The sequence below is a fragment of the Lonchura striata genome, chromosome 4A (genome assembly GCF_050655825.1).
Source record: "Lonchura striata isolate lonStrDom1 chromosome 4A, ASM5065582v1, whole genome shotgun sequence".
NCBI lineage: Eukaryota > Metazoa > Chordata > Aves > Passeriformes > Estrildidae > Lonchura > Lonchura striata.
Genome location: NC_140742.1, coordinates 5,803,133 through 5,873,559, shown reverse-complemented (window position 1 = coordinate 5,873,559; position 70,427 = coordinate 5,803,133). Strand labels below are relative to the sequence as shown.

At 54.4% G+C, this 70,427-nt stretch overlaps 1 long non-coding RNA gene across 1 annotated transcript; it reads right to left on the bottom strand.

The window, feature by feature from the left end:
* Positions 1-28,110: 28,110 nt before the first annotated feature.
* Positions 28,111-34,528, bottom strand: LOC146763267 (uncharacterized). The gene is made up of 2 exons (XR_014952537.1): positions 30,834-34,528; positions 28,111-30,141 (listed from the first exon to the last, which is right to left on the bottom strand). It is a non-coding gene; the product is annotated as an uncharacterized LOC146763267 (long non-coding RNA).
* Positions 34,529-70,427: the final 35,899 nt, after the last annotated feature.

The window sequence follows — 70,427 nt, the reverse complement described above, 5'->3', positions numbered from 1 at the left end:
GAGCCCCAAAAAACCTCTGTCTGCACAGGGAACACTCCCTGTCCCTTACCCTGCTGGCTCCTGCTCCTCCTGTAGGATCCCAAGGTACAACCCACCTGCCAAGGAAAAATGGAAAAGAGCTCTGGCCCTGGGACATGAGTTAGTGACAGCACCTGCAAGAGGCTGCAGAAGTCAGAGGAGAATTTCCTGCTTGGAAGTTTAAAGACAAGAAAGAATAATTAAAGTCCCTTCTGCAATGTCATTAAATATAAATACAAATGGTGTTAATATCTCTGGGTACTACAGAGCATTCCCAAGCACCCTCTAATTGTCTAATTAAATCACTGAGGGCTGAGGTTAGTGACAGCAAAATCCTTAATGGGGCCTTGCTGGGACATTTAGAGCAGGCTCTGTGCAAGGGGGTTGTTTATCTAATTAATCCCCAAGGTCACAGCCCCAGCTCCTGAGCCAGGTAATGCAATTTAGGTCCCCTGAATTTTGTCAGGCTGCCTCAGCCCTACTTTACACCCACTGGCTGTGCCGGGGGAGGGAAGGGATCCGGAGCATCCTCACAGAGCAGGGAGATCCCCATCCTCCTCCAGGCTCTGCTGTCCTCCAGCGGGGTGCTCTGGAAGGGAATGGGGTGAGCAGCGCTCAGTGAGATTGGGGCAGAGGTCCTGAGCCTGAAGAGGGGCTGAGCAGTCCCAGTCCTGACTCAGGAATTGTCACCTCCTGCAGGGACAGAGCTCACTGTGCTGGATTGCTCTGCGTGGGATTGTGGGATGGGCTCCATGGATGGATGGATGGATGGAGGAGGAATTATGCTCTGCAGGACAGTTGAGAGCAGCAGCAGAGATTTTCTTCTAGAATGAGCTGCAGAGGTCAAACACCCTCCCAGGGGCTGAGCAGAGAGCAGAGAACTGGGATGGAGCACCTGAGGAGCAGAAGGAGGGGAGAAAAGGAGAAGGAGAAGGAGAAGGAGAAGGAGAAGGAGAAGGAGAAGGAGAAGGAGAAGGAGAAGGAGAAGGAGAAGGAGAAGGAGAAGGAGAAGGAGAAGGAGAAGGAGAAGGAGAAGGAGAAGGAGAAGGAGAAGGAGAAGGAGAAGGAGAAGGAGAAGGAGAAGGAGAAGGAGAAGGAGAAGGAGAAGGAGAAGGAGAAGGAGAAGGAGAAGGAGAAGGAGAAGGAGAAGGAGAAGGAGAAGGAGAAGGAGAAGGAGAAGGAGAAGGAGAAGGAGAAGGAGAGCCCCTCTCTTCCTCCCTCTCTGCAGGCAGGGATTGGCTGGATGAAGCTGCTGCCATGTCCTGGCTGCTCCAGGGGCGAGGGGACATTTAGGGGCCATCCAGGAGCAGAGGACAGGGAACATCCAAAAGCAGCACCCTGCCCTGTTTTGCAGCATCCCAGCTCCTGTGCTGCCGCTCCCAAAACCCCTGTGACAAGATGAAGGGAGGCTCTGATGCGGCTCATCCCAAATCCCAAAAAAAGAAGCAACTCTTCTTTCCTTCCCTTTGAAATGATGATTCACCCCCCTACTTCCAGTGTTGGCTCAGCCAGCGCTGATGGCTTTGGATAGGAGCGGCTCGGTCGGAATTCCTGGGCAGGCTGTCAAGTTGTCACAGCTCATCCGTGTTCAGCCAGGGGCTGGTGCTCCATTGTCCACAAATCGGGACCAGATGTGGATGTCCCGCCAGCCACGGGCTCCCGCTGCCGCCGGGAGAACGGAGCAGCCCAACGCCCCCAGCCGTGGCCGCGGCTCCCCCCGCTTCCCGATCCCTCCTCCCCATCCTTCTCCCACAATGGAATATGCAAAACGGGAACAACAACAGGCATGGGAGGAATAAAGATGTGCAGCTGAGTAAATAATCACCCGTTCCCAGCACTGCCAGCCTTGACCCCCGGACTGTCCCCAAACTGGGCTGGAAATCTGCCCCTGGAGAGGGGAAGGGGAGCACGGTCCCCAATATGCCCAAGGTGAAGGTCATTAATGGCAGGAAGGAGAGTGGTTTACATTGGATATTGGGAAGAAATCCTTCCCTGTGAGGGTGGTGAGGCCCTGGCACAGGTTGCCCAGAGAAGCTGTGGCTGCCCCATCCCTGGAAATGTCCAAGGTGAGGTTGGATGGGGCTTGGAGCAGCCTGGGCTGGTGGAAGGTGTCCCTGTCCATGGCAGGGGAGTAGAAAGAGATGATCTTGAAGATCCCTTCTAACCCAAACCATCCTGGAATTCTATAATTCTATCATTTCCATCACACAGCACTAAATCCAACCCCATCCTAACCCTTCCTGAATCCTGGGTGTGGCTACAAGAGGTGGAACAAACCAGCCTGGCCCAGTGCTGGTGGCCTCACTCTGGGGAAGCCACTCCAGCCCCCTGCAGCCCTTCTGGGACATCTCTGAGGTGACCAGTTCAAACCTCAGGCCCCATCCAGCACAAGTCACTGAGCCCAAATTCATCCCAATCCAAAAGGAGCTCAGATGATGCTTTTGGAAGCTCTGTCTTCATTTTCAGGGTCAGGGGTGTGTAATTCCCTCTGACATTCCTGGGTTTTCTGCTTTCTTTCCATTTGCACCACTGGAAATGAGTGTTTGCTCCACCAAAATCTGCAGCAATGTAAACACTCTGCTTGCAAGGAGAGGGCTGGCCCTGAAACACTTCCCTGGGATCCTTTACCGGGATGCAGAAAGCTGGGAACAGATTTGCGCTGATATTTGTTGCTTTTCAAACAGAAGCAAATGTTTATAGCCAGGCTGTAAACCACGCTAATGGGGGGCAAATCTGTTATGGGAGCCGTGTTTGGAGACAAAGGGAAAGGAGAAGCCCTGGCTTTGCTTGGAAGCCAAACTTGGAAGTTTGGCTCCTGCTTCCAATGCACTTCCTGAGCTCCAGCCACATCCCACGCATTTATAAAATCACCCATGCACGGAGTCAGAACTGACAGAAATACACAGGCACTGAGTCACTTTTCCATGGAATTTCATTCGGGTCTGCTCCCACACTTATGGAATTTCACACACCCACAGATGGAGCTCCTGGCAGCTCCCAGTCCATTGCACACCTCTCCAACATTCAGCTTCGGGAATCACCTCCATGGAATGAGACACACATTTAGTCCTGCCCCGCCCCCCAACAGGATCAGAACCTGCAGGGAGGTGGCAAAACCTCACTGAAATCCCCTGGATATCAGGACATGGATGCAATTCTCCATGGATTCTCCTCTTCATGGAAAAGGTGGTCAGGCACTGGAACAGCCCAAGGGGGTTTGGAGTGCCCATCCTTGGAAGTGTCCCAGGAATGCCTAGACATGACACTCACTGCTCTGGTGATCCTGGAGATCTTTTCTGACCTGGATGAATGTGGGATCTGTGATCCTGGGAAGCACCAGCATCCCTCACACATCCCACCGGAGCAGAGCATCACTAATTCCCGCTGTCTCCTCCAGCCCTTCCCTGACAAAGCGTTTCAGTGACCCAGGAATGTTATCTTAGCAAATCAAAAATGTAAACATTTAGGTTCAGGACTGGGCTGGCTGGATTTGGGAATGAGTTATGGTAGGAGCCCGGCAAGGAGGCTGAGTTTGGCTTGGCAGTTCCTCCTCTGCCTGGAACCTGCTTTTCAGGATTAAATACGATCCCCTGCAATCCATCCAAAATGTCAATTACTCCGAGTCTCTCAGGTTTGCAATTACAGAATGCAAGTCATGTTCAGCATTTTATGAAACTGCTTTTCTTGGCAGGGCCCATCTCTCTCTTATTGTAAAAAATAACTTTCAAATCAAAGCATTAAATCAAGGCACAAACGCTGGGAAGGACGCGGGGCTGAGGCTGGATAGTTCCAGCGCCGGAGCTGGAAGGGAGCTGAGCTGAGCTGGTTTCTGGTGCGGGAACGAGAGTGGCAAATCAGGGGGAAAGAATGTGGAACAGTCTCGGCTGAGGAACGCCTAATCCCACCATCATGGATTTAAATCCCACAATCGCCTCGTTAGAACCCCCCGCGGGGCAGGGGGAGCGAGCCTGGAGAAAACACCTCTCCCATCCCGCTGGAATCCGAACAGTCCTGCCCCGGCTTGGGCTGGAGCTGCTGCGGCAGCAGCTGCAGGGAATTGCTTTCAGGCCTTTCCAAGCTCGAGGACTCAGCTGCCAAAGGCGCTCTGACCCCTTTCTTCCTCCTCATCTGGAAGGTGGGGAGGGGAGCGCAGGGAATTTGGGAACGCTGACCCAAGTGTGGACTCGCAGCGCTGAGCCGGGGCAGGACCCTGTTTGTCAGTGGTTGGGTCCCTGGAGGAGAGGGCGAGGTGTGCTCAGCAGGCAGCAGCTGTTCGTGGGGACACTGCCTGTGCTGGAGAGAAAAGGGAAATTCCCCTGGAGACCTTTCCTGGGATTCACCGGGAGTGCCTTTGTCCCCGGGTGGGTGAGCCGGCCTTGCGGGGGATCTCCCTGCTGCGTGATTTCCCTTCCCAGCCTTTCGACTCGCATCAACTCCTTCGAGGTCAGGGAGAGCCCTCAGCCCCGCATTCCGATGGAAGCTTTCATTTGTGTCACTCCCGACCCGGCAGACCTGGTCCGACCTGTGCTCCGGGCGGCACCTGAGACGCGTCAGCCCCGGCCGTGTTAATGAGCGCAGGGACTAATGAGCTCAGGGGCTAATGAGCGCAGGGACGCGACGCCCTCCCACCTGCCGGCAGCCTGCCCGCATTCCCGGCTGGGCAGGACATTCCCTCGCTTTCGGGGCTGTGGATGCTCCTCTCCAGCCGCTCACGCCCCGCTGCCGGCTGCGGTGAAGCCGGGGAGGCTCCGCGCTGGCGCCCAGCGCCACATCCCGGCCTCGGGATAAGCGCTTTTTCATCTGCCTCCACATTTATTTCTTCCTGACGAGGAGCTTTGGCATGGGATAGTGGGAGAGCTGTGAGATCCCGGGTTCGATGGATCCAGAGTGGATCTGGATGCCAGGAGCCCCTCGGCAGCATCGCTCTGTCCAGGTGCCAGCGGGGCTGCAGTGCAGGACACCGAGGCGCTGCCAGCATCCCCATCCCAGTGCTCCACTGTCCCAGCTTCCTCAGTGCTTCCCAGCACCAGCTTCATTCCCCGTGGGATAGGGAAAGGGAGAGCCCGTCTGGCACAGGGAGGCAGGAACCAGGAGCCGAGGGAAGGCTGAAGCTGGCCGAGTAAAAAGTCGCAGCGGTTGGAGTCGGGAGCGCCATTCCCGCGGAGCTGCCGCCGGCTTGGGCCCCTTTTGGATGCTCTTCCCGGGATGCAGGTGCACGGTGTTAAGAGATCATTTCCTGCCTGCACCGCAGCTCCAGGGATGGATTTACCACTGGGCTCACTTCACCCTGCTTTGCTCTCTTCAACCCTTTTTGTATTATTGTTTTTTTCTTTCCTCGGCTCCTCCTTTATTCCCTAAAAGCCCCTAAAAGCCGGGCAGAGCTGCTGCAGCCCCGGGACCATCCCGTTCAGTGGGAAAAGCCAGCTGCTCTCCCAAAGCCATGGATCTCATCAAGGGAGGAGACAAATGGTTCAGCGAGGGGCTTTTGCAAGAGATAAGGAGCTGAGGGAATATTAGGAAATGCAAAAGGCAGAGCAAGGCGAAGGGGGGAGGGACAGACACGCTGGAAAACAGGGATAATTCTCCCTGAAAAGGATTTAATTGCCAATCACACCGAGGTGCCCAGCAAAACCAGCCTGCAGTGGGGAGCTCATTCCAAACACACGCAGGGACTGCTGGAGTTGCCAATAGAAGTGCAATTAAGCCCAGGCTCAAAGAAAACCCTCTCTAATTGTACAAGTGGAGGGAAAGGGAGAGATTTCCCCTCTGGTCTGCCTTTCCTTTCCTTTTTTTTTTTTTTTTCCCCTCTGGATGAGTGTGAATCCTTCATAAAACAGCCCCCTTGGTCAACTTTGCTCACAAAATCAATGAACTCAAACATCAGCAGAGTCTTCAGTTTCCACTGGGCAGTGAATTCCTGCACTCACCTACTGGGACGGGGGAAAATGTATTTATTCCCAAAGAGAACTTGGAATATTATGAATTTAATTTATATTTTTTATAAAATAAAATAATGATTAACTTGTATGTCAGATGGATAAAGCCAGTGCAGTCACAGACTCCAGCCACACACTCCAGGATTTCTTCTTTTCCTCGGATCTAATTCCCTCCGGTGCCTTCAGTTCTCCTATTGGGAACCAGTTTCATTCCTCATTAGCCAGACGTTTGGAATGCTCAGGCCCGGTCACTCGTCTGCAATAACATCTCAGCATTGCAACAGCAGAGTGGTTTAACAGGAGGATCTGATGGAAAACAAGGAATAATGAATAGCAAAAGATCCTATCTGATTTTATATCCCACTGCAGTCTAGGGCAGAGGTTAAAAACTGCACTAGGAAGGAATAAATAAATTCCATTTTTTTTTCCCAGTAAAACTCAGCTGAGTGCTCTGTGTGTGCAGCAGTGCAGGAAGGAGTCATCCCAAATTCCCAATCTTGCCAGGGAAACCTGTGTGATGCAGTCCCAAAGCATTTCCCGGGTTTTTTGAGATGTTGGTCTGTCCGTGTGCCATTCCCACCCTGGAGAAAGCATTTCCCAAGACTTCCCTTGGAGAAGAGGATGGGGCCAGGAGCTCATGGAGCCCTCCCTGCCCCGCTGAGCTCCAGGGAGCAGGACCAGAGCAGCCTACAGTGAGGGAGAGGGGAGGATGGGTGCTCCATCACCTCTGGAATGTCATATTCCTGTGGGTTCAGCCTCTGTCAGCAGACTCAGGGCTCAGTGGCAAATGAAAAATCCCAGAAAATCAAAATTCGGGATTTTCAAGCACCAAGAGGGATTTTTTCCCACTTTGGGTAGCAATTCCTCCACACAAGAATAAGGGATTTAATCCCAGAGTGGTTTGGGTTAGAAGGGACCTTAAAGCCCATCTTGTTCCACTCCCTGCCGTGGGCAAGGACACTTCCCACTATCCCAGGTTGCTCCAAGCCCCATCCAGCCTGGCCTGGAACAACTCCAGGGATGGGGTAACCAAGAAATCAGTGCTGGCACACAGTGACAGAGCATTGGGAGTCACTACCCGGTGCCACCCCCCGGACCTGCACCCACCACGTGCCAAGGATACCTGGATACTTTTCTCCTGGGATTACAAAATCAGATTTAATTACAATTAAAACCAACCCTCCCAATCACTCAGTGCTGCACAAACCGAGGGCAGCATCCAGCTGATTCCCAAACATCTCCCTGCACACAGCTGGTGATGAAAGCCAAACCCGGAATTCCAAGGCTTTAATTTTTAATTCTGGCTTTCTCCAGCTTCCAGTCAGAGCTCGCTGCAGTGGCAGGGCAGCACTGGTGCCTTGTCACGCTGGGATCACAGCCTCGGAGTCTGGGGAGATGCTGGGAGAGCCCTTTCCTTTGGGACACGATCCTACAGCACAATCCAGCTTCTCAACCAAGGAACTCAGCTCCTATTCCACTCTGGAAAAGCTGCTCCCACCTAACTCCAGTCCTAAATCTGGGCTGGGGCAGCGAGGAGAGTCCCCTCTGCTGCCACACATCCTTCCCTGGCACTGCCAGCAGCCCCCAGCAGCTCCCAGGGCCACTGGGAGCTGTCACTGGCACCAGGTGCCCCTTCTCAGCCACTGCCCAGGGGAGATAATCGTGGCTGGAGTGGAAAACCTTCCCGGCAGGATTTGGGGTTGTTTTCTGTACGCTCATTTTTCTGTACACACGTTCTGGGTGTTTATGCTGAGCTGGAGAAGGAGGATTAAGCAGGGGGTTGTGGGATGTTCCTGAAGGAAATCATCACTAAAAAGACATTGAGACACCGTGAAGGGGAGGCTGTGATGATCCAGAGGCCAGAGAAATCCAGGCAGAAACGTTTTAAGAGCAGCATCTGCCTACTCCAAGCAAGCAGCAGCTAAATGGGGGGATGACAGCATCCTGCAAAAAGCTGGAATCCATAAACACTGCGGAGCAGGGAGGCTGCTCACAGCACAGGGATCATGTGAATGAAGCAAAACTTCAGTGCAGTGTGGTTGAACTTCCCAGCAGAGGAGTCAGGCTGAGGTCCCATCTCCCCGAGGGAGAGCCACCGGAGGGGATTTAGGGAGTTTGTCTGGCTTTGGTGCACGGTTTGGCCCTGGGAACAGCCCTCTGGGCCTTGGAAAGGAGGCTGAGGTCTGGGAGGGGGCTGAGGGGGGTTGGGGGTGCTCCAGATCTCCAGCTGGAGGTGGGGGTTGTGACTGAAGTTACGGAGGTGGCATCAGGCGACATCACTGCACGGGATGGAGGGATGCTCTATTCCTGCTGAAAATCCACAAAATCCCGGGATAGTTTGGGTCCAAAGGGATCCTAAAGCTCATCTTCTTCCACCCCTGCCATGGCAGGGACACCTTCCACTGTCCCAGGTTGCTCTAAGCCCCATCCAGCCCGGCCATGGGCACTTCCAGGGATCCAGGGGCAGGCACAGCTGCTCTGGGATCCTGCCTGGGCTGTATTTTAGCACCCTCACAGCAAAAAGTTCCCTTGCAATTCCCTGAAAATTTCCACTGCCAGGGCATCTCCTTTCTTTGCATTTTGCATGCAAGGACGAAGTTAAGCCTTGCAGAAACCCTTGGCTCCCAGCTGGGCATTCCCAACATCCCTCTCCCTCCCTGCTCCGAGGAAGGCAAAGCTCGATGCCAACTTTTACGAGCCACCAAGAGTTCGTTTTTTTTCTTCTTTCACCCAAGCTTCCTTTCATAAAAAGGTGTGAAAAGTCCTATTTTAGTCACCTCCTCAGCGTGTTGAGGGCTTTGTTCCAAATTGCCAGCAATTCCCTGGATGTGGAAGGGCAGAGGCAGGGACAGGAAGGTGCCTGTCCTGGGAACCATCCAAGGGAATGGGCAGCAGGACCAGGAGGCCGAGGTGACCCTGTTCTTTCTCTCTTCTGCTGTTTATTTTTCCATTTTCAGCGCCCAAAATTTGAATAAATTACGAGTTCAATTCAGAAAACGTGGAAAGGAAGTCTGCACACTTGGATTTGAGAATTGCCACCACTTCAAGAGGTAATTGAGAGAAATTAGAGTTGTAGAAAACCACCAATCCAACAGCAAATCCATCTGAGAGCATCAGCCCTTGCCCTCGCTGAGTTTTCCTTTGGTTTTGCAATCCCAAACTCTCCAAACCCCATTAAATGCAGACATCAACACTAAGACAGAGCCACTGATGGCACCAGGAAGGGATCTGAGGCCATTTTGCCCCCAATCAAATGAATAGAGGGAAGGCAGAGAGTCATAACCAGGTCATAAAAAGGCATACAATTATTTTTTTATTGTTAATGCTACCAGAAACCTGTTCATGCCAGCACCAGCTCTGCTCCCTGATGGGGCAGGGATTGTTGGAGAGGGGGACAGCTGCTGTCTTTCACAGTTAATTATGAAGATGAGTTAAGAATTAATCTGATAAAGGGAGAAATGTGGAAACAATCCTGACCAGAACTATGAAATCTGTCCCTCAGAAGAAGTTAAACCGGCTACTGGAACTTGCCAGAGACCCAGCACATACACACAGATCCACAGCTCCCAAAATGGGCATTTTCATCTCATTTTCTGATATGTGAGTGCACAGGATGGATGAAACTGAAATTAGGGAATGTACAGGATGGATTAAACAGAAATCAGGCTGCACCCCTGGGAAGGCTCAAGGAAGGCAGGAGAAAGCAGCAGGAGGAGGCAGCTCCCGGAGGGGTGGCCGTGTCACCTTCTCCTCTGGGAGGTGACAATCCAGCTGTGCCACCCCTGGCCCTCCCCTCCCACAGAACTGCAGGAGAGAGGGATCTCAACCTCCAAAGGCTGTTGGGGTATCCACACCCACCTCTTCCTTCAGGAGCAGCATCCCGATGCTCCTTACTCAGGTACGATGTCCCGAGAGCTGTGTCCTCCTTATCCCATTCCCATCCCCATCCCATCCTCATCCACATTCCCAACCCTTCCCCATCTGCATCCCCATCCCATCCCCATCCCCATCCCATCCTCATCCACATTCCCAACCCTTCCCCATCTGCATCCCATCCCCATCTGCATCCCCATCCCATCCTCATCCACATTCCCAACCCTTCCCCATCCCATCCCCATCCCCATCCCATCCTCATCCACATTCCCAACCCTTCCCCATCCCATTCCCATCCCCATCCTCATCCCCATCCACATTCCCATCTGCATCCCATCCCCATCTTCATCCCCATCTCCATATTTATCCCCATCTTCATCCCCATCTTCATCCCCATCTTCATCCCCATCCCCATCCCCATCCCCATCCCCATCCCAATCTTCATCCCCATCCCCATCCCCATCCCCAGGGTGCAGATGCCTGCGGATCCTTCCCCAGCCGCTGCAGGCGTTGCCAGCTGGGCTGGGACACTGCTCTTCCGCAGCCAAATCCAACCCAAATTTCCAGCAGCAGCAGGAGCAGCAGGGAGGGATCAGCCCCATCTCCCTGGCAGCCGCGGCTGGCCGGGATGGAGCTGATCAGATCCCTGGGAGGCACGGGAAGCCGGCGTGCCAAACACAGCCAATTAATGTCAGCCCTTTCCCATGCCAACCAATTAAGCTGTGTGCGCTTGTCACCAGCGCCGGGAAGGGGGTGGAGGGCGCAGAGGACGCGATCCCAGGGAAGCCTCGAAAATCGCAAAACCTCCTTAATTTATGGGCGGGAGGGGGAGGGCGTGGACACCCTGCACTCACCCCAACGGGCCTGATTAATGGCTCGGCTAATTTAGGAGCTGCTTGGCTCTGCTGACCTGGGGAGGCTCCATTTAACAGGAATCGGGCTGGCATGGGAAGCAGGGAGCAGCTGAACGATGTAAGAAGCAACAGATGGGCTCTGCCGTCGCCTTGCCAAGCACCAACGCTGTTTTCTGAGCACTTGCTCTTAAACCTCCTCCAAAAGGGAAAAAGTGATAATCAGAACCATAAAACCCATGTGGCTGATCCAGGAACGGGGAAGGCGGCAGCTCCTCTGCCCAGCCAAGAGCTCCTGGTCTGGGAAATGATCCCGGAGGTGCTGAGCCACCTCCAGCCCTGCTTACCCCCACCCGCTGCAGCTGCAGGGACCAGGGAAGGAGGAAAAGCATCTTCTGCCCCACCTGTGCCATGAAAAATCACGGGTTGTCGGGAGGCAGAAGAGAGGGAAAAGCTGGTGAGACACTTGGAAAAATTGGGGGGATCTTGCAACTTCAGCTTGGTCTGGATGAGGAAGATCCACAGGTCCTGGAAATTCTCAGGCTCTGGAAAAGAGCTTCAAGCTGCAGGGAGTGACTTTGGAAGGACTTGCAGAAGCAAGCTTAAAGGTGGTGGTGGGGGAGTTTCCCAAAATCCAGCATTTCTGAGGGCAGATCATCCCAGCCAGCTGGGGCTTGGATCCCTTGGATGGTGAGGAGGCAGCAGTGGTGGCAAAGCACCCACCTGGCTGCGAGGGAGATGGGAGATTACAGTCATGGAGCTGCCAGGGCTGTGCAGGAGGAGGAGGACGTGGGAGACCTGCAGCAGTCTGGGAGCAGATCCAGGTGGGATGGCTTGGAAACACACAGGAGCAATGGAAATGTTGGGTTGTTTATCCCAGGGGTGAGCAGAGGCCCCAGGAAGGCACCAAACAGAGAGACCTGTCTGGGGCTGGAGTTTTTTAATAGAGAAACAGTAAAAATCCAAATAGCAGAGCAGCTCCTGCTTGCCAAGGGCTTTGGGAATCACACCTGGCACAGGAACACAGCACAGCTGAGCTCCTCAGAGACAGAGCTTGGAGGAGAAAAAGGGATCACTGTCTACACCCCATATGGGGTGGAGAGGAAAAAATCCCCCAAATTAATAAAGCCTTGATTTTTTTTTTTTTTTTTTTTTTTTTACAACTGCCTACTGTCCCCCAGGAATAATATTTATCTGCACAGATCTCCTGCTGAGGCTCTGTTCGCATCCAAACAAAAATAAGGGATCACCACTGACCCTCTCATCCCTGTTCAGTTTAGTTGATGGAGTAACATGCCCAAGGAGCAGGAGATTATCTGTAGGGGATGGTTTGCACAGCAGTGCCCAGAGGCAGCTCTCACAAGGGGTTTTCCACCTTTTCATATGGATGTTCTGGGATAGAACAGCTTCTAAGCAGGTCCCTTTCAAAGGCTGCAGATTCCCAACTCTAAGCCAAGTCCAGAGTGGGAAAAAAAAAAAAATTCCTTTTTCCCTGGATAAAATGGGCACAGCAAGATGCCCCTGAGCTCCCTGGTGTGGCTGGCAGAGCGATCCCATGGTCCTGCCAGATTTTGGAGATGGGATGATTTGAGGGCTGCCAGAAAACACCAAAAACTCCCAGAGCTTCACTACCCAAGGTGTTCTTTGGCCCTGTTGGATTGGCTGAGCCCCAGGAACTTGTCCCTTCCCAGCCCAGACTCTCCAGAGTCACAGATCATGGAATAATTTGTTGGGAAGGACCTTAAAGCTCAGCTCATCCCGTGCCCTGCCATGGGCGGGGACACCTTCCACTATCCCAGGGTGCTCCAAGCCCTGTCCAACTCGGCCTTGGACACTGCCAGAGAGGAGGCAGCCACAGCTGCTCTGGGAAAACCATTCCGAGGCCTCACCACCCTCACGGGGAAGAATTCCACCCTAATATCCCATCTAACCCTGCCCTCTGGCAGTGGGAAGCCATTCCCTTTGTCCTGGCACTCCCCTCCCCTTAGTCTAAACACACCTTTGAGGCTCTTTGAAATCCATCCTCGAGATTTGCCTCTTCCCTGCACAAATCTGTGTCCTTTGGCCCCCAGGGTCCTGCTCCAGGTGGAGCTGCTGCTGCTTTTCAAAGGCCTGGAAAAAGTGAGGAGCAGCCGCTGGCACTGCTGGCTTTGCTAAAAGCAGGGAGGGTCTTTCTCTAATCCCAAAAGAGAGGGATGGCAAAAGCTCAGGGCTGCTGCTTCCCTCCCTGGAAAAGGCTTTGCCTGTGCTAGCTGCAGGGGAGATAAGGATGCTGTGTGAGAAGGGAATGCGGGCCAGGAATGAGGAATGGGCTGCCCCTTCCTGCTCAGCTCCTAATTGATGAGGAACAGCTCCTGGCAGAGACGCCCTCCCCAGGAATTACAGTCCCCCCCGGATTTATCCACAGAGTGGAGAGCACATCCCAGCACAGCCACACCTGTAACAGCAGGGAACAGCCAGAACTCCTTCCCAACCCCCTTCCCTGGATTTCTGAGCTGTGAGTGGTGCCTGTTCCATCACCAAGGGCTTTCTAGGGCAGCCAGTGGCATTTCCCAGCACACGGGAGGCAGTTTATTACCAGTGATTTATTAAACTGCTCCAACTTGTCAGCAGCCACTTGAAACATTCCCTTCCCCCTTTTTTTTTTCCCCCTTCAGCTTTGCTAATGTCTTTATAAAGAGCTGGATAAATAGATTTCCAGCACTTCTGACTGCCACGGATCAAACCTCAATCGATACGGCCCAGATTAGGGATGAGGTGAGAGCGAGCCTCCCCACCTCCCTGCAGCCCCAGCTGCAGAGGTGAATTGATGGGAATCCACTTCCAAGGAACAGATAAATACATTTTTGCCTGCTCACAGCAGAGCTGGACTTGACAGTTCCTGATTTCTCCCCGTTGTGGCCTGTTCTGTGGGTGGGGGAGCTGCAGGTGATTGCTGCTCCTGCCAGAATTCTCTCCTGCATCCTTTATGTTCATGGATAGACCCTCCTGGCTTTATAATCTACTGAACTCACGGAGTTCAGAGGCTTTCAGCTCCTGCCTGATGAATCTTTCCAGGACAGGACCCCTTTCTGTCATTAAGTTTGATCAGTCTCAGCTCATCAACCTTAATTTGTTTGCTGCAGAATCACCGTTTAAAGGCTTGCTGAGCTAAAATTAGTCCTGCTCCCACCCCAAAGGGTCCAAAAACTACTTCTGCCAGTGCCAGCACACCCATCCCAGCTCTCAGGTCAGACACCAGCAGGAATTTCTCCCTGGAAAGGGTGGTCAGGCATTGGAAGGAGCTGCCCAGGGAGGTTTGGAGTGTCCATCCCTGGAGGAGTCCATGGAACACCTGGATGTGGCACTCGGTGCTCAGGTGGGGATCAGTCATGTTGGATTGATCCTGGAGGGCTTTTCCAACCTCAGTGGTTCTGCAGCACACACCCGGCACAAGCCAAAAGAGAATTGGAATTTTTTTCCCCCTTTCCACATCAGAGGAACCCTTTAAAAAAGACCCACTGTCCCCTCCTCATGCTCTGCTCTGTGCCCAGCTCCCCGAGAGGCCTTGAGCTGCTGCAGCCCCTGGGTGCTCTCCCTGCGGAGCTCTTCCCTGCAGCCCTTCCTCCATCCCTCCTCCTGTCGGATAATTGATCTCCAGTCTCAAACCAGATGCTCCGGCTGCGCCTCTCTCCTCCTGCTCCGGCTCCTGCTGAAGTCCAGGGAGATCCTCTGGAAGAAGCCACTTTTAATTTGTAATCTGATTAAGCCATTAGAGGCGAATGGAGCAGTAAGTAACACAAATTGCCGATCGTTTCCATCAGCAAATCCCCCCAATTAATCCTGAGATTAACCCTGATTACACGCGGTAATGGTGATCAATGCACCCTAATGGGGGAAATCCGCCCACTGTGCTTTCTTCCACATCCCAGAACGATCAATTTGGAATCAGGGTGATTTATCTGGCAGGATCGAGCGGGGCCAGCGGGGCTGGGGCACCGCCTGCGTCTCCAGCGGCAATCCCAGGAGCCGCAGCTCGTTCCCCCTTGGGAAAAGCAACCCAAACTGGGGAAAAAGAGCTGGAAAGAGTGAAACAAAGAGTAGGGGAATGCAGAGGGCAGCAAAAATGGCAAATTCCATCTGCCTGCCGCACTCCCTCCCCTTTGAATCCTCCCAGTGATGCCCTAAAAATCTCCTGTGAGGTGATCAGACCAAACAGCTCGGAGCAAGGCTGCACTTCTCAGGGATTCCTCTGTCAAAGGGAGGAAGTCAGGCTGGAGAAGAGCTGAAAAAGGAATAAAAAACCCGTTCCTACTTTGTGTTCCGAGCCTCTGTTCTTCCCTTTGCTGCTAAAATCGGAAGTTACCCCAGGACCGAGCGTTTCCAAGGATCCCCAAGCACTCCACGAGCTTCAGAGCCGGGCTCAGCTCCCCCTTGGTCCCGCGCTATTCATAGAGCAGCTGAGACTCCCGAGATCACTTCAAGGGGGATTCTGCCTTTGTCGGGACTAAGTCAGCACTAAGTCGGGAGCTCAAGGCTTGACCTTTGGGAGGCAGGGATGGATTCATCCCACTCCGACCACAGCCAGCTCCGGGCTGAGCTGCAGCAGTGCCTGGCGATAAAGCAGCTTGATTTATGGAGTCTTCTCTTCCAGAGCTGCTCATTCTGCTCTGGGAACACCAAAGAGGAAAGGAAAAACTGCTGGGAAATGGGCTGAGCTCCTGCCAGGGGCTCTGGCACCTCCCTGGGCGTTGGCTCACAAGTGACATCCCCAGTTCCCTCATCAGCGGGTCCTACATGTTCCTGTGCCATGGGTAAGACCACCTGGAGAGCTGCAAGCTCCTCATGCTTTGCCCAAACTCTGACCAGAAATATTTCAGGTGGATCCTTCCCAGTATTCCCTTGACGCTGTTTTCCTCTCCTGCCACACCACGCAGACTAATCTCTGTTCCACTTTGTCCCCAGATTTGTCTTTTGGCAGCAAGGTAATATATATTCTATATGGGAACAATGACATCACCCTGTCCTGTATTCTCCCTAAATCCATGAGATCCTTTGGGATTTTTAATGGGGCTGTAGTACCCAAACCAATCCCCCCTCATTCCTGGGATGGGATCCTGCAGCTCCCCTCTGCTCAGGTGGGCACTCCTGGCCAGAGGGCTGAGCCACAGGGCTGGCACTCACTGGGACACTCCTGCTCCAGCATCCCTCATCCAGGGAGGGGATTCCAGGCAGGTACACACGGCACATCCCAGACTGCAGGGAATGGTTTCCCCCCCGGGTGTTGCCTCCGAGGTGTTTTGCAGCACACATGTTTGGGGTGACGCGTGGGGGCCCCGTCCTTCAGCCACCCCCTCTCCCCAGCTCCTGTGGCCGCCCGAGGGGCTCACGGTTCCCTTTGATGTGCAGATGAATCAGCCTGGCCAGGAGAAGCCCCGTGGATTTATGAACTCCTCCTCTATGATGTCTTTCCAATCGTATCCCCCAGAAGAGCATTTTCTCTCCCTTTCCTCCCTGGCTCCTCCGAGCCAAGCATTCCTTTCTCCTCCTCCATCCCAGGCCTGGGGAGCGATGCTGCTCCCCCGGAGAAAAATTCCCTCTGCAAACCCGGCCACTCATCAGCCCCCATGTTCCATATTCCTGCAGGTTTGGTGTGTCAGCCCCTGCTCCATATTCCAGCAGATTTGGTGTGTCAGCCCCCCTGTTCCATATTCCTGCAGGTTTGGTGTGTCAGCTCCTCTGTTCCATATTCCTGCAATTTTGGTGTCTCCCACTGCAGCCCCATGGAAGGGAGCTCCGAGCCAGAGATGAAATCCTGCAATTCAATCTACTCCCAGCCCAAATCATGCCAGCTCTGCAATTCCAGAGCAGTTGAAAAGAAAGGGACAAATAACTGTGATGGAAACCACTCACTGGAGACTTCCAGAGGAAATTATACACCCGCGAGGGGAAAAAGGATCATTAAGAGGTGACGGGAGAAAACATTTGCATTGCAAGTCAAAGCAGCTGGAGGCCGGGGGAAGCTCTGTGGTCACTGCCCTCCCCAGTCCGATCCAATCAACTCCAGCACTTGGCAAACCCTCCCAGACAGGCCCTTGAGCTGTTTGACCCAGATTCCGCCGAACACCGGAGTCAAGCTCTGCCCAGGAACAGAAAGGGGAGCCTTGCAAAGGTCTCCCGAAGTTCATTCCTGTGTTAAACCCCCACAAAATAATAAAATCGGTGTGTTTGTCTCCTCTTTAGCAGTCACCTCCACCTCACCAGCTTCCCAGAGCTGCGTGGGGAGATTGCTGTGCTTGGCAAACAAGCGGAGATTAAAGGGAGTTCAGCAGGAACATCTCGATTTAGTCTCGGCTGAGCACACCTGGGACTCGATGGCATGTTAAACCTGGTGGCACGTTAAACCTGGTGGCACATCTAAAATCTCACAAAGCAGAGGGGATGGAGGAGCTGGAAAAATAAAGAAGCGTTTATTTCTGTGCTAAGCATCACACCAAAAATCCCTGTCCCTAAACGCCGTCGGGGTTCCTCATCGGGAGCAGCGGGCAGGGAAGGAAGAGCCAAGCGTGGCTCCAGCAGGGAAAGGGGAACACACTCCCCCAGGGAAGGCAAACCTTCACACCCGCCCCTCCTTTCCCTGCCAGAGCATTAGCACAGCTCCCCAAAATCCCCGAGAGGAGTTTCGAGGAACGAGTGATGAAATAGGGGCCGAGATGGGGCCGTGTTCCAGCCAGCTGGAGCCGGGGCTGCTCATCAGGAATAACCGGCCTCTCCCGCATCCACACACAGGATGCGCTCCAAGCTCCCTGCCATTCGTGTCAGCTTGAGCCAGCTGTGGCTGCAGCTCTGCCTTCCACCCCAGCCTTTAAATCCAGGGCTGGAAGTTTGAGCCAGCTGTGGCTGCAGCTCTGCCTTCCACCCCAGCCTTTAAATCCAGGGCTGGAAGTTTGCAGAGCTGCTGGGGTTCATCCTCAGCTGGTCACAGCGAGTCGGGAGCATCAGCAGCTCCACAAAGCTGGGCCAGCCTGGAAAATCCACCTCTCCCCGGTGGGCAAACACCAGGAGGGGGAGGCAGTACCACACCGTGGTGACATTTGCACCCCGGTGCAATGAGGTGTCACTCAGCCCAGCCAGACCAAACAGCATCTCTGGGGCACCAAAATTACACAGCCAAGGAAATCCAACAAAATCCATCTGCCCTTTTCAATATTTGGAGATAATTAACTCCTCCAGGCTGCGATATTAGGAAAAGAAAGCTGTTAGTGAAGCTGCTCAGCCCCAGGTCAGGCTGGATGCAGAACTTCGCCAGCACTGGGGATGTTGAAAGGGCAAGGAGGACATTTCATATTTCCATATATTCCCAGCTCCCTCGTAGGAAGATTACAGGGATACACGTGTAATGCAGCAGGTCAGAGGGAAGACAGAGCAAGGGCAGGCTTATCCGGAGAGGGAAAATATCTCTGCTCCTCCATTGGTGCCATCTGAGCTGTATCCAGCCTGCACATCCACCAAAAATCTGACTGCAGGGAGACTTGCAAAAACCAGGCTCAACGCACATCTTCACCTAAAGACAAAGATATCAGCCAGAGCTTCTCCAAAGTGTGAGACTCATCCAAGAGTCACACCGAGGCTGATCCCCACAGCTCACCTGCAGCTCTGGGGTGACCCAAAGCATCCCATCCCTCCACTCCTCCCTGCCCAAAACACACCACGGGACTGGTCCAGCGTCCCAGCAGCCAACCCCAGCTGGGCCAGCGGAATGGGCATTCCTGAGCCATTAACAATTAACAATTAACACTCTCCCATCCAGGATCACCCAGGGCTCCCTCCTCACCCCCTGAGGGATGGCAGGGCAGGCAAAGGGCAGCCTGGTTCTGCTCTCCAGACCCACCAGCCGCTCCAAGATCGACCTGCATATCCCAAAAGGAAATTCTTCCCTGTGAGGATGGAGAGGCCCCGGCACAGGGTGCTCAAAGAAGCTGTGGCTGCTCCTGGATCCCTGGAAGTGTCCCAGGCCAGGCTGGACAGGGCTGGCAGCAATGTGGGGTAGTGGAAGATGTCCTCGGCAGGGGAGAGATGATCCTTAATGTCCCTTCCAACACAAACCATTCCAGGATCTGCTGCCTGTGCTGCCTGCATGGGTCACCGGGGCAGTAAATATTTGTACAGGCCGGACAAGGAGAAAGCAAACAGAATTCCCTTATTTATGGGCCTTGGCAGCTTCTTGGCCTCAGCTCCACGGTGTTTCCATCCCCTCTGCTCCCAGCTGGGGCTCTGTGCACCCACAGCTGCTCCGTGGGGTGCTTGGGGCAGCAGGCAGCCAGGAAGTAAAATGTTGGGAGAGGAATGTGAGACCAGAGGCTGGGAAGATCAGAGGATCAGAGGGAGAGTGTGAGATTCAGGATGTGCAGGAGCAAGTGGAGTGACCCTGCCGGGTGTTTCTGCAGCCGTGTTTATTTTACCTGCAGGCAGAAGAGGGGAAGGTGATGGATTTTCTTCCCTGGCCATGCAGGGGCCCTCCCTGGGCACTGCATGAAGCCCCTGGAGAGCTGAACACCATTCCATTCAGCAGGGGGTTGTCCAGGCTCTGAGGGGCTTCCAGGGATCTCAGTGAGACATCCTGAATCCCAAACCCTTCCTGCAGGGCCACGCTGCCAGGGCACACACGTGTCCTACCCCAGAGGTTCCCTCCCTGCTGCTGCTGCCCTGCCTCTGGCTCCTTCCCAGGAGGAAGCCGGGATGAGGGAATGCTCCCAGGGTCTCTGGGTGGGAGGTCTGTGTCTCCTCGGGGAGGAACCCCCAGAGCAGGGTCCTGTGCCTGCTCCAGAGACACAAACCATGAGCGTACCTGGGAGCAGCCAAGTGTCCAGAGCGTGCCTCATCTGCTTCCCATCAGCCCCCCCAGGCAGAGGGCAGGAGGCAGAGGAGAAGGAGCCCCGGGATCACTGACCCCTCTTCGTGCTGAGTGTCTGGTTTTAGGAAGGATTCAGCCTTATTACCAACCTCCCGAGTTGCTGATTTCTTGGATTTCTGTCATGTCAGGAGGAGTTTTCACTGAGCTGAAAGGGCAAGGGGATGGATCTCATTCTGTAAACTCCTCAGAGATCAAGGGAAAGACGTGGGGCCAGGGGTTAACATCACCCAAACCAGGCTGGGAATGAGCACACGAAGGAATAGGGCAGGAGGAATGTGAACCACAGGGTCCTGGTGGCTCCTGAGGAGGGGCTTTGGTGGGGGTGGATGATTGCTGTCGTGCTGGTGTCTGCCATGAGGATGAGTCAAGCCTCATCCCGAAATTTACTGGGATAATCCGTCCTGGCCTGTCCCATCACTTTCTCCATCCTGGCTGACACGAGCTTTATTTACACACTGTGACCAACACAGGCTCTGGTCACTCCAGCCATACCTGCCAGGGATGTTTTCCTGCCAGGGATTGATGGTTTCCAGCTGGAGATCTCTGGGATTCCTCTCCCAGGTAATCCTGGGTGCAAGTTGCTTCTCTTTTAAACACTCATTTCACCACTTGTGGGAGAGCAGAGTAGGCAGGACCATGCTGCAGCCATGAGAGGAAACAGCCTCAAGCTGTGCCAGGGGAGGTTCAGGTTGGACATCAACAGGAATTTCTCCATGGAAAAGGTGGTCAGGCCTTGGAAGAGGCTGCCCAGGAGTTTGGAGTTTGGAGTCCCCGTCCCTGGAAGTGTCCAAGGAACACCTGGACATGGTTCAGAGCTCTGGGCTGGTGACAAGTGGGGATCAGGCACAGCTTGGACTCGATCCTGAAGGGCTTTTCCAACCTCACTCTCCCGTGATTCCAGGCAAAGGGCTCAGGGTGTTTGTCAGGAGGCTGAGGGAGATAACATCCCTGAGATAACAGCAGAGCAGAGCAGGTTTGGGGCTGGAAAACATTCCCTCCAAACCGGCAGCCCTGGCTGGCTCTGACTCCGGTTCTGCTCCTCGTGCCGTGATTTATCCCGCAGCAAAGCGAGCCTAAAAGCTCTCCATATGGATCCCATACAGCCTGCACCTGCTTCCCACCGTGGATAAGCACATGTGGGATGGAGAGGGAGAGTGTGGGAATACAAATCAATCACCCAGCAGCCCTGAGCCCTGCAGGGACCGCTGCTCCCCCATCCCTGGCTGCAGCAGCTTCTCCCTGCTGGAGCGGCTGGAGCTGGACGGCTCCCAGGGAAGGAGCCCTGACCTCGTCCCCGAGGTGACACTGGGGAGCCCTGAGGTGCCACCAGGATGCAGCAGCCTGGCTGGGGTGTCCCACAGGAACAGGGACTGTGCAACAAGGGAAACCTGCCTAGATGGGACCGGGACACCCCTGTGCCACCACAGCAGTGGGGGAGCTGAGTGTCCATACCCAGGGAAGAGGGAAGGAGTTCAGGAGCCATTCTTCTCTCACAATGTTTAAATTTCTTTACAGGGAACATGAAATTCCCTGAGGAGATAAACTGTCACCAAGCTCCAGGACCATCTGTCTCTGTCCCCAGGGATCCCTGGGATGAGTTTACAGAGCTTTCCATAAACACAGCACACGAGGCACAGTCCAGGGTCATGGCTGCTGGCCAGGAGGAGCTCCTGCTCCCACATCCGTGTGTTTTGGGAATGTCACCGTCCTGCATCACCCCCCTGGCCTGGGAAATTCGGGGCTGTGGGCAGAGGACCTGAGCAGTGCTCCTTGCTGGAGGATCCCAACCCGCAGCTCAGGAGGGACCCTGAGGTCCTGGAGGTCCCCAAGCCCTGGACATCCTGGGGGGGAAGACAGGGATGCTGCTGCTCTGGAGAGAGACAGCCCTGTGGGATCTCCCATCACCTGCTCCCACTTTGTCCCACTCCCAACACTCAAATATTTATGTCCAAAGTCGACATTAAAATTCAAGGGAAGCTAAATAGAAATTAAATTGTGTATTTGGAGAGGAAACAAGTCCCGTAAGGTGAGCGCTGCTGGGCCCGGTGATTGATGGCTGTTTATTTATCTGCTACTGCAAATCCTGCAAGGAAGACAGAGCAGGAAGGGAGCGGGAGCCACTGGAGCTGGGCTCTGAGGGTGGAACAGCCTGGGAATTGTGGCAGTGTCCAAGAGGGGAGCACACAGCTCCAGGAATCCCCAGAGTGTCCGAGAGCAGAGCTGGGACTTGACTCTACCACCCAAACCTTCGGAATCCAATGTTTGGGTCGAAACAGGGCAGATCCCAGCTTCTCCCTATCCCACTTGTTCATGCCTCATGGATGAGAAATCACCCCGAGCATCTGAGGAGAGACTGAGAGGAGCAAAGGCCCTGCTGCCTTTCTCCCCATTCCCAAGAGCTGTGTGCTGACGGATGCTGGATGCAACCAGACACCCCCGGCCGGCCCTGCCGATGCTTCCTCGGTCCATCCGGGAATGCGGCGAGGTTATCCAGGGGCTCGTGTCTCCCTCATTCTCTCTCTCGTCAAATCCTGCTCTTCCTCGTTTTACACTTCCTTGGAAAGAGATCAGTGACACGGGATGTTTGTCACCCGAGGAAGTGTTGTCATCGCTTACCCGTTGCTAGGTGACAGCGTCCTGCTGTGCGGGGCCAGGCGTGTCCCGGGGATGACATCCCTCCGCCGGGATGCCATCCCTCCTTCCCTCCCTCCCACCGGGATGCCATCCCTCCTTCCCTCCCTCCCACCGGGATGCCATCCCTCCTTCCCTCCCTCCTTCCATCCCTCCTTCCCTCCCTCCTTCCCTCCCTCTTTCCCCCGTGGCCCGGAGCCTCCCCGAGGACTCTCAGGAGCTGCAGGGCATGAACCAGAGCTCGGTTCGGGCTCATCCTGCAGCTCCACCCGCAGAGCCTGGAGGCTTCAGCCTCTTCCCGGGACAGGCAGGGACCCTGAGGGTCATTCCCTGCACTCAGCACCTCTGGGGATCCACGATGGAGAGCCCAGTCCAGCCCCTGCCTCTCCCGGGACAGAAGCAGGGTGGGGGAGCTCAGAGAAGGATCTGCCATGGACTTTTCCAATCGAGTGGACAAAGTTTGGGGTTGGTTTTGTTGTGGGATTTTTTTTTTCTTGTCTCCCTGGAAAAACGCTGATGTGTCAAAACAAAGGGGTTTTTTAAGGAATGTGCTTGGTTCAGCTTTTCAGGAATTCCTGCTCAAAACTGAGAAAAAAGAAAGTGCTGCCATCCCATTGCATTCCATCCATCCCATCCCATCGTATCCCATCCCATCCCTGCCAGAGTTGTCTCCATGAGCTGCAGCACCACAGGGCACAGACCTGGGGGACAAAGGACAAATCCTGCCAGTGCCAGTGCCCCCCTGGCCATTCCAGTGCCCCCCTGCCCATTCCAAGTCCTCCTGACCATTCCAAGTCCTCCCGGCCTTGCTGACAGCCCGATTCCCGGGGCGTGGGGCTGGGGGCAGGCTCAGGGCCGCTCTCTGCAGATGTGGTTTTGATTAGGAATTTTTTGGACTAAAAATGCGCAAGTAAAGCACAGCCCAGCCCCAGCGCCATCGCCCCCCACTTCCTGTGAACGTTCCTGTTCTGATTAACCAACATTCCTCCGGAAAATCATCTCCTTCCCCAAAAACCCCAGGCAGGGCTGGCCAAGATTGCCCTCGCCACAGAGAAGGGGGTTCCACATCTCAGAGGGAAGGTGGAAGGTGTGGGTGGAAGGTTTGGGTGTCAGCACGTGGCTCCGAGCCAGGGAATCCCAACCCCATGGAGCCTTGGACCCCTCGTGCTCTGGGGGCACAGTCCCAGCTCCAGGACTGGGAGCTCTTTCCAAAGGGAATGTTCAGTGCATTCCCATTGCAGGGAATTCAGCTGCCCTCATCCCAGGTTCTCCAGCCCCATGCCCAGGGAATCTCCAGCCATTCCAAATCCACCTCGGAGCCTCCAATCCTATTTAATGAATGATCATTAACTGGGGACATTTCAGATGAGGAAATTGTTTTAGGAATGAGCAATTAAGTCCTAATGCTCAGCTCACGTAACTCATTTCTAATTAAACTCGCTGTAAATTATAGCACCACTATTTATTTTTAATGAGAAATAAAACTGGAAAGGAATTGTGGCCCTTCAAAAACCCAGACTGAGTGGGAGGGAGGAAAAAAGGGAATGAGCGGTGGAGGGGAAGGAGCAGAGAGCAGGGAGAGAGTTCAAACCAGGCAGAAAAGAGCTCTTAAAGCCCTCCCTGCCATTCCAGAAGTCATCTCCATTCTTGCCCAGTGCCTGAGGACCTCCTGGCAACAGCTATTTATATTCCTGACCTTTCCCAAAGGTGGGCAAAGCTCCGGAGTCTGGGCTCTTGAGGGTTTTGCCACTGGGAAGCGGCCTCAGCTCCCGCTCTCTCCAGATCCAGCTGTGTCGTGACAAGGAAAAATGGTGCCCATATGGAGACATTAATGATCCGAGGTTCAAAGGCAGCACGGGAGGATCGAGTGCTCTCCGAGCAGATTTTAATCACATCCATCATGGAACGGCTCTGGAAACGGCAGGAGAGGCAGGCTGGGGAAGGATGGGGCTGGGGATGGACGGGGTAACAGCAGCAGCTGGTTTGGTTTGGAGCTGGGCAGACAAATGTTGGGATTGCTCAGCCATGGCTCCAGGATTGTCCTGTCATGGAGTCAGGAGATGCCAGGGATGGTCAGCCCCCATGCTCATGGGAATTCTCAGGGAATGGAGGAGGAAGAGGAGAAGTGTCAGATTCTGAGTGTCCCAGCCGTGCTCCATGAGCTCCCCTCAGCCTCCCAGACCCCCAGGAACACTCGTACCCCCCGGCATCCTGCTGACCTACAGCTGTGCTGGGAATAGCCCCATTCCCTGGGTCAGGAATCACATGTGGGTTGGAAAGGACCTTAAATCCCACCCCCACCATGGGCAGGGACACCTTCCACTAGCCCAGGTTGCTCCAAGCCCTGTCCAACCAGGCCTTGGACACTTCCAGGGATGGGGCAGCCACAGATTTTCTGGGCACTCTGTGCCTCCTAACCCTTGCAGGGAAGAATGCCTCCCCAGTTTCCCATCTCATCTGCCTTTCTTTCAATTTAAAGCCATTAGGAGTTTGCTGTTAGTGGAAAACATTCTGGCTCATGTCCAGTAATGATGGATTTAACCCCACAAAGTCAAGTTCAGGCTAGCCCACTTGGAGATCCATAGAAGTTTAACATTTCCAGGGATGTTTCCCACTCTCTCAGCACTGTCTGTTCTGGGATGGAGCCAGAGGAGGAGGAGGGAGACCTTGTCTCTTATCTGCCCCCCTGGCAGGAGCAGGGCAAGATTGGGGTCATCCATGGCTCCCACATCAGCCGAGCCCAGGTGAGCCCTGGGAGGGCTCAGGTGAGGTGGGGATGGCTCCAGGGGAGTGATGCCATCTCATCCCTGTTCTCGTGCAAGGAAAGCAGGAGAGATCCTGGTTCTCAGCCCTGAGCTGGAGATGCTAACAATCCCAGAGCCAGCTCCCCATTCCTTATCCCATATCCCACCACCCATATCCCACCATCCCATAGCTCCCATCCCACTCTGGCTCTGTCCCACTGCCCCAAGACAGGTGAGAGTTCTCTGCCAGTTCCCCCCACCTGTAGGACAGGGAGGCACCAAACCCAGAGATGGAGCATGGAACAAATTTCACTTTCCCTGAATCATTCCCAGGAGCTCTTCCTCTTGCTCTGGCTGTTCCAAGCAGTGAGCCATGAGTGCTCCTCTCCAAAATCTTCACTAATGATTTTGGGCAGCTAAGCCAGGCCTGGATTTGGGATGTGGCTGTGCCATCCCAGCTGTCTGCACGCGGATTTAAACCTGATCCATGTGGAACAGCGGCAGCTCCCACACTGCCTCTCGACAAAAGTCCTGATTATTCTCTCTCCCTGACAAAGCCCCCTGTGTCCAGAGGCCTCCAGGCACTGTGCTCCTTGTTCCCTCTGGAGTAGCTGCACGTGGATGCTGACTCTTCCTTCCATGGACACGCTCTGGTCACCCAAGCTGTGACCAACATTTCAGCATGGCTGTGGCTGTAGGGACAGGGAGAGTGATGGGAATGTCTGTCCTGCCAGCTCCTGACTTCCCCCAGTCTGGGGAGAGAGAAATGAAATCCAGGATGGAGAATCATGGGGTCACAGAAAGGTGTGGGATGCAAAGGACCCTAAAGCCCATCCATGGGTGGGGTCACCTTCCATCCTCCAGGTTGCTCCAATTCTTCAACACTTCCAGGAATGATGCCCGGGAAGGAAGGGAAATCCTGGGAAATCCTGGCCCAGACAGGTCAGTGTTGAACACGGGGCCTCTCACAGGGATTCTGTGGAGCCTGTTTTCCGTGGCTCTGCAGGATTATTTGTGCCCTGGCGGACCTTGGAGTGTCCTGACCTGGCCGCTTTTAGGCAGGAGGGGAAGGAAAGAAGCGAGGAGGCTGCAGAGAGCTGCAGCCCGAGGAAATGTTGGATCGTGTCCTCACACGGATCCTGCTGACGGGGCCGGGGCGGCACCCTGGGGTGGCAGTGACGTCGGGAAGGGCCATTAGCGAGGGAGTTGCGTTTCTGCCCTCGCCATGGAGAAACGCCCCGCGGAGCAGCCCCTGACCCCCCCAAACCCGACCCAGCCGTGTAACCCGAGCCCCGCCCGAGGAGAGCTGGGAGTTAATCGCTTCCAATCCCAGCCTAAGGAAGTGGCAATTAAAGAGCTCGTTAGTGGCAGAAAGAGCTCCTGTGCTGTCCTGACACCTTCAGCTCCCGAGCTGCTCCAGCACCTGCCTGCGGAGCAGGGAGAGGCTTCGGGACCGGCTCCGTTAGCGGGATGCAGCATCCCTGCTCCACAGTGCGGCATCCTTGCGGGAATTTGGGCTCCTCCCTGGCACCGGCCGCACGATCCTGCAGGATGAGGACAGGACAGCTCTGCCAGCAGCAGGCCCCCGGCGCATTCCCACCTTTTCCTTCTGAGCCTCTTCATCCCCTGGGCCGTGCTTCCAAGGACACGGCAGCTGGGATGCCGAGGAAAGGGAACACGTGGAGGCAGAGCTCTGGGAAGGGATCCGGGAGCGCTCGGGGAGGAATTCCTGCCTGCGATGGATGAGGGTTTTAGATGCAGATCATCGCGGGAGCTCCAACATCCACAGCTCCGGCTGCGGTTTGGAGCGGCGCCCTGAGGAGCGGCAGCATTAACACCCACAGCCCCTTCCCGCTTGGAATGCCTGCCCATCCGCACGGCTCCCTGCGAGGAGGCACAAGGGCCTTCCCAGCTGCAGGGAGCTGCCCCGGATAAACACCCGACAGCTGGAGCAGAGAGAAATGGAGCTGCTTCTCCAACTGCCAGCACGAGCCAATCCATCACGCTGGTCCTGGCACCTCTCCTCGGAAGGGAATCAAAGGGCTCCTTAGTGAGAAGGGATGGAATGACAGGTAGAAAGGCCAGAGGATAAATCCTGCTGCCTACTGGGACTGTTAAATATTAGGAGAGATTAGTGTCTGACAGGGGAGAGTAGGGCAGCAGCTCTGCTAAACAGCCAGAGAAATGCGTGGAATTCCGGCTCCTTTGTCAGTGGCAACTGCACAACACTCAGGGTGGAATAAAAGGAAGAAGAAAAAATACCTTTCCCTGATTTAGATTAAGGAAGGAGTCCGGGCAGGAGCCTGAACCTCACCCAGCCCTTCCCGGGGCAGCAGAGGAAAGGGGGAGCTGGGAGGGGATGCTGGGAGAGAGTTTGGAGCCAGAGCATCCGCTCCCAATCCTGTTCCTGCACAGCCCCTGCCGCTGGCACAGCCCCTCCGCAGGACACCTGGCTGGGAAGGGGTGACCAACAGGGGAGAAGGGAAGGGATGGAGTCACCATGGAAGTGTTCAAACGCTCGTGGATGTGGCAGCTGGGGACATGAGTCAGTGGTGGCCTTGGCGGTGCTGTGGGAGCAGTTGGGCTTGATGGGCTCAGAGGGTTTTTCCAACATAAATAAATTAGGATTCCATGATTTTCCTTTCCCCATCTGGGCAGCAGAGCTGGGTGTAGGGAGGGGTGTGCTGGAGAAGGAGGGTCTGGCTGGGATCAGCAGGTCAATCCAGCTCAGGCAGATTATCCCAAATGATAGTTCCCATTTCCTTGCTAAGGCGTCCTAAAGCACTTTGCTCTGCCCAGAAACGGCTGTGATGGGGCTTAAAATATTAAAGAATTGGCCAATTTTCATAGTTTCCATGTCTGGCATGTCAGGGCTTATTAACCAGGAGAAAAGCCTCTGTGTCAGGGACAGGTGAGTGGGAGTGCAGGGCTGCCCATGGATCTGTGGCAGGGATGAGCTCCGTGCACCCTACACAAGTGCAGAGTCCTGGGCTGAGGCAGGACACAGTCAAGAGGGGCCAGACTGTCAAATCCAGCCCCATCCTAAACTGAAATTCCGAAATTTGTCAGCCTCCCATCTTGAACCAGTTAAGTTTCCTCCCTCAATTACCCTGCTGGAAAGTTATTTTATAAACTCCCTCATCTGATGATTGGGAGAAACCTCCTTCAGTTTTCAACTGACATTTATTCACGACAGGTTTCTACCAATTCCTGCCTGTGCCAGCAGTGTCCTTCCAGAGTTCCTTGCATTCCTGAGTGTTTCCTCTTCCATGTCTTTCCAGGAAGCAATCAGAACCATTTCAGCCTCTGATTTCTCTCCAGACTACACAAGCACAACTCTTCCAGGACCACTCATCCTGTCTGTGCCCACTAAACCACATTTGCTCCTCTCTTTGGGAAAAAAAAGCCCACGGAGGACTTGTGTTTCATCCCAGGAGCTGTCATCCCAGCTCTTCATTTGCAATAAAAAATCCCAAGTCTGTTGGCCTAAATACTTATTTCTATCCAGAAATCCATGATATCCAGTGTCCTTTCCATGTGTACCCAATGCAGGATGGGAGGTGAGTGGATCAGCCAGAAGGGAGAGTCTGGATCTGGTAAGATCACAGGGCTGAGCTGGAATTTAGCCCATCCTGGAATAATCAGGATCACCAGAAGGAAAACTCTCTTGGAAATGAACCCCTCTGCCATGGAGCCAGGCTGGGAGAGCTGGGGGTGCTCACCTGGAGAAGAGGAAGCCCCAGGGAGAGCTCAGAGCCCCTTCCAGTGCCTAAAGGGCCTCTCAGAGAGCTGAAAAGGGACTTTGGACAAGGGTCTGGTGGGACAGGACACAGGGAATGGCTTCCCACTGCCAGAGGGCAGGGTTGGGTGGGATACTGGGAAGGCATTCTATTAGAGATCTGGTGAGGCCCTGGGACAGGATGCCAGAGAAGCTGTGGCTGCTCCAGCATCCCTGGAAGTGTCCAAGGGCAGGTCAGGGTCCCTTCCCAATCCCTGAGCTGTCGGGAGTCGCTGCGGGAAGGCTGCAGAGAGCCCGGCCGCATCCCAGCCCGCTCCCGGCAAGGATGCGCGCTGGGGCTGGGATTTCCCGGTGCTTACGGAGCCCCGAGCAGGGCCATCCACAGACAAAGAGCGGCTTTTCCAAGCCCTCAGTGCCTGGGTCCCAGCAAGGGAGCAGGTAAAGCAAACCCTGCCAGCCGCAGCTCCAGCAGGGCTCAGCACCGAGCTGGCAGTGCCCCATCCCCGCCTCGGGCATCGCCAGCGTTACCTTCGGATGCAAAACCAGGGGAAAATTGAGTGCTTGAAAGAGGACGGGCTCTCCTGGGTCAAATTAGTCATTCCTCGTTAGAAAAGCCCCGCTGGTTTCTTTGTTTCTCTCGCTCTCCGGCGGACCCAGATAAATACATTTGTAATTCTCCGAGTCCCGCTGAATAGGAGACTGGCAAGGTGAGAATATTAAAGCTGCAGATTATCAAGTGCTTCTGAGGAATTGCGATTCCAGCAGAGGAATGATGGGGAGGAAGGCTGGGGGTGAACGGCAGAGTGGGGAGAAGCCGGGGAAGAGAGTGGGGGAAGCAGAGGAAGGAGGAAGAGGAGGATGGAGGAGGAAATGCTGGAGAAAACGGAGAGGGGAGAAGGCTGTGGAGCAGAGGAGAAGGGGGAGAGCAGGGCTGCGGGGAGGTTTGGCAGCTGCAGAGTGTGCTGCATTTCAATATTTAATGACTCCAAAATACAGCCATTAACATGTCAGAGGCAGAGGGAAATGGCCCGGCTTTTCCCCGAGCCCTGATGGCTTTGAAGAACAAATGCCATCTAAAAGGGAGGCTTTTAAAGCGGTTTTTGGCCGGGCTTGCTACCGACTCACCCCCTCCCTTCAGGGCAGCGCTTCCCTCCGGGAATGCCGGGGGTTGCATCCATCGGGTTTGGTTGGCACTGTCCATTTAATTTTCCCCTCTCTCTCTGGGATCTTCTCGCTCCCAACACAACCCTGTGAAATCAGGAGCGTTCTGCTCTCTGCTCCCAACATCCCCCGGCAAACGGATTTGCATCAGGTGCAGACAGTGACAAACTTGGAGCTGTTTTTCCCAATTTCAGCTGCTCCATTTCCTTCCCGCTGCGGTGATTTGCCTTGCTGCTCTCTCTGCCTTCTCTCCAGGTGTTCCTTGCTCTTTGTCTTCTCATCCTCTTGCCCTACCCTGGAAACAGAAGGAACATGTGGAGGGAGAAGCAAAAAAAAAAAAAAAAAAGAAAAGGTCAAGGGAAGGACTGAATTGTCCATCCCTGGAAGTGTCCAAGGCCAGGAGGGCTTGGAGCAACCTGGGATAGGGGAAGGTGTCCCTGCCTATGGCAGGTGGGGAGAAATGAGATGGGGTTTGAGGTCACTTCCAAGCCAAACTATTCCATGGTTCCAAGGTCCTTGTCACCACAGGGAAAGTGCCAGCTCCAGGCCGTCTTTCCATGCAAAATAATAAATGCAAAAATAAATGACTGCCTGACAAGTGTAATAAGGAAGGATGTAGCTGTGCCAACCCTATGGACAAGGTTCAAGTCACTCCCATTTAGCTCATTAGGAAGCATCAGGCTGTGGAGGTTGTGTGTGGAAGTGGGAATGAAACAGCTCTGGTTTGGATGGGGAAGTTGTTGGATCCTACAAACAATCTCCAGGAATGCTGAGATAGGGACAAGAACATCAGAAAAGAGCCCCTGTACCCATGCATGGCACCAGACCCACATCCTCTGGGTGCTGCCCATCCAGAGCCGCCTCTGATGTCCTGTGACAGAGCCACCCCGTCCCCAAGGGCTGTTGGCTCCAACCCCAATGTCCCAGTCCCCGGGCATTCTGCAGGTCCCCACAGTCTGTCCTCAGCATTCCCCAGCCGGGACTCACCCAGGGAAGCCCAGCCACAGCAGATATCCATGGTCCAGGTGGGATCAGGGCATGAGCCCCCTCAGAGGGCAGAGGGAAGCGCTTCCACCTCCCTCCTTCCCACCAACAGCTTTGCATCCTCCCTGTGCTGAGCCCACATTTTCTGATCCAGCTGGAAACCTCACAGCAGCTTCCAAGGGTTGTTCTCACAGCGCTCCTGCCCTGCTCCAACACGGCCCTGAAAGGAGATTTGGGAGAGAAACTTCCTGGCTGGAGAGCCCTTCACATCCTCGTTGACCTTGAGGCTTCCAGAAAGCTGAGGGGTCTCTGAGGGAACCCACCACTGGTCCCTGGCAGGCCGCAGACGGATGGATAATGGGATCTTTGCACCTCAGAGAGGATTTCATCACTCAGCCTTAGCCCAAATCCATATTCATCATCTATGGATTTCTTTTTAATGGATAAAATGTCTTCTTTTGAAAGAGCAGCCCCACTGCTGATGGCACAAACAGCTGTGCAGGGGGATCGCGTCAGAACAAACCCAGGCAATCTCCCTCCCCGAGCTTCCAGGGAATCTAACAGCTTTTGACTTCCAAAATAACCCTGAACGCAAAGGAATTTCAAAGAGGAGACAGAAAACCTCCCCCGTCTGCTCAACCACATCAGCCGGGCAGCCTTCCCACGCCTCTTCCCAGCCTTCCTGCCCCTCTTCCACGGGTCAGGCTCAGGCACTTCATCGCCATCCCTCTGGAGAAGGTGGGATGGATGCTCCTGTGCCGGGAAGGGAGAGCTGCTCCTTTCCCCGAGCACTTGACTCCAAGTCAGGCTTCCCAAGTTCACCCCCGAGCAGGAATTTCTGCATCCTCCCGCCACCATCCCTGGCAAGCCCTTATTGAGCTTGACATGTGTTGTTCTATTCCTGATGGATCCTGGCCACTGGAATATCCATCTGAAAATCAAATAAAATAGCCAAGCCCCCTGCGTGCTGCATATTTTATGGGCTGCTCCCTGACTTCCATTGTTTCCCATTGTTTAGACTATTAGTCAGAACAATTTGTCATCCTACCCCTGCTGCCTGCTGGGATCCTGGGATTCGGCTTGTTCGGGAGATGGAGCCCGTGCTTCTGCCACACTGGGCTTAAGGACAGCCCAAAGCCCCTCACACCGCGGGGCTGGGGCAGGAAATCTGGAGTGGGGCTCATTCCCTATCCCCAAAATCTTGCAGGCTGAGGAAAAGCAGCGGTGTGAGCTCCGGGGCAGGAGGTGAGGCAGGAAGAGGTTGAGGGCTGCTGGCAGAGCTGGCTGTGGGGAGGCACTGCTGGAGCAAGGAGAGGGTTTTTCTGGGGCTGCCAAGCTCCGGGTGCTGCAGGAGCTCCTGGCAGCTCCATTTCTCACTCCCCACCCGGGCTGGGAGCCCGGAGAGCAGCGAGGCAGGAGCTCTGCCCAGGGAAAGGAGCTCCTGTTCCCATTCCTGCTCCCCCTTCAGGAGTTCCTCGCATTATAAACACCTCCTCGGGACACGGGGAGTGCCCTGGCTGCTGGGATTTTGTCTGCCCTGGCAGCTCACAGTGGAGTCAGGAGTGGGAGGGAGCAGCAGCAGGAAGCTGGAGCCTGCAAGTCAAGAGGATGAATTGTCCTGTTCTGCTCCCATCCCATCCCCTCCTGAGAAGCCAAGGGGATGACTTCGATGCTTGCACCAGTCCCAGAGGAGGCACTGGGAGTCCCCTCTGCCAAGAGCTGCTCACCAGGGCAGCCATTCCCTCTGCCCAAGGCCAGCTGTCCCCTCCCAGGTGTCCCAGGACTGTCTCCAGCCATCCTCCCCAACCCTGTGTGGCTGCTGGACCCTCTGACCCCGCACCTCTCCCTGTTCTCCCGGCCAGGCTGAGCAGCCAGGAGCAGAACTCACAGCTGCTTTTCATCCAGGCACCAAAACCTCCTCCCAAATATTTCTTGCCCTTTTTGGTGCTCATTGCTGCCTCGGCTCTGCCCATCCTGGTGGCACCTGGCAGCCAGAGGTGTTTGACAGAACCTGTCGCTGCTGCCCCTCACCTTTGCCTGCCCACGTGTCCCAGCTGCTCTGGGAGTGCCTCCTCCATCCCTGGGAACCAGCTGGGGCTGCCTCATCCCTGGAAGTGTTCCAGGCAGAGTTGGACAGTGCTTGGAGCAGCCTGGGATAGTGGAAGGTGTCCCTGCCCATGGCAGGGGGTGGAACTGGATGGGCTTTGAAGTCCCTTCCAGCCCAAACCATCCTGGATTCTGTGTTTCTATGGAAAGGAGTGGCAGGGACAGCCTAGGCATTGCTTCCCAGACAAGTCAAGAAGGGAGAAGATCCTCCTCATCGTGCTCTGCCCAAACATCCATGACTTGCTGTGGGGCCAGCAGGTTCTTGGACCTGGGAAGAGCCTGGGGAACTCCAGATGGCTGAAAAGTTGGGATTTTGACCAACCCCCAATGCCTCAGAATATGCCATAAAGCCAGTGGGGCTGTGAGGATCTGCCTTCATTCCCAAACATCCATCTTCCAACAAAAACATGCTGTCCAGATCAAGCCCTCCCTTTCAGCAGCGCTGGCCTCCTGCTGCCACCCCTTCCTTATCTTCAGGCTGCTCATCAAACCCAAGGGCAGCATCCCTTGGAGCTCCATCCTGGAGCATGCTGAAAACTCAGGCCTTGCCTGGGAGGGAGAGCAAATTCCCATAAAAGCCCTGAATGGAAACAGAAGTGCCTGTTTTTAGGGAAAATAAAAGAGGAGAAGAAAGGAAGGGAGGGAAGAACCTGAAACCTGCCTCCCCATCCACGTACATAGGGATATGAAGACATATCCCTACACAACAGGAGCTGCTCGCCAGGTGGGACAGGGCCACGTCCCCATGGGCTCCTCCCCAGGGGTGGCCACGCTCCAGCCAGGCGCCCACTCCTCTGGCGCATCTCCCCTGCGGCAGGGAAGGGGTTAACTCCCAGCAGCTGCTCCCCAGATGCCGGTTCTGGAATTCACATTTGTGTAATAATAAACCTCGGGGAAAGCGCTGCTGCTGCTGGGGGGCGGCTTTGTCCCCCCTCGCTCCCCGCTCGGAGCCAGCGTGCGGCTGCCAAGGGGCGGCTGGAGAGGGGTGGCAGCCCAGGTGCTGCGGGATCCTCCCGCCGGACTCCCAGCGAGATGAATTAGGGGCCGCCAGAGGAGCCGGGCTGCTTTCCACAGCGCTTCCCACCCCTCCTGCTGCTCGCCCCCGCCGCGACATCCCACCGGACCCCGGAGGGGGCAGAGCCCAGCGGGTCCCCCCGAGCGGGGCAGCGCTGGGGCGTAATTGGATTCAGGAGAGAGGGGTGAGGAGAGACGGACATAAATTTCCTTGAGAGGTTTTCTCCCTAATGGCTCCCATCGCCCGGCAGGGCAGCACACCTGCTTCCAATAGCGGCTCCGGCTCCTGCCGCGGGTGCAGGAGAGGGGCTGTGCTCCCATCGGCTCTGCTGGCCACGGGCATCCCGCTTCAGCAGGGAGAGGGCTTTGCCCGGGCTTCCAAAGGGATGGTGATGGCTTTGTGCGCCGTGCCTTCCCCTTTCCTGGAATGTCCAGGTTTTCCCTTTCCTGGGGTGTCCAGGTTTTTCCCTTTCCTGGAATGTCCAGGTTTTCCCCTTTCCTGGGGTTCCACGTTTTCCCCTTTCCTGGGGTGTTCAAGTTTTCCCCTTTCCTGGAGTTTCCAGGTTTTCCCCTTTCCTGGAGTGTCCAGGTTTATCCTCTCCTGGGGTGTCCAGGTTTATCCTCTCCTGGAGTGTCCAGGTTTCCCCCTTTCCTGAGGTAGCCAGGTTTTTCCCTTTCCTGAGGTAGCCAGGTTTTTCCCTTTCCTGGGGTGTCCGGGTTTCCCCCATCCCAGCACATCTCCACTCCTGGACGTTTCCGATGAGCTCCTGCCCACCTGCAGCGCCCAGCCCAGCCCGGTTCGTCCCAGGAGGATGCTCCGGAGCTGCACAGCCGGATCCGAATAGGTCACGGACCTCGAGAGGAGGCGGGAAGAGAACTCCAAACGCTGCCGCCCCCGGAGCATCTCCGGCTTCACGGTCCCGGCTCTGACCCACCAAAACCTCAGGAGTTATGTGGAGAGCTGGACAGGGATCAGAGGTTTGGCTGCGAGCGGGGGCAGCGGCAGGAAGAGTTCGGGGGGTCCGGATTGAGCTGCTCTGTCGCTCCATTTGGAATGAAACCCTAAACCGGGTCAGCTCCCAGGCCAGCGTTCCTGCTTTTTCTTGCTCCCGGTGCTGCGTTTCACGCGGCAGGACAGGAGGTGGCACAGGGGCAGGAAAGTCTCTGCCAAGCCGGGCTGGCTCCCTGCTGAGGGACAGCCGCAAGAGCCCTGTGACAGAGGGGTCCCAGCTCAATCCCTGCCCGCAGACCCTCCCCAAATCCAGCATCGCATCCTCTCGGAGATGCAGGAAAGGGCAGGTGGATTTCACACCTTTCCCAAGGGCTTCCTTTGCCAGCGGGATCGGGGGTTCTGTCCCCACCCGGGGTGTCCTGCAGGATGAGTGTCAGCTGTGACATCCCAGTGACACGGGTGGATCCACCTGCTCCGATCCCCAGAGTTCCAGAGCGTCCCTGATCCCCCAGCACAGGCGGGGGTGGTGTGACACTGGGGGTTCATCCCTCTCCTTCTCCTCGGCACAGCCTCACGTATTCCTGCTGTATTCCTGCTGTTTGGCAGCGCTGTCCCAGCCCATCCCAACGGAGAGGGGTGTCCGGGAAGCAGCTGGGAAGAGCGGTGGGAGTGGGAGAGCCTTTGACACATGAGGAGCCAGCTCGGGGGCACAGTGGGGGCAGTTGCACTCTTGGTGCAGGAGCCCTGGCTCTCCAGGAGGGTGGCCATGGAAAACATCCTGCTTTCCTTCCCAAAGAGATGCAAGGGATCAAAGATCCCTGTCTGTGGCCAGCTGGCACCTGCTTCCCTCTGGAAAAGCATCTTCCTGGCAACAGCTATAGACGATCCCAAGTCCCCAAGGATGGGAAGTACTCTCCTTGTGGGCAGCTTGTGCAGCTCCACGAGCTTTTCCAGAGGGGTTCTCTGCAAGAATCTCCAAGAGGGATTATTGCTAAACCTGTCCTGTGTGAGGGATTTCTGTGTGTCCCTGGGAATTCCCCTGAGCCTGGCTGCAGCCAGCCCAGCAGCGTGGCTCTACCTGTGCGTCCACCACTGGAGGGCTCCAGGATTGCTCCGGGAAAACACATGGAGCCAGGAAACGGGCAGGAGGTAATCCAGGTAATCCATACCTGAATCCATGTCCAATCCTACACCAGAACCCACTCACTGACCGTGTGCCTGGATCCACACCTGAATCCACACCCAAATCCCCACCTGATCCCACACCTGAGCTGGTGCTGGTGCACACCTGGCCAGGAGCAGCTCCAGGGGGAAATGACCCTCATGGTGACCCCACAGAGCCTCTGCTCTGGAGCTGCTGCTGTCTGTGTTGGGTGAGGGGGTTTCTCCACCAGAAGAATAAAAAATTAAAGCAAAGCAACCTCAGCCTCCAAATTTATCTCCAAAGGACTTGTTATGACCATTTTATTTGCTGGCTTCAGGCCAGGAGCTCGCTGGCCAAAGCTCCTTGATTTTTCCCTCCAGCGTGCTGGGGGGAGCAGCCTGGCTGGGGTCCCGAGCTCAGGATCTGAGGAGCCTGGTTTGCCTTTGGAAAGCGCCGTTAATTGACATGAGAAAATAATCCCAGGCTCTTTCTCTCTGGAGCAGGGAAGGTTCTCCTCACAGCACGGCTTGAAAAGGAGTGCGGCTTTTGGGGGACTGCAAATGCATCCGTCAAAATAACAACCCCTGGGCCAAAACTCTTCCCTGGGGCAAGGCCATCTGCTTCCAAAGGCACTGGAGAAGCCTGTGGCTGCTGATTTCACACTGGATGTGGGGTGGCTCCAGCCCCTCGGCGCTGTGTCCCTTCCTGCTCCTGCTGCCACCCTTCCTCCTGTCCCCCGGGGGATGCAGGACCCCACTGTCCCTGCTCCCTGTCTCTGATGCAACTCCATGGTGAACATCCCTTGGGAAGATTCCCAGGAAAAATCCCAGCATATGCCAAGACCTCCATGGAAATCCACAGCCGACAGCAGGAGCAAGGATCCAATGGGGATTTGGGATGTGCTGAAAGATTGTGGCACAGAGCAACCTCTATGGATCTGCGAGGGCTTGGAGTGACAGAATATAGGGAATGGTTTCCCAGCACCAGAGGGAAGGGTTGGATGGAATACCGGGAGGAAATTCTTCCCTGGGAGGGTAGTGAGGGGCTGGGATGGAATTCCCAGAGCAGCTCTGGCTGCCCCATCCCTGGAAGTGTCCCAGGCCAGGTTGGATGGGGCTTGAAGCATCCTGAGATAGTGGAAGATGTCCCTGCCCATGGCAGGGGTAGAATGGAATGGGAGTTAAGGTCCCTTCCAACCCAAACAATTCCGGGATTTTATGATTCTGTTTCAGAGGCGGAACTGGATCAGAGAGCCCCTCCAGCACTGGAGAAAAGCACATGGCTCTGCCATCATCTTGGGGAGCTGGGAATTTCCAGCAGCAGTAAAATTGGCTTTTCCATTTGTATAAACTCCCCTGAAGTGGTGCCAAAAGCAGAGAGGATGAGACAGGAATGGCAAATGGAGCAGAGGCCGGATTGATTATCTAGGATTCATTCCCTGAGGTTCCTGAGGTTTGCCAGAGACACAGCTCTCTTTGCACAGGGCTGGCATTTTAACACTCACAAAATCAGCTATTAATAGTTAATGGCCAATTTAATAATTAATCAGTGTTTAACAAACGGGGATGGAGGAGCCGCCTGTCTGCCACCAAAGTGGAATAATAAAGAGGAAAACTTTACAGTGACAGTGTCCATGTGGGATTTTGGCTTTCTTTTGTTACTGTGAGAGTGGGGAGGCCCTGGCACAGGGTGCCCAGAGACATTGTGGATCCCTTTTCCCTGGAAGTGTCCAAGGACAGATTGGATGGGGCTTGGAGCAACCTGGGATACTGGAAGGCATCCCTGCCCATGGCAGGGGTGGGACTGGATGGGCTTTGAGGTCCTCCTAAGACCAGCCATTCCATTTGGAATCCAGTTGTGGGATTCTGAGGCAGTGAGGTGACCATGGGCACCTCCTGCCTTGGCTCATCCCCAGGCTGCTCTGGGAATTCTTCTGACCTTGTCAGGTTCTGCCAAAAGTGACATCCCCAGCTCCTCCAAGCCCCTGTCCCCAGGAGCACTGAACCCAAGGCATGTCCCGATCCTCTGGGATCCTTTATGACCACAAACTGACCCAGTGTGAAACTGCCCCAGATTTGAGTTGAACTGGCACTAATGATCCCCTAAATCCTGGTATTTGTGGGGGTGATGTGGGAGAAGCTGAATCCTTGGACAGGTGCCACCGTGGGCCACCACCTGTGGGGACCCCAAAGGGCAGAGGGTGCCCAGGCTTGATTTATGTGGAGCATTTGGAGCAGCAGAGAGTCCAACCCAAATCCCAACCGTGTCTGGGTCACCACCCTGGGACTGATGGCTGAGGAGGTCCTGGCAGGGCCACAGCAGCGGCAGGTCCTGGCAGGGATACAGCACCAGCCCCTCCACCACGGAGGGGCTGCGGCGGCTGCGAGCCAGCCCTGGGCATTTGTAAAATAAAGGCTGATTATTAACAGTACTTGAGATGTTCATGTTCCGTCTCCCTCGGGAGGCTCATTCCGTGCTGATTATCATATTTTTAAAATGTAATGAATTTATGGAGATAATTCAATCCCACTGACTAGGGACGTGCCTCACTCCTGCCACGAGGAAAGCTGCTGCGTGTGTGAAAATGGAAATTGCTGCGGCACTTTCCATGGCTTTTGCCTGTCCTCCCCTTCCAAAGGATCCCAAAATGCTTTGCAGGCTCTATCTGCTGGTGGGATCAACCAGAAACTCATCCCTCCCCAGGAACGTCCTCACCTCTGGGCTGCAACACAGAAACTCTTTTACTAGAAGCAGAAATGTAATCAGATTAATTAAGTAAGTACAATTCCAAGGCAAGAAAGTCAATTAAAGGAATCATAAGTCAATATGGAAATGGAAGGAGCTGGCTTTGAAGCAGGATTAGAGATGGGGAGGCTGGAGAGTGACGTTCCTTCAAACGGATCTGAGAGTGGTTTATCCACGGTGCTCCGGCTCGGAGATGGCTCTGGAAGCAGCACTGGGTGCCCGTGGAGGGAAGGATCCAAGAGTGCAATAAATGTGTGCCAAATGTGTGCCAAGTGCATGCTAAATGTGTGCCAAATGTGTGCCAAATGTGCACCAAACATACGTCAAATGTGTGCCAATTGTGTGCTAAGTGTGTGCCAAATGTGTGCCAAGTGTGCACCAAGTATGTGCCAAATGTGTGCCAAGTGTGCACCAAGCATGAACCAAGTGTGCACCAAGCATGAACCAAGTGTGTGCCAAACGTGGACCAATTGTCACCAAATGAGCATTTGTCACCAAAAAAAGTGCCACGGGTGCTCCAATTGCTCACCCAAAAGTGCCCCAAGCCCCCAGGTGCACACAAAAGATGGACGGAGCGTGTACCAAATGTGCACTGCCTGCACACCAATTACACACTAATTACACATCAATTACACACCAATTACACACTAATTGAGCACCAAGCATGTGCCGAGTACTTACCAGGCATGAGACAAGCATGCACCAAGCATGTCCCAAAGTGCTGCCCCGGTGTGCCCAAGCACGCCCAAGCCATGCCAGCCCCTCTCCAGGCCATGTCCCCAGTGTCACTGGTGCCCGAGGCCACCCAGGGGTGTCTGTGCTCCCTCCACACACCCACACAACCCTGACACCAACCCCCTCCGTGTGCACTCGTGTGGTGCCCGTGTCACCCGTGGAGAAGCAGGGCTGTCCCCTTGTTCCCTCGCCTCTGGGGATCCTCCCTGATCCTCAGCTCTGGGCATCCTTTGCTTTTCCACCACATTTCCTTTCCCTCCTTCCTTTCTTTCTCCCAGCAAAACCTCCCCGCCACGGGTGTCTTCCTGCCCCCATAAATCTCCTGCCAGGGCTGAAATGGTGGCATTGAAGAAGGATCTTTTTTTGTGCAAATTTCAATAAATGCCACTGGAACAACATGGGAAATGATCCTGAAAATGCAGGAGTAGAAAGGAGAGAAAGAAATGGCAGCCAAGGGGGAAAGAGAGGGAAACGCTGGGATTTGAGGCTGCCAAACAATGCATTTAAATAATTCAATTTGCAAAAGCAGGGAAGAAAAGGAAGAGAAAAGAAAAGGGGAGGAAAAAACCCAACTTGTGTAGCAAAGCCCATAAATAACCTTGGAGAGTGGGAGGCTGGGAATGCAGGATGGGGTGGGCCTTCTCCTCTTTGCATGAGTCTCCATTAAAATGCCAGGGGAAAAAAAAATATGTATTTTGGTAGATTAATCTGTAATTTCACTTTTAATTCCTCAAAGCCTCCCAGAGCCACGACCGTGTCGCCTTCCCAACCTGAGCTCTTGGATCTCTCCCCTCTTTGGATGTTCTGTGCAAGGAGAATTGGAGAATTCCCAGGAGAGTTGGAGGCTGAGGGCATCTGGAGCTCTTCCATTCCATGGGCAGACACCTCTGGAGTGACCAGGACTGGAGCCTAGAGGTCCCCAGCCTCCTGGAACAAGTGGATTTTTGTGGAAGTAGAGGCATCCTTAGGGAGCTGCAGCTCCAGTGGGTTGGGGACACAGCTTTGAGATGTGTGGGAATCTCATCCCCCTTGGAACAAATGCTTCTTCCAGAACTGATGGATTTTTGGCTCAGCTCCCTGTTCTTGCCCCATGGTGATGGTGGCTGGCAGCTGGGGGTGTCTCTGGGAATAAGGATCTTAGATTTGCCAACGCCTCTGGGGAAAAGCCTGTCCTTCCTGCCAAGACCTGGCTATAAATCCCTGCTTTTGTCAAAGGTGTTGGGAAAAAATGGATCAAAATATTGGTCCCTCATCAGCTTTTACTGGTGAGGGCAGACCTGGTCCTGCACCAGCTGAATCCTCCAGGAAGGAAAAAGGGAAAAAAAGGAAAAAAGATCATGGAATGGCCAAAGCTGGAAGAGTTCCACATCTAGCCCTGCCATGCCCTGCCCTGCCCAGGGCACCCCAACCCTGTGCCTGGGAGTGCTGTTCCCCTGCTGCTGCTGCAGCCCTGGGATCGTGCCCATTCCCTGGGGAGCTGATGTCAAAGTCTCAAGTGGAAAACAAAGCAGGAACATCCCAAAATGAGACGGGCAGCTGGAGAGGAGTGTGTTGGATCAGTGTTACCAGGGAATCTACTGGTCCATCTTAAAGCCAGGGGACACCTGGACGCCCTTTGGGCACCTGTGGCCTGGCACTGCCCGTTCTTCTCCCTGCTCTGCCCCAGGGCCAGCCTCCTCCTGGGAGCAGCATCTCTCAGCTTCCAGCCCCCGGCCCACAGGGGTGGCCGGGTGTCCCAGGCCAGGCAGGAGGGAGGGGGTCCCCTGCTGATGGCATCCTGGGGGGACAGGCAGTGGCTGCAAGGAGGAGGCTGAGAGGCCATGCCCAGCCTCCTGCACGGCACTCCCTGAAGAGACCAAAAGGCTTTGGAACTTGGAAAAGCCACATTTGATGGGGAATGCAGAGAGAGGCCTTCCTTTCAAAGGAGACAACTCAAAGCAAGCAGGGAACAGAAGAAGAACAACAAGATGCTCCTGCTGCCCACCACACCTCCAAGGACACAGCCCTGCTCCCACATTTGGATTCCATTAACTCCAGGACCTGCAGAGCTGTGGAAAACTCTGCCAAAACCCCTCAGCAATGTTGCACCTGTGGAGACTCCTGGTCCCCACACCCATAACATCTCAGTGTGCCCTGAGCCCTCTCTGCAGTGCCTCACACCCCGGCTGAGCTCTGGAAAAACACAGAACAGCTCCGTGGGGTGGCCTCAGGTGAGGAGCAGGAAGGTGACACCTGGACAGCCACCTCCTGTCCCTGAGCACTCTGTCACACCGAGCCTTAGCCCAGCACATCACGCACGAAATTCCCAGAGCCCTTTAAATAGGTGACACTGGGTCATGGATTTGAGAAACACTAAAGTGGGAGGGAATATTTAATTGTCTAGTTAATGATGCTGGGAATCTTGATCTGCAGAGGAAGGCAGGGCTTGGCAGCTCCTCTCTGCAGCCATTCCAGCCCTGCATGGATTTGTGTTAATCATGGGATTTTGGGTCTGCTTTTGTTCCCATTCCCATCCTGATGGATTCCTCACCATGCCCGTGGGAGCTCAGGGATGTGTGTAGGTCTTGCAGGTCCCTGAGAGCCAAACCTGTGTCCCATGGGTGCCCAGGAGCTGAACGTGTGTTCCATGGATCTCTGGGAGCTGAACACAGCCTGACTGTGGCAGGTGAACCCTGAGAAGATGCTGGGTTCAGATGCCAGGTTCTAGGGGCTGGGGAGAGCCTCTTCCTGGGGAGGACAAAGTGCCATTTCCTGATTTATTCCTGGCTGGAGGGGTGCTGCAAAGTCCTTTCTGGAGGTTGATGGGGAGGGCAGAAAGGATTAACCAACCAACAGCTGTAGTGCCTTCATCCTAAAATACTCCCTGAAAGGGGATCCTGCTCCTATAGCCGAGCTCAGTGCAGATCTCCCAATTTATTGTTCTTTTTTAAAGCCCCTGTGCTGGGAAATGTCACTTGGCTCTGCTGAGGGGACAGAACATCCTGATTTAGGTCCCCACTGCTGGGCAGAGAGGGGGCCCTGCCCATCCCTCGATCCCTGCTGGATGGGTCCCTGGCATCGATCCCAAGTGGAGCTGGAATTGTGACAGGAGGAAAGGGCTGAGGTGGAGGGTGGGACCTCCCCATGCTCAGAGGGGCTGTGGGTGGGGCAGAGCCCTGTTCCCACCACAGGGATTGCAGCATTCCCAGCACATCCCAGGGGTCACCTTCCAAAGCCCTTCCACACCAGTGTCCCTGGGCGTGCAGTGGGGTCAGAGCCCTGAGAGGTCCCACCCAACAGAGCCCAGTGACCCCTCAGATGGGTTTGGGGACTGCCAGACACCGTCCCCCCAAAGAGGAAAGGCTCCAGAGAACGGGGCTCAGCCAGAGCCAGACACCTCAGGGCACTTGCCTGCCTCCAGGAGGGTTTCACAGCAATGGAAGTAAAGAGACCACCCCTGTCACACTGTCCTACCAAACCCAGATCAGGGTGTGCCACCACGGCCTGTCCTTAAAGAGCACAGCCTGGAGTTTGGTCTCCAGTTAGTCTGGGGTCAGATTCCAGGACACATTTGCTGGGTTCTAAATGTTAATTCCCGTATTTTCTTCCCTCCTTGTTTCATCCTGGAATCCTCAGGCTCTGAGCAGGTCCCTCTCACTGAAAGGGGAGGTGAGGAAGGTGGGGTGAGCAGTTGGGGTTCTGGAGGAAGGTCCTTCCCCACAGCCACCCAAGAGGACCAGCTTTGCAGGGAGAAGAAAACAGAGACACCCCTGTGCTTTCTGTGCACTGTTCTCACGCTCAGGAGAGTGAGCCTGGACTTGCTTTTCTTCCAAACCCCTCCAACCCTTGTATTTCAGGGTTAACCACTGCTTTTCCTTCAGCAGCAGCATTAATAAGGTCCCTGTGGGGAATGTTACAGCCCTGCTCTCCTGGGAGCATCTCTGGAATACCAAACTCTGATGGTTGCTCTTGGCTGGGGTGACCACAGCCTGGACCGGTGGCTCTGGGGCAGCCTGGGAGGAGATGGGAATGTCGTGGGGAGGCTGGGCTGGGCCAGGCTGGATGGGACATGATTCCAGTTCTCCTGGAGCATCTGGCCTGCAGTTGGCAGACACAACACTCAACAGCTTTCCTGGAGCTGAGGAAAGAAAAACGACGGAGTAAAAAATAGTCCTGATCCCCGGGGAGTCTTGTTCATTAAAAGACAACGTGGTTTATGGCTCACACGTCCTTCCCTCACTGCTCTCCCCCGAGCAGGACTCAGCCAGACAATAACTGAGGCTCCAGGAACCCTCCAAATCATCCCTGGAGCCATAACTCAGCCTCTGTCAGCGGCTCCGTCAGTCCCACCCCGGGACCACCCCAAGTGCAGGATCCCCCCACCCTCCCCTCGCTGCTGACCCTGTCCCACCACAGCCGTGGGGAATATGAGCTCACTGATTAGAAATCAATGGGACTTCAGCTCACACCTGAGCCTGCTGCACCGGAGGCTGCTCCCTACCCTGCCTGGCCTCTCCGTGCCCGCTCAGCAGATTCCGGCACACGGAGCTGTTGAGGAGGTGATCCGAGAAAAATTCCTGCTTGGGAAAGGAGAGCCCCCAGCTAGCCCCAGGGATGGAATCTTTCCAAGTTTCCCCCATGGGTCATGATCTGCTGAGCCCGAAAGTCCCCCAGTCCCCACAGGGATGGGCTGGTCCATCCTCAGGGACTTTTCAGGGACAGGGAAAATGGGCAGGACCAGGGAAGAAGATCTCTGTCATGCAGTACAAAGGTGCTGTTGGCAGTCCAGAAGGTGGGAATGCACAGCCCGGTGCGGGTGACACCCTGGGGAGGTGACAACAACCACCAGCTCACCACCATCACCCTGCTCTGCTCTCTTCACAGGGGCTCCTCCAATCCCCAGCGATGCTGCTGGAAGAACCAGGGAGCAGATCCATCCTCTCCAAACCCCTCCTCCTCCTCCTGCCACACAGGAAACTCGCCCGTTCCAACCCCGCTGTCATTGCTGAGCTCTGGGAAGACCAAAACCATTCTGTGCTCACCTCATGCACCTTTGAACACCTCCTGCTTTCTCCTCCAGCCCTCTCCATCCTGCAGCTTGGGGGCCAAGCTTGAGCATCCAGGCCAAATCCAGACCCTCCACAGGGTTTTCCCCACCTCTGCATCAACCAAGAAGGCTCCCAACAGTTCATTCCCAGCTCTCAGCTCTGATTCTTCAGCACCATCTTCCTGTTTCCTGCTCAGAGGTGGCACCTGCCCTCCAGATCCAGCATGTGAAGAGCCCGCCTTGTCCTGGACTTCCTCCAGTCCAACTGGATTTGCATTCCAGGCTAACGATGTGCCAGTTGCCTTTCCAACAGATCTTCCCAGAACTCTCCCAGCTGGCCAGTTCCTGTGCTTGGTAGCAGAAACGCTCTGGAGCTGCTGCAAACCCTCCTTTAAATATGTTTTGAATGTTTCCGTTGCATCTCACTCACATCCCACAGCCGGGCTGGGAAATCTAAAATACATCTGAAAACCCGAGTCATGATCATTACTGAACATTAGAGAGCATCACTGGAGGATTAAATCCATATTTCTGTATGGAAACAGAGGCTGGATGCCCAGCACGGGGCTGCACCACACACACGGAGAGCTGCTCACCAAGGACGTGTCCGGCTCCCATCCCACTTGGAGCACCACTTTGTGTTGCTGCTGCTCTTCCCCTCAGGAGGATCCCGAAGCACTTTTTCCCAGCGTGTGCAGCCACCACTTCCCCACAGAAATGCGGATTTCTGCTCCCAGACTTGGCGGCTCCACCAGCGGCGCAGACAGGAGAGGGAGGCAGAGTGGGAGAAGTTTCTGGAATCAGCTCTGCTCAGCTACATCCATCGGCTCAGCTCCCAACCCCTTTAGGTACTAGAGGGCTTCTGGAAGGTTCTCCAATTAAAGACCCGGGTTCTGGTTTATGAATTTATCCCGTGGCTCCCCAGATCTCTCTCTAAAAGGTCAGTCTCCCTTTATTTTGTGTCCGAGGGAGCAGCCTTAGAGCCTTTGGGGATTCCCTCTGGGATCACCTCTGGCTCTTGCTGATCTCTCTCCCCTTCTTGACTCTGCTTCCATCTCACCTTTGCTCGAGAAGCTGGTTTAGTCTGGTTTGTCCACCTGGAGAAGGGAAGGATCCAGGGAGAACTTAGAGCTCCTTCCAGTGTCTACAGGGGCTCCAGCAGAGCTGGAGAGGGAATTGGGACACGGCATGGAGGGCAAGGACACAGGGAATGGCTTCCCACTGCCAGGGGGTGGGGTTAGATGGGATATTGGGAAGGAATTCCTGGCTGTGAGAGTGGTGAGGGGCTGGGATGGAATTCCCAGAGCGGCTCTGGCTGCCCCATCCCAGGGCCAGGTTGGATGGGGCTTGGAACAACCTGGGATGGTGGAAGGTGTCCCTGCTCATGGCAGGGAGTGGGACTGGATGATTTTGGAGGTCTCTTCTAACCCAGCCCATCCTGGGTTTCTCTAATTCTATGGAACATGCATTTGAGAAGCCCCTCGGAGCGTTCACCCTCTGCTCCGCTGGGTTTGCTGGCTCCATCCCACCCCTGCACAAGCAAACGAGTCCTGCAGCCAAGCAGAGCCTTCCCAGAGCCAGCCCCACTTCCCCATGGGATTAGTGCTCATATTTAACACTGCAGATAATCATAAATACAGGGAGAACCTGCATTAGTTCCACCCAGGGCCCTGCAAACCCCTGGAATTAGGGAGTTAATGCCAGACTGGAGTGTGCCACTATTATTTCCCCATTCTCCAAATCCTCCCTCTCTGATGGATGCACTCCAGGGAATCTCTGGAGTGTCTCTGCAAGACACTTCCGTAGTAATTTGACTGCGAGGGTTTTGCTGCTGTGCTCCCGAGCAATTGGAGCAGAATCAGCACTTCCCTTGATCCTGGGAATCTTTGATAGCAGAGCTGCTCCAGCCCTGCATGACCCGTGTGTTTTACAGTCCCCGAGGTGGAGATCCCAGACCCCGTCACCCGAGGACATCACCAGCAAAGGAGACACTGGCATCTGTCACCAGTGTCCCTTCACGTGCTGGGAATCCAAACTCCAGGGAATTAAAACAAGGCAGAGAGTGAGGCTGGGCCAGAGTTGGTGGCTGGGAGCTCATCCTGGCTTTTCTCTGACCAGGAATATGGAATCACAGAATGCCAGGATGGTTTGAGTGGGGAGGGATCCATAAAACCAATGCCACCCCCTGCCATGGCCAGGGACACCTTCCACTGTCCCAGGTTGTTCCAAGCCCCATCCAGCCTGGCCTTGGACACTTTCAGGGATCCAGGGGCAGCCACAGCTTCCCTGGGCAACCTGTGCCAGGGCTTCACCATCCTCTTTGTCAGGAATTCCTTCCCAATATCCCGCTTAACCCTGCTCTCTGGCAGGGAAGCTGTTCCTGGTGTCCTGTCAGTCTCTCTTGGAGCACCTTTAGGCTCTGGAAGGGGCTCTAAGTTCTCCAGCCTGAACATTCCCAGATCTCCCACTTTCCTTCCCCTCCTTGGGGTGACCCACCAGGTCCATTCCAGGGGGGCACTTCAGTGGTTCCCTGCAGAGCCCTGGTTTGAGGGTGGGACTCCAAACCCATCTCCCCATTTCTCCATTTTCCCTTTCCTAGGACAGAAACAAATTCATTCCATAGAGGAAGAAGCTGTGGGAGGACAATGAGGGAGCTCACAAATCCCTCATATCCCTGTGTGAGGACTGTGCTGGGAGCCCTGGACTCCCTGGAGTCCTTTAAGGTTAATAAATTGGCTTTTCTCACAAAGGCAAGATTATCCTTTGGGATTTATCCCCACAGGGTTTTGCAGCAGCACAGTTACAGACAGGCTCCAATAGGTGCTAGAAGTCCATTCTGGGCTGGGAAATGCTCCAGCCTGGCTGTTCCCTCTGCCACAGAAACCTTGGATCAGAAGGTGGGAGAGCAAAGCTCACCCTGTCCTGCCGGATTCCTCATCTGTGGCTCTCCAAACTGGCTCTTGGGATGTGGCAGAACCGGGGGTGGGCAAAGGAGACCCATGGCCTTACCCAGCAACAGCATTTTCCTGCTTTTTTATCCTGGAAAAAGAGAAGCCAAGGCACGACACGTGGAATTGTCCCTCAGCACATCAGAGCTGGATCTCAGCCACCCAGCAGGTGACAAAGAGGGACCACGTGTGGCTTTGTCTTTATTCCCCAGGGCTCCCAGCCCTGAATACTGGGTGGAACTGGGACAGCACAGCACAGCCCAATCCTGCCTGGCAGATCCAGCCTGGCAGGTGCAGGAGAAGCAGCAGCTTCGGTGCTATTTCAGTCCAACCAAGAGCTGCAAAATCCATGGAAAATAGAAATCTTTGACAGCCAGATACAAACCTTGCCTTTCCCAAGCTGTTTGAAATCTGGGGTTGGTGCCTGGGGTTGGTGCTGTCACTCGTCCCTTCCCACACCCCTCGGACAGCCGGATCCTGGAGCAGCCCCGCTGTGCCAGGCATTCCCTGCCCGTTCCGGGCACAGGCAGCAGTGGCACTGAGTGGCACTGAATCCCAGGCTGTCGGAGCCGCTCTCCAAAACTGTCAGGGAATCTGAGAAATCCAAGTGTAAAATCAGCAGGTTTTGTGGGACAGCGGGCACAGACTGTCCATATGTTCCCCACACACATCACCAGTCAGCTGGGAAATGCTCACAGCTCCCAGCCTCTCATTTTGCCATTTTCCCCGGTTGGATTTGTCAGGGAGATGTCGCTGCCAGCCCCAGACCTCAGGAAAGGCTCAGCTCCGTGTGTCCCAGATGGACTTTCCTCCCGGCTGGGCTTTGATCAAGGCAAGGAAGCAGCAGGGGGGTGGTTATTGCCTCAAAATGTGGCTGTGGAAGCGTTGGGAAGTGTTTGTCCGGGTGGGCTCCCAGTAGCTGCACTCCTGCCTCCTTCCTCCCTCAGGTTTCTGCCCTGGGGGACACACCAGGGACCAGCTGCACCCCAAAAGTTCTGCAGGGACTCAGCTCCTGTCCTGGCTTCACTCCAGGAGGGAGAGCACAGTGCATTCCCAGGCCATTCCTTCTCCTGATTGAATCCCCAGCGTCGCTTTCAGGTCTGGGCTTTCCATCAGATGTGGGGTACAGGGATCCATGGGGGTTTGGGGTGCAGGGATCCATGGGGGTTTGGGATGCAGGGATCCACAGGGGTTTGGGGTGCAGGAGGATGAGGGGTACTGAGGCACTGACTCTGGTGGGAACAGAAGTTGAGAAGCAGCCATGCTTCCAGCACTTCTGGGAAGCACAGATTCATGGTAACACTTTTTGAGGTTTTTTTCCCTCTCATCCCTGCCAGAGAGGAAGGACAACGAAAGGATTATGGGTAGGAGTTTGTCAGAAAAAAAAAAAAAAAAGACACTAAAAAACGAGATCTTCCCCAGTGTTCCTCTGTTCAGGGGGAGCTGAACCAACGTGACTCTTCTTCACTCTGCTCATCCTTCCATCAGGATCTGGAGAGGATGGAATTGTTCAGCCCAGTGTTTTTACCTCTGGGATTCCTCATCTGTGTTACCAGCCTGGCTTTGTCTGTGGGCTCTGAATTAAGGGTGTCCAGGAAAACCCTGTTAATCCCCAAAGCTGGAGGGAAAGCTCATCCCTCCCTGGTGAACCCACCTGGAGGCAGAGCTGCTGGTACCCAGTGGCTGAAAAAGCCAGAAGGGATGGGAAAATATGGGAACCTAAACCTTGGCACCCGGATTCAGAGCAATTCCTGCAATTTGGGAGGAGTTATTGGAGGAGATGCTTGGACTTGCTGGCTGAATCAAGGGCATGGCATGAGGAGCAGCAGAGCCAGGGAGTCGAGCCCAGCTTTGCAAGGGAGAATTAATTCCTGGAGCACCACAAAGTTTGGTTTAAAATTCCCAGGAGCCCGAGTGTAGGCTGGAGCTGGTTATTTATCAATCCCTTCCACGGAGAGCCCTGCCCAGCTGCTGCCAGTCATGTCCTGGCAGTGTGGACCCAGTGAAGACCCTGTGGCAGGAGGGCAGCCCGGGGCTGGCACCCTGACTGCTCGGCAGGGGAGCCATCCCTCGTCCTGGAAGGAGGCCCAGGGAGCTTTGGGATGCAGCCACCCCTCTCCATGGATCCAGGCTGGCTGCTGGCAGCAGCTCTGCTGGGCTGGGCAGCGCTGGCACTGCCAGCTCCGAGCTGGCACCTGCTGCAGGCCGGGGAGAGCCGGAGCCTTTGAAATGGAATGAACGGAAAATCAGCCGGAACCTGGAGTCTCCACAGGGGAACGTGGCCAGGAAAACAACAACAGAACCAAGGGAGAGATGAGAGTGGAAAAGGCTTCAACAGCTTAATTTGCCGTTGTGACACCGCTGCGTGTTTTGGGGAAGCAGGAGCAGAGCGGAGCCTCCGGCTCTGCCACGCAGGTCGAGGAAAATTTCAGGGCATATCTCAGAGGGACAAAAACAATTTAAGGGATGAAATAACTGGAAAAAGTGAGACAGAGAAAATAAAATCCTGAGAGTGATCCCAAGGGTTTTAGGTTTATTGGGCTGATAACAGTCCCAAATTCCCCCAGCCTTTTTTAGGGATGTGGCAGCCCAGTGCTGAGGTTTTGTGGCCCATTCCATGTGTCCCATGCCGTGCCATGTGTCCTGTGCCAAGGCTGTGTGTCCTGTGCCATGTGTCCCATGATGTGCCACGTGTTCCATGCCACGCCATTCCATGTGTCCTGTGCTGTGCCATGTGTCCCATGATGTGCCACGTGCTCCATGCCATGCCGTGTGTCCCGTGCTGTGCCACAGCCTTGTGCTCTTCTCCCTTTCCCACCCCCAAGCAGGTTCAGCTCCACCCCATCCCCACTCCATGGCCACCTCAGAGCCCCAGGCAGCCGGACAGAGCTGGGAAGACAGGCAGGAGGCAGGAAACCCCCCCGGCACCATGCACAGGTCTGGGCACAGATGCCACATGTGCCCCCAGTGCCACGTGTGACCCAAAGGTGACCACAATTCCTCACCTACAGCTGCCAGCGCTGTCGAGTTCCCCCACTCCCATCTCCAGTGCCACATTCCAGCTCATTAATTTCCATCTAGAGGCTCTGGAGGGACCTGAGGAACTTGGGGATGATTTTTCTTCCCGGTTTTCAAGTCTGAGCTCGTGTGAGAAGAACCACGCGCAGGCCCCGGTCTCCTCATGCTGACCCCACTGCTTTGGGCCCTGATTCCCAAAGAATGTTCCCAATTTGTCACTGGCCCCTGTCATGCTCCAGCCAGGATCCACTTGAAGGGACGGGAAGCAGAGCCAAAGCAAACACAGCATGTGGGATCTGCCCCGGGAACGCCAGAGCTGCCCCCACAGCCCGGCGCTGAGCCCATCCCTCCTTCCTGACAGGGCAGCTCCAAGCAGCCTTGGGAGACAAATATCCTGGAAAATACCCCCCAAAATTAATTCTTCCACGTTGCCACCTCCAGAATTAATGAGATCATGTCTTCAGCTCTAATTGGGCAAACGGAAACGCTCGTTTCCACAGGGAGTTGGGCTCTGGTAAGGAGTCATTAATCAGTGGGAGTGGGGAGTGCCAGAACCATTGAGTCCCACCAGGACACGTCCTGGCGCCCCTGGAATTGGGACCCCCCTGGTGTTGGTGGCTGCCAGCCCACCCCACAACCCCATATGGGCATGGCCTCATCCAGGGCCAGCAGGAGGAGGTGGAACCCTGAACCGGGACAGGCCTTGGAGACCCCTGGAAGGGGCTGAGATGGGGGAGCAGGGAGGTGCTGGCAGCAGCCACTGGCTGATCCCTCCTCACGGGGAGCCCAGGGATGATCCCCTTCCTGCCCCATTTCTTAGTCTAAAGCAAAGATGGATTTTCATCCCAGGACTGGCATCACAGATACATTTTTATTTATATTTTGTGGAGAGGAACCTGTGGAGAGCCCATGGAAGGCCAGGGATGCTGCTGGGCCACCTGAATCTGTGATTCCTCCCCTCTCTCCCATCACCTGGCAATTGTGGGCACCCTGGGAGCTGTACATGATCTTTGTGCCCACCACTCTACCAGCCCACCATCCCATTATCCCACAATCCCTGAATCCCATCATCCCACTGCCCTCCCCTCCCACAGCACCAAGTGCCTGCATGACTCCTCCACCCACCAGCCCACTCCAGACTCCCCCAGACCTGAGCCCATCCTCACCAAAGCCCCCCCAGTCCTCTCCCTCCCCTGGGCCAGGAGCATTAATTGGATCCTGCCATCCCATCTGGAGCTGATCAGCTCCGGCTGCCTCAGGATGTCGCTGATGGAAACTCCAATGTTTGATTTCCAGGGGCTTCTGTCACTTCCCACCAGGAGAAGTGATAACCAGGGGGTGACCCCTGTCACCCCACAGGAGCAGCTCTCCCAGGACACGTGGGATGCTCAGAGATTCCCAAGTGAACCTTGCAAGCCCTTGTCATTGGGGCCACAGAGTTAATCCGGCTCCTAAAGCCTTTGGGATTTGGAACATCACAATCTTGACCCTCAGTGCCCCTCATGCTCTCTCCTCCCCCAGCCTGGGATTCATCCTCACTTTTTTGGGTGCACACACAACCCTGGAGGATCCTGAAGGATCACAGAGATTCAAAGGCACCATTCTGGGAGTCAAACATAAATTCTGCTTTTATTAAGTAGAGTAAATGTCAGGGGTGAAACAAAGCAGAGGAGGATGGAGAGAAGAGGAGGATTTCATGGATTTCATTCCAGCTTCCCTTTCCTTTTTCTCCTGCTCCCGGCTCTGGCTGCCTGCAGTTGTTCATTTAAATCCAATAGGGAGAGCCCAGCCTGTGCCTGCTTTCCACAGGGATTTTCTGCACCATTGCCATGAGGAACAGCAGAGAATCATGGAGTCATGGAATCCCAGGATGGTTTGGGTGGGAAGTGACCTTCAAGATCATCTCATTCCCCTGCCATGGGCAGGGCCACCTTGCCCCACTCCAGGTTGTTCCAAGCCTCATGCAACCTGGCCTTGGACACCTGCCCATGCAGTGGCATTTGTCTGGAAGCTGAAAGCCTCGGTCGCTGCTCAGGATGGACTGGCAGTGCCTTGGACCTCGATCCAAGAGGATTCCCTGCAGCTCCTGCCTGCTTCACTGGATCCAGAACATTCCCTGGCAGACAGGAGGCCTTGGCACTGCCCAGCAGAGCAGGCAAAGCCACCAGGTAAAGGCTTGGTGACAGAATCCCTCCTGGCTTCCAGGGATTCCCAGACAGGAGGGGATGATGGCAGGAGCAGCAGGATGGCCCTGTGGGGACAGAGATCTGATTCCCTCCTCAGCATCCCAGGCCTGAGGCTCCAGGGAAGAGCCAAGCCCTGGTTCAAAGGCCAAACCCCCCAGGTGAAGTTTCCCTTAACTTGACAAGACAGCTCCACATTTGTGTCACATTCCCGCCTGCTTTAATTGCTCCAGCACGGCTGCTTTTCCACAGAGCCCGGAGCCAGCGCAGGCCTCGGAGATTCTCCCAGGAATGACATGCCTGGACAGGACACCCTGCAGCTCCCAACGCCTCCATGGCTCCATCCCTGCCCCTCTGGAGCACAGGGATGTCCATAGCCAGTGCTGAGAGCAGCGGAGCCGCTGGAGCACCGGTGCTGCCTCATGTGCCAAGGCACAAATCCGGGAGGACAGGAGTTCCCAGGCAATGTTTTCCCTCCTTCCAGGTTTAGTTCTTCTTGTTGGAGCTGTTTTATCCACACACAGCAGCAGGGAAATGGCTGAACAAAGAGGCTCCTTTTCTCACTCCCTGTTATCTGTGAGTCTCAGGAATGCGGCTGGATTGGAGCCCCGGGAATCACGGAATGCCTCAGGTGAAGAGTTTGCTGGGGTGGGCTCAGGAGCTGGGGGAGCATCAGGACACATTAAACCAATGCCACCCTGCTCAGCTCCTTCCAAAAGCAGGGAATTTTCTCCTCCTGTGTTCAGGACAAGTGGCTTTATCCAGGCATCAAGGTTGATTTTGGGGTTGTCACTGGGGCAGTGACACCTTCCACTGGATCAGGTTGATCCAAATCTTGTCCAACCCGGCCTTCAGCATTCCTGGGATGGAAATTCCAGCTCCATCCTTGCCTCAGCTTCTGCCCCCCAAGTCCAGATATTGCACTGCATGGATCCATGAGGCACCAGCCAAAAACCTTCTAAGCTTGCAGTTGTGGGAAATTTTCTCACAAAATCCTTCCTCGGGAAATGAGCTGCAAGCCCAAAATCCAGCTCCACACCAGGGCTGTGCTTTAGTAAATCTCAGGGGCTGAGGTTAAGAGGGTCCATCCTGCTGGGAGCACCTGCCTGGCAGGGGACCGCCACTCTGGGTGACTCCTCCTGGAGAATATGATCCGAATTCTTTCCAAGAGAGAGGATGGATCCAACCTCAAAATAAAACCAAAGGTAAATGAGTTGTTTTGTCCTTTATTCTTATGTCTAAACCATCCCATGTTGAGGATCCCAAGTGGTTGGTGTGTTCTGTGGTATCAGGAATGTCATGGAGGAGATGGATGGCAGGCACAGGCATCTCTAAGAGCATCCCGTTCCATGGGCAGGGACACTTCCCACTGCCCCAGCTTGCCCCAAGCCCTGTCCAACCTGGCCTTGGCCACGTTCAGGGATGAGGAGTCTCCAGTGAAAAACCCTAAAGGAAGCAAAGGCTCCTTTGTGCCTCTGAATTCCCCCTCTCCTCCCTATCCCCCATTTTTCTGTGTCATCCTCGCAGAGCCTCCTCCAGTTATCCTGGTGATCCCAAAAATGCCGATCCCATGCATCCCAGCTGCTCTCCCCTGGTGACAGGGAATGACAGGGAACACATCACTGCCCTCCCAGCCCAGCTGCAAAAGCTCCAGCCTGACAAAGTGTGCAGAAAGCATTTTGGACTAGGACCCGCATCCAGGGCAGACGGAGAAGGGGGAATGGAAGGACCTCTTGGCAGGAGATAAGGAGCCACAGGAAGCCTGCAAGCACAAAAAGCTTTGAGCCCCCGAAATTCCCGAGGGGAGAGCAGCGCCACAAAATAATTGCTGAAAGAATGCAGCTTGATTGCAGCCAGCAGGGAGAGCCTCCAATCCCGCCTGGAATGAAAGCCCGGGGTGATGGCTCCGGGGGAAGAGGAGTTATCAGCCTGGGAGCAGTGATTTATTCCATGAAGGGGATTAAGAGTCCAAAAGTTAATGGACCTAATGGAAAGCAGGATGGCTGAGGGCTCCAAAGAGGGGGACGTGGCTGGGAGAGGGGCATGTGGAACTTGGAGGCAGTGCCAGGGAGCACCCAAAAGTCCTCAGCACTCGCCCAGGGCTTTCTGCACCCTCTGGGCTGGGACAGGCAGACAGAAGTCCTGCAGGGATGCAGCCAGGAAAGAAACATCTGGAGTCAGGAGACATCCTCCCAATGGCATCAGCAGGAAGTGGCTGCTGGGCAGCTTTCATGGAAATATGGAATTTGGGTGGAAGGGACCTTTCAAGGTCACCAGTCCATCCCCTGCCAAGCACAGGGACACCTTCCACTATCCCAAACCCCATCCAACCTGGCCTTGGACACTTCCAGGGATGGGGCAGCCACAGCTTCTCTGGGAAACTTCTGGGACAGAAGCTGTGGACGCCCTCACTCTCTGCTCTGCTCCTTCACCTCTCCACAGACTGGCAGCAAAGCCCAAATCCTGCGCCAGCTGATCTCACCAGAGCTGGGGAGTGCTGCCAGCCATTCAGCCAACATTCCCGAGCTGCTCGTCCATCCCTCCTCCATTCAGCCCTGCTCTCCTGCCAGGTGCCTCGCCAGGGAGGGAGGGGATCCTGTCACCCGCTAACAAAAATCCTGTGCAAATCACATTCCGCTAAAAGGCCCTGGTCATTTTAGTGTTTATTGAAGTGGTTTCTCTTTAGTTCTTTTTCTTTCAGGCTTGTTGAGAATTTTGGAGTGCAGCTGCCAAAACTGAAATGTTTGACCGGTCCCAGTGATGCTTCTGTTGGCCTCTTTCCCTTCCTTTCTCTCTCCCTGTGCTCCAAAGGCTCTGGCTCAGGCTCTGCTGTCTCCACGTCACCTCAGCTCATTCTGCCTCCACATCCTCTGCATCCCTCTGGCTCCTCTTGGCTCCTTGGCTGCCCCTGAGCATCACCTGCATACTCAGGTGCTTCCAGATGTGAGGATTTTCCCCTTTGGATGCTTTCTCCACACAAACCCATTTGTCCTGAGGGCATCTTCCTTAAAACTCCTCACCCAAAGCTCTATCCTTTCTCCCTGCCCAGGAGAGAGTTCTCCTGTTCCTCCAGTGGAGGTGGAAGAGGCACTGGGAGCCCTTTGCCACCCCCAGGTGAGGAAGAGGAGGATGTCCCACTCTTGGGTACAGCTCCCAAGAAAGGAGCAGAGAGCGTCAAGCAGCCAGGTTTTCCACTGGGAATGGTGGGGTAAGTGTTCCAAACCTGAGTTCCTCAGAGGAAAATGAGCAGGGAGGGCCAGGGAAGGAAGGTGTTTGGAGAAAAAAGATGTTTCCCGCTTTCTGGAAAATACAGAATCCAAAATCCAAGGCATAGGCACCTGGCTGGGACATCAACTGAGACAGTGCTAAAGGGATCCAGAGTCCCCTTCTGCCTCTTCCAGCACATTCCCCTGATCCCTGGGGATCCTGGACAACCCTGTTGCTCCCCACTTCCCATCAGGACATTCCAGGCAATGCTGGATCCGTGTCGTTTTTACCATTATAGAGAGGACAAAACCGAGGCTGGACCAAAAAAATGCAGCCAGAACCTTTTCCCTGAGGCTCCATGCCCACCCCTGCCTGCGGCCAGCAGCGAGCTGCCCCCATCCCGGTGTGTCCTGGTCCCTGTGCCACATCCTCGCAGGGATGCAGGAGGATCCCACCACGCCCAGCCCGGCTCCTTCCCGCTTCACTGTCAGCGTGTGCTGGATCCACACCCCGTCTGCTCCGCCGGAATTCACGCCGGGAGCCGCCGCTGTTGCCGTGTTTAATCCGCTAATGGCATTAATTCCCGATTAAATTAACCAGTGCAAATATGCTGCTGGTTTGGTTGGGAAGGAGGGGGGTTGTGCCTCTCCCTCCCCCACCCTTTTATGCTGGAAAAGACACTGGAGCATTTGTTAGCGGAGAGAGAGGGGAGGAAAAAAAATCCCACAAAGAATCGCAGCATTTATGTAGATACGGGAAAAAAAAATAATAAATGGCAGATTATTTTTCAAAAAAAGGCAAAGAAAACTCGCCTTTTTCTTGCAAACAAGCTGCCTTCCCTCTGGGAAGCGGCTTCCAGCGCTCAGCCCCAGCCTGCTGGGAAGACAAAAGGCTCTCTCGGCGGGGCAGCGGCCGGGAACGCCGGGACAGCGCCGGGACAACGCCGGGACAACGCCGGGACAACGCCGGGAGCGCGGCGAGGCTGCTCGGCAGCAGCCCCCGGTGCTGCCCGAGCCCAGCTCACATTTCAAAGCTCTTGGTTTTTCCATTGAATGCCCTTTCTCCCCCTCTTTTTTTTTTTTTTTTTTTTTTTTTTTTTTTTTTTTAATGCTTCCATGTATTCAAAGCAGAGTTATGATCAAAATCCGACGCAGGGCTGCAAGCGGGGGGTTGAGTTGCATTTTGGCACAGATGGGGCTCATCCCTTCTGCAGGAGGCTCTTTGCCAAAAGACATCTCGGAGTGGAAGGAATTCAAAAAATCAGGGATTTTGCATATTATGGAGCTTTATTTGTCCCGTCGAGGGAGGTGAGAGGAAGCGTGAAGGGCTTGAGTGCAAAAAAAAATCTGGTGTGGGATTTACCTGTGACTGAGGCAGGTGAAAAGTGTTGGATGCTGGATTCTTCCCAGTGAATGAAGAGACAAAGGGGAGTCTCTTCCCTGTCTGACACTTTGGGAGCAGCAGATTTTCAGGCAGGGGAGGTGAAGTAAAAAATCTGGTCTGGATCCATGTATTTGTTCCTCCTCGGATGAGAGCGTTTGTCCCTCCTCAGAGGACTCTGCGCTGGCATTTGAGGTGAGGATGATTTGGGACAAGCACTAAAGGAAGCCTCCTGGTGGGAAACCATTCCCTGCTGCTGGAATTGTTTGTGGGAGATCCCAGGTCACACTAAACCATCACCTACATTCCTCACTGCTTTCCAGAGCATTTTGTCCTTCTGTTTATTGTCTTTGACTCCTTTATCGTCCCTTTTTGCTGCTCAAGCCCAGCATGAGCTGAATCTTTTCCAAATGGATTTTTGGATGAGGTGTCCCAGCCCTGCAGGAGACGAGCCCCTCACACCCCCATTCCTTTGATTTTTTCAGGAAAAGGTTATGGAGAGCTGCCTGAATTCAAGGCTGTGTGCCTGCATCACTCAGGCAGAGAGGGAGGACAGGGATTCCGTGTTCCGTGGTCATTGATGAAAATGATCCCATCCTAATCAGATTTCCAAATGGGAGCTTTCAGAGGGAGCACAGGCAAACGCATCCTGATGATTTGTTAACGTCGCTCGGAGACTCAGTCCCTAATTAATGGATTCATGGAAAGCGCACACGGAGCAGGTTGCAGATGCCACACCAGGTGCCACGGGGTGATTTCATTCATTAGGAATTCCTGGTCAGTGTTCCCAAAGCTCCGCCGGCTCTGCCATCTGACTCAGCCCCATGTGCCATCCGTGGGGGGAGGTCTCAGAACAGGCTGGTCCCCTCTCCTTGCCCATCCCGGGCTCCCTGCTCCTTGTGCCAATGGTGTGGATCCAGCTGTCCCTAAACCCTGCATCCCAAACCATCACCTGCATCCCAAATTTCATGCAACCTCCAGGAGAAGGACAGAGCCTCCCTGCCAAATCCCAGAAGCTCAGAGCTCCAGGGATGATTACCTGCTCCTGCCCCAGGGAAAAGGATGGAAATTCAGGTGCAATTTACACCAGGAATTCTCTGAATGGGACACAAGTGGCTGTTCTGGATGTACAAAACAGGGAGTGTGACATTTCCTGCTCCTCATGTCCCCTTCCAGTCGCGTGTGGAGAGGGGACAGATGGTGAGACCTCAAAGCATCCCTTCTCCCACCCGAGGTGATCCCTCCTGCTGCCACCTCCATCCCGTGTGGATTCAGGCCATCAGGGAGGGGCCACCACAAAACTCTCTCTGAAGTCCTTCTGTCACAGGGCCACCAAATGCTGGTTCCAAGGGCCCAGGGGAGGAAAGTTCATCCCAGCTGCAGCATTCATTGGATAATTTTTCCATGGGGATTTTCTTGCAGTTCTGTGTTAAAACCATGGCTTGGGACACGGGAACAGAACATCTGATTTCCTGGTTTGGGCAGCAGTCAATCTCAGATGAGGAATTTGGTTACCCCTGGGTGTCCAGACTACTGGAATTCGATGGGAAATCCGCCCCTAAGGCTGATGAAAGTCTGTCACATCACCCCAGACTGCCCTGGGACAGACAGACAGCCTATGGGAATCATTCATGTGGGAGCTGAAATACAGGGAATCCACTTGGGCAGGTCCCAAACAAGGGAAGGTGAAGAAGAAAGGCGATAATAGATCTGATAAGAGATCCCAGGCAATTCATTACTCCTGGTAATTGTCCTTTGTAATGCCTATTTCTTCCTTGTTGTGCCCATTATCGTGTGTGTTCCTTTATCATGTGTATTCCTCCTTTTTGTGTCCTTTATCAGGTGTATTCCTGCTTTTCCTTCCCTCTAACGCGTGTATTCCTCCTTTTTGTGCCATTTGTCTTACGTATTCCTTTCTTTTTTCCCCTTTTTCATGCATGTTCCTCCACTTCTGCAGAGGAAAAGGAATTCCAAACCTTTGCAGCAGAGAGCACTGGACTGAGGGATGTGCCCGGATCAGGCAGCTCAGCAAGGACAGGGAAGGGCAGGGAAGGGACAGAGGTTTGGGAGGACACCTGTGCCATCCCTTCTCTTTCCAGAGCTGCTGCCAGCGTGGGGAAGGAACCACGGAATAATTTGGGTTGGAAGGGACCTTTCAAGGCCACCTGGTCCAATCCCTTCAACCAGACTGGGCTGCTCCAAGCCCTGTCCAACCTGGTCTTGAGCACTTCCAGGGATGGGGCTTCTACCTCAGGAAGGAAAAAGCAGGGAGAAGGAAAGGGGAGTTTTTTAACCAGGGAAAGTCTTCCAAAAAACCTGCTCCCTGCCGGGACTCTGTGCATTCCAGCCTGGCTGTGCAATAAAAACAAGTCGGCAATGTACAAGTGGAAGGAGCTGCTCCAATGCCTGGGTGCTAAAGGCTTTGGGAATCTATTCCCATTAAAGTGCCAGAGGATGAGGGCAGAGGCAGGAGCAGGAGCAGGGGTGGAGGGAATGCAGCCGTGGGAGCACATCCTGCATGCTTCAGTTCCCAGCCGGGATTAAATTCCCAAATCCTTTCCTGAAGACCTAATTTGGGTTCATCCAACCCACTTCACCCTCAGATTATCCTGCAAGGAGGCAGGCAAGGATCTGAGTCCGGGGAATTCGGTGGTATCCAGAATGAAAAGCCTGGGTGACAAATGTCTCAAGCAGAGTTGCTCGTGGCTTTCTTCTCCTGGAGAAAGAGAAATGGAGAAGAAACGAGGTGATCATCCCAGAAACTCAGTTTGGGATGGAAGAGACCTGGTTCCAAGCCCCTGCATGGGCAGGGCCGCCTTCCACATGAGAGAGAAGAAGCAATGTCTTCAGGAAATGGCATTTTTGGCAGATCTCAGCAAGGATGGGACCTTAAGTGAGTTCCCAAAAACCCCAGAGCAGAAAGTGCCGTGACACACGAGCTGGGGCTTTGTCCTCTTGCTGAGTCCATGGAATGCAATTTAATTCCTGCTGTGATAAATAGGATTGGAGAGGGATATTGGAGGCATTTATTTCACATGGCAGCAGATTCTGTAAAGATGCTTTGCTCAACATCCTGCTCCAGTCGGGCTTATCAGCACCTTAATTAAGATCCACTATGGATGAGGGGTCACTGGATACACTCCCAAACCTGGAGCTGCAGGACATCTCTCTTGTGCTTTCCCATTCCCATTCCAGCCAAGGAGATCAGCTCCGTAAAACATTCATGAGCAGCTTTAAGAGAATGAAAAATTAAACAACCTTTGCTCTAAGGTATGAAATATTTACCATGCTGCTCCAAGCTAATTGCAGATGAAAGCGAGCGGAGCTGGGAGCAGCAGCTCCAGAATCCAATGGCTCCAGCCCATCCTTGGGATGGATCCTCTGTCTGATGGATGGGGAGAGGGATGATGGGGTTAGAAACCACCATTCTTTGGCGTTTTCCTCTCCACAGAATCATTAATGTTGGAAACCACCTCCAAGATCAAGTCCAAACTTTGAGCAAAGGTCACAGCTCCCAGGGATGGCAGAATTCCCAGGAGCAGCACCAGAATCCGATGGCTTGGGCCTGGTTCCTCTGCCGGATGGGAAGAGGAACCACCACTCTTTGGGGTTTTTCTCACCACAGAATCATTAATGTTGGAAAATAGCTCCAAGATTGAGTCTAACCTTCGAGCAAAGATCACCATTCCTGGGGACAGAGGTTTCCTGGCAGCAGGGAATGCTGCCGGTTCAGGTGAGGAGGTGGGCACTGCCACAGCAGAGTGTGCTCAGCGAATGTTCCCCAAGCTGGATTCTCACCCTACTTCATCTCTTCTCCTCCTCCTCATCCCAGTTGCATCCCTGAAAAGCACTGATGGAAAATGGAGCTGGCTGAACGATTCGGAGCAAATGATAGAAGGGATAAATTAAGCCTCCAATTCTGGTCGCTCTCATCATCGCAATTTCCTCCAGTTTTTCTTGTTGTTGGGAAGTGTTTAAACACCCGGAGCGGGAGACTTGTCTGCCGGCTTTTTTCTTGGCTGATTGCAAACAGCTCGCTGAGGGTGCTCGGAGCTCCAGCTGTGTTTGAGCAGGAATCACGAGTGATGGGATCAGAGGAATGGAATCAGTCACCTGGTGCTGACGGAGCAATCTCAATCCAGGCAAAGCCCAACACCAACCTCAGCCCCCGTTCAGAGCAGGGACCACAAAATGCTTCCTTGGAGACAGGGAAAGAGCAAACACACAAATGTTTGCCAAAAGCAAGTGGTACATGAGTGGGATGTGTCCGGAGATAAGCAATTGGCTTTTCCCGCAATCCCTTTTCCTCCCAAAACCAGGCGTGCCTGTCTCCGCCAGCCCTCTGCCCCAGCAGATCCAAAAATCCCAGTTTTCATCACCGAGGATAAACCTCTTGGTCCTGTGGAGCATGAAAAGGTCACGTTGTTCCCTGGAGCTGCAGCAGGATCCGAGCGAGCTGATCCACGGAGAAAGAGAGAAACAAACAACAGGCGAGGAAAGGATCCCTCCTTTCCATTATTGTGGGATTTATCTTCCCAATATACAGAGAGCGTTGCCTGGCAACCCCAGCTCTCCCGACCTCTTCCATTTCCCCCCAGCACAGCCCAAACGAGCCCGATCCACATGGAGCCCTCTCCAGCACAATCAGATTTACAGGGGACTCCTCCAGCAGCACGGGGCTCATCTTTCCATCCCCAGCCCTTTCTGTCTTCTCCCAGGTGGAAAACACCTTCCAGGGCAGCTGATGGTTGGTCTAGAGGAAGGACCACCATGGATTCTCCCCTGGAGCATCTCCATGCTGGAGATCCTAGCTGTGAGGCTGAGCTTCTCCCAGAGCTCCCCAGCAAAACCCAAACAACGTCCGTGCCCACAAACACACCCATCCCATCCCAAAAACCCATGGACACTTCCAGGACGAGCCTTGACCCACTGATGGTCAGTGGATGTCCACTCAGAGCTGTTCCCAAAGCTCACCAAAGGTCTCCAAGCACCTTCCAACACATCCATCCTTTGGTGGAAGACCCAGAGACAACTTTCAAGCAGAAACCATTGATGCATCCGTGGCTGTTCATCCAGGCTCCTCCCTGCTTAAAGCTCCCCACAGCACTTAGCAGAGGTGCTCCAGGACATTTTCAGAGCTTTTGCAGAGCCATGGAGCAGGGACAGGGACCCTTCCAGCACCCCAGAGCCTCCTGAAACCGATGGGCTTTCTTTTGTAGATTCATCCAGGATTTTCCACAATTGCAGCTGCTTCACTTGCATCCTTCCATCTTTCATTCCTGCCTTTCCATCCCTAAACTCCCTTCTGATTGCTCCCAGCTGCTGAGGAACATCTCTCTCCCAATTCAGAGGAGTCCCAGCGGGCATGATCCGTGCTGAGACAGGATCCAGCCCAAGAACATTGACTGGGAATTTGACAAACTTAGAGGGAGAGAGAAATGAAAAATCCCCATCTCATCTGCAGCTCCTTAACTTTGAAACACTCTTTTCAAATCCTTCACATCTCAGTGACACCCAGGGATGGGCTTGAATGGGATCTCCCCCCTCCGTGTCCCACCAAGCCCTCCCGGCTCTTTCCCGGTGTATCCGCCGTTTCCAGGGTTACTATCTGTCCAGCGGGATGGGAGCCGCTCCTGTTCCCCTGACAATAGCAGCTCCTGAAACTTTATTCCTGCCTGGGGACAGCATTAATCACTCACCATGGGCACGAAGCCGGGGCTCTGCCACAGGGGGTGACCCTCCCGCCCAGGGAGAGCCTGCACGAAACCGCTGCGGTTGTGGAAAGCTTTCCCACCACTGCCCCATCCTGGGATTTCAAACAAAGGCCACAACTACCTGGGATGGCAGGGGAAGGAATTGGACACTCAATGTCACCCTCTGAGACGAGGGTCCAGCCTGAGAACGTCGGGCAGAAATAATCTGATAAATGCAAGGTCACATCAGCAATTCTGCAGTGCTGCTGGAGAGGCTCTGATGAGGAAAAAGGGGAACAAGGGGGGTTCAACCTCTGTTTTCCTAGGAAAAAAGCCAGCCAGTGATTTGTGCACACTCCTGTCTCTCCTGTTGGGTGGGAGTGGGAGAGGCTCCGTGCTCCCAGTGCTCTTCAAGCTCACAATGGAATCATAGAATGGTTTGGGTTGGAAATGACCATAAACCCCATCCCATCCCACCCCTGTCATGGGCAAGGACACCTTCCACCAGACCAGATTGCCCCAGGCCCTGTCCAACCTGGCCTTGGACACTTCCAGAGATGGGGCAGCCACAGCTCCTCTGGGAAACCTGAGGTGTCTCCCTCGCAGGGCAGAATCCCTTCCCAATCTCCCCTCTAAACTCTCTGTCAGTCTGAAATGACTTTCACTTCAGAAGAGCTGCACAACTCTGCTTTTCCCTTCCCTAATTTTGGCTGCCAGCAAGGTGCAGAAAGAGCCCTCGGAGCCCCCCAGCGCTGAGCTGGGAGGGGAGGAGGCCGGAGAGGAGCAGGCGTGGTGCTGGTGGAGACAAGGAGCTTGCACGGGCACTATGGAGACGGGCATTGTGTGCATTCCTGAATAGACCGGCAGGAAAAAAAAAAAAAAAAGACTTCAACAGTATCAGAGCCAGCATCCTGAGCGACTGCTGCACTCGTGAACTTGAAGGGTGGGCTTTGGAAAGCAGGGAGCTGGAGGGAGAGGTGGGGAGGGAGGGAGGGAGAGAGAGAATTCAGGTGAAAAAAGGTTAAGTGCAGCCAGAGATTAAAGTGAGGCAGAGTCGCCCATGAGAGCAAAGCAAACAGCTCAGCGCAGGGAAACCCGAGCCAAGGCCATTCACCGCACAAACCCCGAGACAGGCGAGTGCCCCCTCCCCTCCCGCTCCATGGGATCTGGCAAGGACAGTGCTGGCTCCGAGTTCATAAATTCTTCAGCAGAAAATACTTAGATACTTCATCAAGGGCTCCTCTGTTACTCCAGAACAAGTTTACATTATTAGAGGGGGAAAAAAAAAAAAGCAGAAAAAACAGCAACCCCTCAACCAAACAAAAAGGGTCCTAAATAAAGAGATAAAGCAGCATGACAGGACAGCAGTAATGGCTTTCAGGTGTATGTTCTGCATAAGATTTCCAGGCAGTTGGTTTAGTTAATGGATTCCCTTAATCTTTCAGCTGTCAGGGTGCAATCTATAGTCTACTGTTTCTTCCACCCCGTATTTATAGGGACAAATTCAAACTTGTATAAACAGACAGGAGTATCTATTGTTGTGCAAGAGGAGGACACAAAGGCAGCTTGTCACTGATCCATCACAGCTGTCTGAGAGCCGAGCCGGGAGAAGCCGGCAGCGCGGGGGAAACGCGAACCGGGAGCCGGGAAGGATCCGGAGGTGTTGGGAGTGTGGGAACCGGGGGAGGTGGGCACGGCCCCCTCACCACGGAGGTTTCAGCTGCTTCTCAGGCTCTTTGGGATGCTGAGAGTGTCAGCAAAGCCCGGCAGGTCTGGGGGAGAGAGGAGAACATTGATTAAAATTTAGGGTTTGTCTCGGAGCTTGAGATTTCCAAGTTGGTTTGTAATCAAGTTGGGAAGGGGGAAGATGGGGGTAAAAGGGTGGTGAAAGGATTATAGAAATAAGATGTTCTTGGGCAGAGAACATGCCTGGGGAGCAACAGCTCAGTTAAAATCTGTCTGTCCTGCTCGCTGAGTAAAAATTCCTCGTGTTGGTGGAACTGGGGGACAATTTTAATAACTGACAGGGTGAGGAGAGCCAGGAAGCTGCAATGACTTGAGGTTGGCTGCCAGGGTAGCCTGGCTCCAATGGGAAGCACTTCCCAGGCTTGGCTACTCCATTCCTGCCCCCCATCCAACCCTCTGTCTCAGTCCCACCAGGGTCAATGGCCATGGATATGGCTCCTCGGGACCCCCGGAGCAGGAAAACATCCCCCAGAGCCAGGGAGAGAGGACAGCACGAGGTGACAGTGATGAGGAGCAGGACTGGACAACGGGGTCCCCAGATCAGAGGGAGGACGTGGGTGAAGCCCCAGTGGAGCACAGGGAAGGAGGGAGGGGAAGCTGCTGTGTCCTCACTGCCAAGGGATGCCTGAGACACAGCCAAGGGTGGAAGGAGCAGGAGAGGTGGTGAGGCCATGGCAGTACTTTGGTTCTTTAAATGCCTCTTTGGAAGAGCTTGTTTTTCCTCCAGCAAAGCTCTCCCAACAGAACACAAACAATTAATAACAATGTGAGGAGAGACATCCTTGCTGTCCCCATTGAACCCCATCCACTGAAGGGTCCTGCCTTGAGATGTTTATTGGGAAAGTGCAGAACAAGGAATATTGGGACAAACTGCTTGTGCTGGCCTGGTTTGTGTACTCATGGAAGCACTCATGGAAACCTCAGCTGAAGCAGTTCTCCAATCCCACCCTTTGCCTGCTGCTTGTTTATTTAAATCCATGCTTTGCACAAGAGCCTCTCCTGCCTGCTCTTCTCCCTCCCCACCCTCCAAGGGCTCCTCAGGGATTTCTGCTGGGGCTCATCCATCCTGCTCCAGTTCCAACTGGGAAACCACTTCTGCTGCCGCTGTTCTCTCCTTGCCCTCCAGCTGATGGAGCAGGGTCCCTGGCAGCGATGCTGGGAGGTCTCTGCAGGAGGTTTGAGGGGGTCCCTGTCACAGCCTCAGAGCCTGGGACAGTACCAGGGTCACCTCTCATTCAGTGTTCCTGGGCTTTTCATGGAATCATGGAATTACAGAAACAGGGAGTGGTTCTAATTGGAAAGGTCCCCCTGCCACGGCAAGGGACAACTTCCACTGTCCTTGGACACTTCCATGGAGGAGAAGGTTTTCAGGTGGCTCTGGAACTCCAGGTACAGGAGTACAGGGAGCAGGGGAAGGTGAGGGCAGGATGCTGCCAAGGGAGCAAGAGGTGCTCCTGCTTCCCCTGCTCAGATCCCACTTTCCGTCCCAGGAACTCCCAGCCCTGCTCAGCTCCCAGGGGAGTGTCCCAAGTCACCACCATCCACACAAACCTTCTACTTCTGTGCCACATTTCCCAGGATGGAGAGAGCAGCAGCCTGTGGCACAGAGGAGGAGGAGGAGGAGGAAGGGGAGAGTTCATGAACAAGAGAAAAGAGGCAAGGAGGGTGGAAGGAAGGACATCTCTGGTGCAATCATCCCACGTATCCAGTTCTGGCTCTTCCGGACACAGCTCATCCCTCTCCAGGGTAATGCAGCCGCCTCCTGCACCTGATCCCCTCATTAACACTGTCACCAGCTGATGACATTATCAAGTGAAGCGTGGCCTCGGGGCAGGCAGGATTTAACCCTTCCAACGCCAGAGGACGAGCCCGGAGCGTGTCAGGCAACAGGTGAACAGGGACCTTGGGGGGGTCAGTGGAGTTTGCTCTGGGAATATTTGTGGGAGGAGAGGGAGGGGCACTGGGAAGGCCAGGCAGGAGTGATGGATGGGAGCTGGTGTCGGAGCTGAAAGTCTCAATAACACTTGTGGCTGCTCGTAGGCCCCCGGGCTTTTCCCAAAGGACTGGCTGAGCCATCGCTCTTGAAATGGATCATTCTCAGGAAAATCAAGCTGCTGCCATCTCTCCCCCCTCCTGACACTCAGCAGAGCCATGAAACAGAGCCATCAACGCTGCTGCAGCTCTGTGGTGCCCCACAGCAGTGCCAAAGGACCTGCTGCCACAGCAGGCACAGACATGTCCCTAGGTGCCACAGCTCTCCCAAGCTCCCCACATGCCATTCTCTTCCCAAAAAAATCACAGAATCCCATAATGGCTTGGGATGGAAGGGACCTTAAAGCTCGTCTTGTTCCACTCCCTGCCTTAGACACTGCCAAGGATGGGGCAGCCACAGCTTCTCTGGACAACCTGTGCCAGGGCCTCACCATCCTCCCAGGAAGGAATTTCCTCCTAATATTTAACTTAAACCTTCCCTCTTTTAGTTTCAAACCCAGCCCCTTTGCACAGGGATGACACATGGATGGCTTGGATGGAGCTCATGCAGTAGAAAATTGATGGCAGGTGGAAATTTGACTTCCAGTCCCTCCTGGGTTCACTTTGAAAGTCCCAGCAAGGATCCTGTGGCTCCCTCATGTCCCCTCTTGCTCCAATACAGATCCAAGCAGCAGCTTCATCCCCTTTGCAAGGTCTCCATGTGAAGCTTTGCCCCGTGGCAGGTGACACTGACACTTTTTGAGAGCAGCTCGGAGCCAGGGCAGGTTATTTTCTCCAGATAAAGAAAATGGGAATGAATTTTCCCAGATCTGAGTGACACCTGCACGCCTGCCAGCAGCTGGGAGGGGGCAGGGCTGGCTGAGGACACCCAGAGCTCCTGCAAGGAACAAGGAAAATCCTCAGCTCCTTTCTACTGGAACATCTTCGTTTTCCGGTGTCCTTCGCGGAGCCGGCTGGATGGGGATTAAAGAAGTGTTTGCAAACGGGCGGTGCTGGAAATCAAAGGCAGAGGATTAACAAAGCCATTTGGCTGCTCAGCTCTGCTTTGCTGCCCTGACCGAGGCACAGAACCCAACAACTCCATAATCCCTGAGGCAAGCAGCCCCTTTCCCCGGGAAATCCGTGTCTTCTGAAGGATCCGAGGGAGGATGGGTGAGGGATGCTCACGGTGTGCCTGGCAAGGGTCATGTGGTGAGCAAAGGCTTCATCCCAGCAGAAACCCTGGAAATTCCTTCCTTCCTGGTGCCATGCCCCTCTATCCCCTCAGATTCATTCCAGCCCAGCAGTTCCTCAAGCATTTTTCCTCGGGAATGCCTTGAGGAAAGTCCCTTTTCTTCCTGAGCTCTTGCTGATGGAGCTGCTCTGCCTTTGGCCTCCCTCCCACTGGGGAGGATTCCCCCATTCCCTGGGGTCCCAGGAACCAATTTCCAGTAGCTTCCAGCTCCGGGAACCACTTGCTAGATATCAATATGTATCTCAATATATGTCTTATGTTTGCATGGGGGTGGATTTTTATGTCCGTGCATAGAATCAATAAAAATTAACATTTAAGGAGCTGTGATGGGATCTGCGGCATTGTCGGGAAATGCAGGGAGTGTTAAAAGCTTAATGGACAGGGAAGGCAGGGATTCTGCAGACTTCAGCATGCAGGACTAGGGTGAGATCAAGGAGCGAGACAAGAGGAGTTTAGAGGGATTTGGAGATGCTGGTAACAAGTAAAAGTAATCAGGGTGAAACTCCTGCTGCCTCCAGAGCACAGCCCTGGCACAGGCTGCAGTTCCATGCTGTGGTTACCTGTTCCAGCCTCCAATAAAACAGTGATTCCAATGGCAATGGGGAATTAAATCAGCCACTTGAGTCCCTGTCTGCCTTTTCCTGCTTTTTCTGCCCTGGAGGTCTGAGTAGCCGAATTTTAATCGGTGCAGGAGTTGTGGGAGCTGAGTGGGATCCCTGGGGAGAAGGTAAAACAGGGATGGAGCATGGTGCTCTCTGCCAGGATGGGGCTCTTGGGGCACCTCAGTGACGCTGCTGCTGTCACACACCCCTGGCTTTGTCCCCAGGGTCCAGTGCAGGAGCACGAGGGGCTCCGGTCCCTTGGGGAGGCAGGGATGGACTCAGGGGTCGGGTGCTCATGGAGCAGCTGGCACAGGAACCACCCAGTGCCCAGATACCGACCCAAAGGAGACTCGGTTTCAATTAAATATTGGGAAGAAGCTTTTACCATGAGGGTGGTGAGGCTCTGGCACACGGTGCCCAAAAAAGGTCCAAGTGCCCCGTCCATGGAAGTGTCCAAGACCAGTTGGAAGTGGCTTGGAGCAATCTGAGATAGTGGAAAGTGCCCCTGCCCATGGCAGAGGGTAGCACTGCATGGGCTTTAGGATCCTTTCCAGCCCAAATATTCTGGGATTATACAAGATGCTGCTGAGGGATGGGATGTCACCTGGTGGAGAGTGATGACCAGCTGGACCGGAGGAAGAGCACAGTGTCCCAGGAACATTTGGGAAATGTGTGGGGCCATGAAAAATTCCCTCTTGTTAGTTGGTTCACTGTCACTCATCAGAGAACTTGGTCCAGCTCCTTATGTGGTGCCTGAGCCATTCCCCAGCTGATGAGCAGCAGGAGAAGATCACAGAGCTGGTGAAGGGTTAGGGAAGGGTTAGGGAAGGGTTAGGGAAGGGTTAGGGAAGGGTTAGGGAAGGGTTAGGGAAGGGTTCTTCTCACCTTCCCCTGCTCCTCTCCAGCCCATTCACCACAAAAAACACCAGCACAGGGCCGTTGTTAAAGATCAAAGGAAGACATTCCCAAAGGTTGCATAGGCAGTGGAGCTCGGGATAGGTTTGGAGCAAGTTTGTGCTGGCTGCAGGATCTCAAGGAGAGCACGGGGATCTCAAGGAGAGAATCAGACAGAGCTGCTGGAACAGCTCAGCTGTGCTTCAGTCGCTGTTACTGCCACTCATCTCAAATCTGACCCACTTTCAACATTGGCATATTTTGTCTTTTTAAAGTGCAGAATAATTGAGCAGACCCAGCAAAACTGCAACAAATGTTTGGATTCAGCCGAATCTCTTTTTCAGGGGAAAAAAACCCAGTTGGCAAAAGCTTTTTCCCAGAATGAAAATGAGAGAGACGAGCATGTGGAAGGAAGAAAGTTTTTGCAATGAGGGTGGGGAGGCCCTGGCACAGAGAAGCTGTGGCTGTCCCATCCCTGGAAATGTGCAAGGCCAGACTGGATGGCACTTGGAGCAACCTGGGATAAGGGAAGGTGGAATGGGGCTGATCTTTAAGACTTGTCCTTACTCCCCCTTTACCACACACTTACACCCCCTGCAAGAAACAGCTCCAGCTGCTGCCACGGCTGCAGCTTCCAAGGGGATTTCGTCTTCTCTAGGTAAACATGGAGGCAGTGGATCCACACCTTATAATTACACTTCTCCACTCTGCAATTATTCCATTTTCCAGGCTACAGCTGCTTCCTACTCATTATCAGGCTAAGAGACTTCTCCTGATCGTAACGTGGCATTAACCCTGTAATTAAGAGGCAGAGACCACCCAGGGACTGGATGCCAAGAGGGGCTTCTCCAAGTTGTGCCGGAGCTCAGGGGTGGCTTCCCAGGCTGTAGATCCCTTCTCCAACCCCACACGCTTCCCTCCTCCCTCCTTTATTATTATTAATATTTTAAATGGCATGATAGGATCATCCTCACAAAT